General features: G+C 36.9%; 2 protein-coding genes across 2 annotated transcripts; one reads left to right on the forward strand and one right to left on the reverse strand.

Annotated features, from left to right (window-relative positions):
- Positions 1-7,280: 7,280 nt before the first annotated feature.
- Positions 7,281-49,374, reverse strand: LOC140164568 (N-alpha-acetyltransferase 25, NatB auxiliary subunit-like). Its single transcript, XM_072187875.1, has 23 exons — positions 49,274-49,374; positions 37,725-37,810; positions 36,935-37,073; positions 35,175-35,293; positions 34,283-34,357; positions 30,068-30,254; positions 26,947-27,058; positions 24,604-24,690; positions 22,432-22,634; positions 21,367-21,551; positions 20,268-20,493; positions 19,239-19,349; positions 18,499-18,568; positions 17,730-17,829; positions 16,567-16,774; positions 15,916-15,988; positions 14,030-14,297; positions 13,207-13,330; positions 12,340-12,411; positions 11,175-11,272; positions 9,617-9,736; positions 8,912-9,061; positions 7,281-7,971 (listed from the first exon to the last, which is right to left on the reverse strand). The coding sequence occupies exons 1-23, from the start codon at positions 49,338-49,340 to the stop codon at positions 7,837-7,839; spliced, it is 3,015 nt and encodes a 1,004-aa protein (XP_072043976.1). The 5' UTR covers positions 49,341-49,374; the 3' UTR covers positions 7,281-7,836.
- Positions 49,375-49,465: 91 nt separating this feature from the next.
- On the forward strand, positions 49,466-55,551 carry LOC140164570 (uncharacterized). Its single transcript, XM_072187876.1, has 3 exons — positions 49,466-49,974; positions 53,897-54,191; positions 54,808-55,551. The coding sequence occupies exons 1-3, from the start codon at positions 49,559-49,561 to the stop codon at positions 54,985-54,987; spliced, it is 891 nt and encodes a 296-aa protein (XP_072043977.1). The 5' UTR covers positions 49,466-49,558; the 3' UTR covers positions 54,988-55,551.
- The last annotated feature ends 10,215 nt before the right edge of the window (positions 55,552-65,766 follow it).

Here is a 65,766-nt window from a genome sequence, read left to right on the forward strand (position 1 = left end):
TGCAGTCATCCAAGCACTCAAAAACCAAGACATAAACACAATTATCTACATTAAGATCATCCAGGAAATCTATACCAATGCAACAGCTATACTAAGTTAGTGAACCAATTTTTATCAGAAGGGGAGTTCGTCAGGGAGATACCATGTCACCCAAGTTGTTTGTAGCAACCCTAGAAGAAATCGTCAAGAGATTGAACCGGGTTAATAAAGCATGAATGTAAATGGAAAGCAAGTAAGTCATCTTAAGTTTGCAGATGACATTGTGATCACATCTGGAGATAAAGCCCAGTTGGAAGAAATGTGTACTGATTTGAACAACCAGAATGGGAAAGTGGGGCTAAAAATGAACATGTCAAAAACAAAAGTCATGTAACAAGAAAATCAAAATTGGAAGTGAAACACTGGATCAGGTATAAATACACATACCTATGACAAGAGATTTAGCCATATGGGAACCAGTCGCAGGAAATAAAGAGAGAAAAAAGCAAACATGATGAGCAGCTTTCAGCAGACACAAAGACATACTAACAGACAAAAACATGCCAAATTGCCTGAAAGCTTTTCAATCAATACATCTTACCTGCCATAACATATGGAAGTGAAACTTGGGCATTAAACAAAGATATGGAAAGGAAACTCCAGAGCTGGGGATACAAGGAAAGACCGGAAAAGAACATCTGGATTCGGGAACAAGAAAGGATGTGTTAACGACAGTAAAAAGAATGAAATGGAGGTGGGCTGGACATATGGATAACAGATGGAAGATGGAGTCAGCTCACAACAGAGTGGCAATCGTTATACGGAACAAGAGGAAAACCCTGAGCTAGATGGAGAGATGAGCTGGTCAGCTACTTGGGAACAGCAGCCTTTACAAGAATTGCAGGAGACAGGAGAAATTGGCAGAATTTGGGAGACTTTTGCCCAGCAGTACATGTAGGGCGATATGTGCTGTTGATGATGATTGAATTTGCGAATCTTATTCCTAGCTGTATTTAGGATCGAGCTACGTAATTGGAAAATAGAATAACAGGGCTATAAAAAAAGTGGTGCATGTATTGTTCTGACATCAAAGGAAGTATGACGCGAGGCAACAAATGGAGACGTTTGTCGCGCAGTCGATTTTAATTACTTTACTACTACTTAGGGCGCAATTCGCAAAGAAAGCATCGTTGCGCTTACAGTAAAAAACAAATACATAAGAAAACCAGTTCAGAATAAATAAGTTTTGAGTCTCTGTTTGAAAAGAGTGACCGATGGCGAAAGTCTGATTTCTGTTGGTAATGAGTTCCAGCGCTTAACACCAGCTACAGGGAAACGACGATCACCGGCGACACTGATGGATCTATCAGCCAGGAGACGTGTGGTGTCATTACTTGATCTGAGAGTCCTTTGAGGAATATAAGGAGTCAGTTTGTTGGAGATGTACTTCGGAGCAAGGTTGTTGAGAGACTTGTAGATACAGAAGAATTTTGAAACTTTAATCAACATATTCTGCCTTAAAAAATGGTCGACAATATTCGGTAACTCTCAACAGAAATGACAATTACAGCTCACGTAGCTGAAAACAATGGAATAATTTTTTTTATATCCATAATGCAATATCAATTTCACAAAAAACGGCGTATATTGCTACCTAGATATAAACTCCTCAACAAAAGTTTGGAAAGTTTTTTGGGGTGTCATTGTAAAGGGGAGTATTGTAGCTATCCAGTGATATGCAACACGATATGAATATGTCACAAATAATTGGAGATACAGATGCTTGAAAAAACTTTCCAAACTTTTGTTGAGGAGTTTAGCTTCATTACCACAAGAGGGGCTTTTTTAATTCGACTCTACCCGATGACCCCCTTTTTAGGTTTGGCTACTCATCAGCAGCCCCTTTTTTTATGGAATTTATCACCAAAATACCATAAAATAATGCAGAATCTTTTCAATTCTCTCATATCAGCAAAATTGTAAATTGTGCAAAATTTGGAAAACATTGAATTTTGCTCAATTTTTTCGAAATTTTCTACCCAAAAAATTTCATTATTTTTCAAAATTCTTAAACCCCAGTCACCCCATTTTATATTGTCTGTGGGGATTAGAACCCATGACATGGAAATGCTCATTCAGGTCAAAGTCTTTACGTCTTTGCCAGTGCCCTCCACCAAGGGATTAATACCAAGAACTTATACAAGGTGTCCCATAAAAAGGTTACAAGTAGAAAATGAACCGCATTTTGTGATGGTACAACAAAACAATGTCAATTTTTCAGATATTATTTATTGATCCTTCTTGTAACTGTTTGTGAAGTTTCAATTCCGTATCTTAAAAGCAACTTAATTTATGAGCGCAAGATGACAGGGGTGTCAAGAGTGGCTAACCATCAAAATATCGCACAACGAAAGTTGAACACAAGCGCACCTTTGTTTTCAGATTTTTTGAAAATTACTTTTTATGTTTCTCTTATTTTTCATTGTTGAACTTATTGCACAAAAGAAACACATTGAAAAATTATATATTGTACACTGAAAATAAAGCAGTTTTAGAGCTTCTTGACTCTTGGTGGTAACAAATAAAGGAAGATGGTCATTAGAGAAGAACACGTTTTTGGTGAAAGCAGCTCCGCACGCTGTATCTCTTGTCATCAACATTATAGTGAAATGAATAACAATCTTTTGCATTTAGGCCTTGTTTGGATTTTATTGACTTGAAATTGCTGCTGTTTGTTTTTGCATTTCTGACTTAACGCTTGAAGTAAAACTTAACAAGTTTTATTCTTTGTCAGAATAAAATTAATTAAAAAGAATGCATCTGCCATGCTATGGTGCCCCGCCAAATGCACGGTGGCTGTGACGGTATAATGAACCCCGTGTTGAATTATGTCACGTAAAGAGCTTGCTCAGGAATGCGCAATAAGTACGTAGGTTGTGAACTTGACATTCACAGGGGTACTAGTAGAGGGTACATAAATTATGTCATGAAAAGGATATTTATATTTGTTAACAATAACTTTCTTGGGCGCGAGGTTCTTCTACTTATATATCACCTGCTCCCAATTCCAGCAAAACCTCATACATGTTCTCCTGGGTGGGATTGGGCATAAGCTAGAGGGGCATACAAACTAGAATTGAGTCCTATTATACTGTAAACGTTCACCTAATGGCGCTATATGGGCTCCCTTGACATAACTGGAATTTTAGACAAGCTAAAGGTGCCCTCCCATAAAAATCCCACCAGTAAATAAGGGCATGTACCTTTAATTCTTGTTGGGATTTTTAGAAGAGGGAGCTCTCTATTTGTACATGAAATTTACCCCAAGGCAAAGGAGCCCAGGTGTGCCATTAGGCGAACATTTACGGTATTGACTTTCAAAGAAAATTCTAATAAATAACGTGAAGTGTCACTGGGGCTTGAATAGATAGTAATAAAGGTAACAAAGCATTTCCAAAACCAAGTTTTTTGAACAGTCGACAACAATGCCAAGCTCATAAACACAAAATAGTATATCAAAAATGTTTATTTCATAGTATGTGATACATTTCGTTTTGTAATACACATAAATGTAAACTGAGATGCAAGCAAAGCAATCGAGCCATTTAAAAGAACATTCTGAGATCTATTTCCTCCAACTACACTATATATTCCCCACACATGTCATGTTTTTTGCACTTTAAAATTAATTAATGTACCAGTTGTTTTCACTCCTGTATAAATATATGTGTCATAATTAGCTAATATTTCTTTTTTATTTTCATTTTATTTATTTTTTATTTTTAGCTCGGATTCAAGACCTCATTTGTTGTCGGTAAAGAAATAAATACACAAGTGCTCCAAAATCCCAAAGATGCAAATTCAAAAGTGGCAGATTGCTCCACTGTATGCCCTGTTGACTTGCACACCAAGCATTCCATCAAACAAGAGAACTAGCCTGATTAAAACATTTTAAATGCAAATATTATTTAGTTCCTTCCTTGGGTTTATCACTGTTTCTTTAATTCTAACCCGATTTCAACAAACGAGGTCTTAAATCAGAGTATAAAAATACAGCTATTAGCTGCCGATTCTAATTACGACACATCTAACTTTAAAGGGTGCAAGGTATTGGCTGCTGGTTTAACTTCTGACATTTGCCTTTGCTGTTTGTTTACTAATCATCTACCGATTGGGCTATTCCATTTAAAATCCATACTACACCTGGGGAAGATACCCCTCAAATACCACCTTAAGAGCATTTTCCCACTCGATTGTCATCCATTTTGAGCTACTTGAGAAGATTATTTATTTCTTTGTTCCTCTACAGATCTCTGAAAGTCCATTTAAACTGCATTATTTCAAACATCTTCTAATTCTGCTTTCTTGTCAAAACTGAATGCACCTGAACGTGTGCGCATCAACTACTAAAGCATCTCACTTGAGCCACTGGGTTTTATGAAATTATTTTACACACTTTTGCTTACAAGATAGCCTTTTGTGTAGGTCTCATCTAACCCACAATCTAAAACATTGACAGCCCCCACATTATCACAGATAGTACTCACTTGATCGAAGTGGGTGCTATATATTGCAAAAAACAAAAACATTTTTCAAAATGCAGAATAATAATTGCAACTGTCTGATAACTTCCATTTTATGGACATGTAAAAAACAGCATAACTCTATTTTAGTGACAAACGTAGGGCATAGGCTAAACAGTCTGAAAAAAGGGGTGATATTTCAGAAAGCTTAGGGGAGGGTCTTAATTTAAGCCACTCATCCTCCTGAGCATTTTGACACCCTTTAAATAAAATTGGTTGAAAAATGAGATGAAAAACGACTTGGTTTGTTTTTGACCCTATTTCTTTTACACTATTTTGAATAGTATGGACATATTCTATGTAATATTGTTTGATGATTTTTATTGATAATTTAAATCATTTGTGAACCATTGGATCCATTTATATAATTCTTACCAGAATTGTGTCTTTATTGTGAGCAAGCTCCAATTTAGGATGCTGTTCAACCTAAAAGCTGTAACGCATACACCCTACTAAAAAAAATTTGTCCGGCACCAACTCATTTTTCAGCTGATTTCGTTTTAAAGGTGTCAAAATGCTTAGGAGGATGAGCTGCTTCAAATAAGACCCTCCTCAAAGCTTTCTGAAACATCAACATTTTATAGCCAATCACTAACAATACATTCTACATTTATCTCGAGTAACCTGTGTTTTTATATAGGTTACCTCTTCAATTGAGGGGCTCACATAACTCCACATTGAGCAGTAGTTCCGCATGGTATGGAGTGATCAATAATACTTTCTGTCCACACCCTTAAACCTTCACTCAAAATATTATAGAATCTACTGTAATTGTGGTTAGTCATATCTCATACGAGGTCTTTGTACTCTTTTGGATTCCACAGGACACATCCAGGCTTTAGTTTTGAGGGTGGGGCACACATAAGAATACCAAAAAGTGAATGCACAAAAATGCAAATTTTAAAATTTAGCTGAGACAAACTTTTATTTTTTGGCTTGGACATGGACACTACACAAATTATGACTTGGACCCAATCTTGCCAATGTCAATGAAAAAATGAAAAAAAAAATCATTAGTAAAAATACTAAAAATGAAAGAAAAATGGCATTTCAGACAACCATGTAACTTTTCTAGAAAATAGGCCAGGAATGCAGGATTCTCAGCATTACAAAGTGTACTCTATGAGCACTAATACTATAATGAAGTTATCTGTTCATAATTACAAAATTGCCAGGACTAGACTCACTATGTTGCAATAGACCTTTTCAGCAGCTGATCAAAAATCTTTGACAATTACAATTTTCAGCAAGGTTCCTGTTCCTCAGTGGTCTGCCGATTTGGCAGTTTTTTCAGCGTAATCATGACTAATTAAATCACATCATTCACTGATCAAGCTGCGGAGTATCGAGTTACCAAGTCCTTTTTATGTGATAATCAGTTTGAGCAGTAAGACACTGCTGAAGGACCTTGCTGAATACTATAGCTAGTAAAGCTGCCTCATGCAGTAAACACAAACACCACAACCAATCACACACAATGGTGCTAGCGCATTCGATGAGCATGTGACGTAATTGTTCACACCAGTTACATGTATGTACCATCTTGTCCTTACTTGATGCTGAATATTTAACTGGTGTCCACATGTGGTCGATTGTGTTCAAATCTACATATTTATTGGCTAAATACATTTTGGTGGTCCAGCATGATCAGGTTTTCTTTCATAAAATAACATCATGTAAAGATCTATTAAATTGCAGTTGGTGGCATCAAAATTGCGTTGATGTCGACATCAAAATGTACTAGATGAAAAGAAAAAGATGTTACTAGATTAAGGGAGAACATTTGCAGGTGACGTGTCATTATGCAGACTAGCCTAGTATCCACAGCACTATGTACCCCACTATGGGTGAATGGAAATAGAACAGCAACAAACAGACATGGGTTTGGGAATTTCTTGACCAATTCATCAGCCAGCTTTTCCAGAACTCACTCAGTCCACCACCACCACCATGTACATAATTCATTTTTCCTCCAATTTACAGCCAACGTTTTCCTTGGCATGATGCAACCATTTGATCATATTCCAGAATTAAATTAAAAGTTAATGCCTATGTGTGAAATTCTAGTACAAATTTCCAAGTACAAATTTTCTGTGTTTTTTTCACCTAAAAATTGGCTGTCATCTATTAAGGGCTGGGGTATGAACGTTTGGACAGTATTTATTTTGGGACATTAGAGCACATCAGACATATCGAATTGCATTCTGAATACGAAGAATGTCATTCTGATATCAATAATTTTGATTTTTGAAATTAGCAATTTAATACACATTTTATGGCAAATCATTAAAAATTGATATTTTTGATATTTAACAGTACTTGAAGTAAACTTTATAAATCTGATGATTTATACTTAAAGTGTATGTACAGGTGGGATGAAAAGCCGACGATCAATTGAAAATTTTGACCTTTCAGTATTGAAGATATGGATTTTTCCCCAAAACACCAAAAAAATTAGGTCTTTTTGGAAAAAAATCCATATCTTCAATATGAAAGGTCCAAATTTTCAATTGACCGTCGGCTTTTCCTCCGTGCTACATACACTTTAAGAATATATCATTAGATTTATATAATTTACTTCGAGGACTGTTATATATCAAAATTTTGAAAAATATCAATTTTTTATTATTTTTCATAAAATTTGTATTATATTGTGATTTTCAAAAAATGAAAATTATTTGATATCAGAAACACATGCTTCGTATTCAGAATGCAATTCGATAGGTCTGAGGTGCTCTCATGTCCCACAAAAAATACTGTCGAAACGTAATAAACGCTCATTTTGGATCCCTTAAATGACCCAACAACATACATTAGCAACATTGGAGTAGGACACTGGGTGAGTTATAGAGAAGTCATCATAAATTGACGAAAGGGCCTGATGGAAAGGTTTAGTTAGGAAACGGACATTGACGTTCTTAAATATTACTAATACATTTTTCAGAAATTGGGACTGTTTTATATTTACTTTTGAAAACTACGAAAAAGGGTCAGTCCCTTTCAAAATGGGCCTGTTAGTAGTCAGAAAAACAGGGAAACTGACATTGTTGTTCTGAAATATCACTAATACATTTGTCAGAAATTGGGACTGTTCTATATTTACTTTAGAAAACTACGAAAAGGGTCAGTCCCTTTCAAAATGGGCCTGTAATTAGTAGTTAGAAAAACAGGGCACAATTGATTCAAAAGTTCGAGAGAGATCCTACATTTTTGCCCTCGTCACTATACCATGATTATGTTATGAAAACTTCTAATAAATATAATCTCATAGTTCTCATAGTTTCAATGTCTTCAGAAAAGCCATTCTCTTCTTGAACACATCGCCAACTTCTTTCGTTGATTCCTCGTAACTTTCCTGGATTTTCTTCCACATCTCTTTTTCTACTGCATCTTGATCATCAAATACATTCTGAAACAAAGAGTTTAAAAAAAAAAAATAAACATACATCAAAAATATTGCACAGGTGAATTCATGAATAATGCAATATATGCAGATGTTTTGTTTTTTCCATGTATATTTTATTATAAGAAACCTTACAAAAGATCATTTACTTCACTTATTCCTGTTACATTATGCATAGATTGGTACTATAGGAGCCATATTTCTAGCACTCAGGCCTACCTTATACGATTCTTCCAAAGTAGGAAATGAGGTTAACATAAAAACGTGGGTGACCTAATTAACAGCTTCACTACTACCACCCTAGTTTCCTTTAATACTTTTATAACACAGATTTTAAATGAAACTCATAAAACTAAAGAGAAACAGACTCCGCAAACAGGTTAAGTCCCAGCATCACCTGTTAGGCCACAAAGACAGCGGACAAAGGGACTTAGGTTGTTCGGGATTAGTTTATGATTGTATTGTGACACACAATTTAACTTCTAGACTCTATCGAATCGACTGGAACAGAACAGCAATTGAAATGGCAAACATGCTGGTTCTAAGTTCAAAGTCACAGAGGGACACAACCATTCATACCTATCATCTTTTTTATTATCTTGCAAATCATGGTACCTTAATTATGGAGGGGAGAATTTTAATTAAATGACAAGTGACATATAGTATTAGAAAGGGTCTATACCTAAATTAATGCAATGATTTTACTCAAAATTTAAAATAAGATTGTTCAGGTGATATTTATATAGTGATGTGATAAAATATAAAACCACCAAACCTTTTATTTAAATACTTCCATAAGAAGGAAGCACTCAAAATTTGATAGTATCTACTTTGTTTAAATACTTTCATAAAGAAGGAAGTACTAAACCTGACAGAATCTACTGAAGCATCCTGGCATTGCAAAATATTCCCCAATTACCTCCATGAGGTCAAAGGTCATACTTACCCCTTGTGAATCTTGTACTCCTAGGAGATTGAACTGACTAAACTGGTCTGTAACAAATGTTGTGTTGACATCCTCTAGAGCGGTTAGCAGAGCCTCTCCTATTTGGCACATGCTTTCCATGTAGTTGCGAAATCTTTCAAATACTGGAGGCTGTGAATACATATACAGGGAGGAAAAATATCACAACTAAAACACCTAAAAAACAGTGGAAGTTTTCTGGTTTATTCGTATGCTTTGATAGTTGGTGGAAACTAGGGCTGCATGACTTCAGCATTTTTTGAAGTCAACTCCAAATGGTCGCGACTAGTCAACTATTGACAACTATCTGGAGGTCAAAATTTGAGTACAAACTATTGGGTCCCATTTTTTGAATCCAACTACCAGCAAAAATGTACCAATGAAACCAACAATAATAACAAGACAGTGCAAATACCCAGGTCTGCCTGGAAATAAATTTTTTTTTTTTTTAAATCAGCAACATTTATATTGATTTTAAAGTGTCAGTTTGCCAAATGCCATGTATTATAGTTGTCTTATGTAAGAGTATATAATTCGATATGATGTCATCAGCAAAGTCCAAGTCATTTAACTGGATATTTTCTGTAACCCACGTTACGTACAGCAGATGTTGGTGGCCGTAACACAAAAAAGTTTGAAATGTAGGTGTTTACTGGCTTTTACATCTGGCCTCTGTTATTTACATACCATTGGTTTGGGAGGTGCTGTGGCTCCTTTCTTCTTCTTATTCCTTTTGTTGATGGCATTTTTGATTGGTTTCAGTAGTTTACACATCACACTGGTTAGTAGTATTGCAAATGTCATGGTCTGTCAGTGAGATAATAGAAAAAAAACACGTAAGAGAGAGATCACACAAACTTAAATTCAAGTTAAAAATGATAGTTTTTTAGAAAACAATTTTCATGCAAGCTCTTCACATACTTTTGAGTTTCAGGAGCCTTGCATCAAATGATTGTTAACGATTAAGTGCTTCTGCAATATCAACATTGCGTTTTCTATATTGCTGATCACATACTAACCAGTTATCGTCTGCTTAGCTGGCCGATCGTTTTTGTTACACTTTTTTGCAAATTATTCGACTACTTTACAACAACCTCCAGTTTGATTATACTCTATTCCAGTTGAAATCCATACACCTCCTATGGAAGACATGACCTTAAAATCTCCCACACAGGGGGTGTAGATTTCAAATGGAGTCATCCAATCAGGTAACCCCATTTGAAATTCACACTCCCTGTGTGAAAAGATTAAGGTCATGTCTTCCACAGGGGGTCTATGGATTTCAACTGGAATTGCCCATTTCTAAGACAGAGATACAACCTCATGCTATGTGGTCAAGTGTATGGCAAGCCAAAAGCCCCATTACGTATTGCGACAACGCGTTGCTTTCGCCAAAGCAACGCGTTGCTTTCGAAAGTAACGCGTTGCTAAGCCAGCCAATAGAAATAGAGCTTTTAGCAATGCGTTGCTTTCCCAAAGCAACGCGTTGCTTATATACTCAATTCAGGGGCGTCCGAGCGGAGTTTTTGATTAGCCAATCATATCGGCGCTTTGAAGAGCTGTTAGTTATGTCGATCCCGCCTTAGTGATACTAGTTGTTACATGTTTTGTGTTTTGCGTGTATCACACTATAATTGTACTCAATTGTAGACCTAAATACTCAGTCTGAGAAATTCCTTGAGCAACAATATTAATTTGTTCATATCATAAAACGAAATCCATTTCAGGCGTAAAATTTCACAGATATTATGAGAACAATAAATAAGCTTATAAAGAGTTTCTTGCATGCTTGTGTGTATCCTGTAAGAGTCGCTGTGATTGGTTGTCGCCACAAGACGTAAAGAATGACAACAACGTATTGTTTGCGAAAGCAACGCGTTGCTAAAAGCTCTATATCTATTGGTTGAGCTTAGCAACGCGTTGCTTTTAAAGCAACACGCGTTGTCGTAATACGTAATGGGCCTTTTAGCTTGCCATACAAGTGTGAATTCACTACAATGCAATTATGAATATTCAAATATATTATTTCATATTAGAAAAATAGCAGAACAAATTTTCAAAATTATAACTATACTTAAAATTTCCTGTACTATAAGACTGATAATGAAAGATTTTGTAATTAAAAAATCTGTAAGAACATCATTACATGTAACACGAAAGTCCTTGATAACAGTGAAAAAAATTAAAATATGAAAATAACAGAAATAAAAATAATATAATGAAAAAGTATAATATATATATTTACCTCGGTAAGGACAACTAGTTCCGATAAGACATGGATGTCAAACTTTTTACTCTCTCCTTCTTCAAATATGACACTTCTTCTACTCTTCTTCAGTATTTCTTCAATAAAACAGACATTCATTTTAATTTGTTTTACTGATGAAAACAACTTTTTGAAACTTTTCTCTGCACTCACAAGTCATTTTCCCAGATAATTTCAGAACCAATGGATTCCTTCTTAGTCAGTAGTGGTAATGAAACCAGGGGTGGATTGGCTCATGAACTGGCCAAGGAAAATTTTGCACTGACTGGAACTAATTTGGTCCAGTCAAAAAATGCTCACCAAAATTAGTGGACCGATATCTTTACAAGCTTGTGGTGAAAAATTGACATTTTTTTAAAGGAAATTCATAACATTCGTACCTACTGATATTCTTTGTGTCCCTGATCTTTTTTTTTTTAATTGTTTCACCTAATCAGTCTTAACCATGCTAACAATACCCCAACTGGCCCTGGACATCAAAGGACTTTGATAACTTTTCTAACGCTTCTTATGGTCGGTCCAACATTGTATGATACACCCTGATCTATTTAGTGCTGGAAATATCTCCAAATGTGAATCACTTCCTTTATCGTCAGCAAAATGCAAGACCATAAGTGCCAAACAATTTTTGGAAAACCTGAATTTGTTACACATTGCGAAAGTGTTGATCAATATGCACATTTTTATACACATTGCCACTTTTATTGACAGTCTTGTATATCCTACATGGATATCTCCGTGATGATTTTGCACACAATTTTTCATACACAAATGTTGGAACTTTGTTTTAACTTTGTTTTCAAATATAAATGAAGGATGTTTTCAAATATAAATGAAGGATGTTTTCAAATATATAAACTCCATATATATAGAAAATGTGTTTTAATTACTTTTTATTTGACTTTTAACATCCCCAGTCTGGGCTGACCCTACAACCCCACCGACGGACACTGTTTACATGTTTTTATGCTATTTATAATCTATCAACACCGTCCAGAAGGCATGGCACTCTGCAGTTCCCACGTCTCTAAAGTTACAACTAGTGTTCTTTCATATGAGTGACTGTGCGTCTCTGATTGACATAGCTTATAAAAACACACACATCCATACACAGACAAAATAAATTGACAATTTTTGCACATACCTGTTAATAAATCTGTAATGCTACTGAGGTCCTTGTCAATGCTATCTTGAAGATCTTTGGTTTTGGTTGCATCTGATTAAGTGGAAAAAAATAGAAACATTACTGTCTGAGTCAGTCAGTATCTCTATCCAGCCAGGATATAAAGTCAAGTTAAGTGGAAAAAATAGAAACATTAGTCACATACCTGCCAACCCTATATGGGAACAGGAATTTGTCTGACAAGTGAACAATCTGTATTAAGTGCAATGTAATTCTGCATTGAATGTCCCAAGTGCTTGGGACAACAAGCAATTACTCAATATGGTATTTGAGTACTGAATGCAACATCAAGATGCATCAAACCATAAAAACTGTTTGTTTTCCTATGAAGATCACACATCTGGATAACAGAGAGAGCAGTATAGAAGAGGTCTGGATAAAAGAACTTAAGATTGCAAATACATCCAGTGGTGTAGAATCACAGAGGTATGGGGGTGGAGGGGCATGATTTGAATCAATTTGAAAATTCTGAAAATTACATAGGAAAATTGCTTGTGCACCCCCTCAACCAGGCCCAGTACCCATAATCATGGTTGGTGTCCTCAATAGGATATCTCATGCTATGCCACTGAGCACGTCTACAGAAGACCTTATACAGGAATGACTCTTTATAGTTTGAAATTTTTCATTTTTAGATGCTAAATTCAACTCGCAGTGATTTAAATTTTGGACTGTTTAAAAAAATAGCCAGCTGAACAGGAAACAAATCGTCATTTCTGTCGCTTTTTACTGAGTATAGAACATTAGAACATGTGATATAAAAAACCTTCGTCACATGTTAACCCACAATACAATTCTGGTTTTAATCAAAATTTCTCCTGAGCTTACCTTCCATGCCTACTTGTAACTGTTGGACGGCTGATACTAATCTAAAGAGTTGTACTAAAACGGCTGGATGTTGGTTCCTGATGTACTCGGCTGTTCTGGATTCAGGTGGGCCTTGGATGGGAAACTAGAAAACAACAACAACAAAATCATTTCAAATTATTTTTTGCTAGTTTGTATATGGACCGATTGTGTTTTACTAATAATAAAAAAGGACCAGCCTGTAGACCCTGTGACCAATCATAGAACAAAGGTTTGAAAGTCGTTTTGGGATCTTTGATTGATTCTGAATAAATTTAGCTTGGGCTCACCTCCTGAAACTTCCGGGCATTCCTGGGAGGGGTCAATCAAGGTCACATTGGGGTCAAATTTTCAGAATGCTCCAATTATGTCAAGTAATATATCAAAATACTCGTATGGTCATGAGGATTCCAAAAATGTATAGTTTTGTCACATGGCTGCCAAAAGCATCATATTAACAGGTCATGGCAAAAAGTTATCCTTTTTTCACTTTTTATTGAAAGAATTCATGTATATCAACATATTAAAATAGTTTGCATTGGTCTGGGAACACTTTTAAAAAAAAACCTTGACTTGCCGTTTATTGAGTTTTCTGTCATAATTGGAGCATTCTGAAAATTTGACCCCAATGTAAAAAAACACGGAAATCCTATAAAAATACATCCCTTCTTGGTCCATGTGTGAGGCCATTATCACGGTTTAATTTCTACAATAGTAGTCTTCCTGCATGTGAATTGAATAACATGCTCAAATTGTTTTGTTAAGGCTGTAAAAAGATGGGAAGAAACCAGGACAAGTGGCTGACCTTTTTGTGGGTTACAGGATCTTCCTGAGCCTTTGTCAATAGCTCCTGCCACTCCTCTGTCAGTCTCTGTAACGTCACTCCCCTATCCGGAGCCTCCCCATTCTTACTTGCAGCATCATTGGTGGTTGCAGGGGAAGAGGCAGATGACTGTTGGGATTTAGGGACGAGATGAGCTGCAGCTGCTAGGGCTCGTAGGAAGAGAGTTCGTAACCTGAGCCACGTTGCTTCCTGTGCTTTGGAATCCTCCTTCTGAGAGGTCGATAAGTGCCTACAATATGGATGAAACAATGGAAATATCAAAAAAATCACATCATCTGGAACTGCATTTCACAAAGCTTTCACCTCATTATAACCAATTGTAAACTCATCAATGCTGTTTATTATCTGTGGTAATTTCATATGGGTTCATGTAATGAATCCCAATCACTTATAATAACCATGAGTGGCGATCATAAACATCTCTGTGAAACAGACTTTTAATTAAAATTATACAATGCCTTGGAATTGAAAATTTTGTATTTGGCAAAGCAGTAGCTATCCCATCAGGTTAACTCAATCGGTAGTGCATTGGTGTTCGACAATGCGAGTTCACATTCTGGCAAGCAAACTTGAAATTCCCCTCGGCAAGGAACTAACTGTTTATTGTCTCAGTTACTCATACAAGATCTCGGGGAACTGATAGGGTATATGTGCTTCTATACCTGCAAGTCCCTAATTATCGCTAAATTGTCTATATATAGTGTGTCTTGGGTTACAGTGGTCAGCAACTTTCTGTAAAGTGTGCCGAGGTTTGTGGGTTTATGCTTTTGTGCATAGTACATTATAAGTCACTGCACTTTTTTGTTTGTCAGGTTCACAGGATTCTCAGAACCACATCGACATACATTTGGAAGTCTGAAAATATAGGCCTGTATTGTATGCTCAGGATTTCACAGGCCTACTTCTTCATGAGGCATAGTACAAAAGCATTAAGAAAGCTCAGAGAGGTGGAAAGTGTACCTCCTGATTACCTCATCATGTGCTCAGATAATTTTGATCCTAGTGTATGCTTGTGTTGACTATGCCTACTAAGCGCTACATGCACAAGCCTTTTTAACACTTCTGCTTAAAGGTCCGTAACCCGATCGACAGCATCATCCCCCCGATTTTTTCATTGTTGATGAGGTTTTGGTGTCACATAATAGATATTATTTTTCTCATTACTATCCTGAAATTTGACGCTCCAAGTCGATGTATTTCCGGAGAAATCATGAATCACAGCGGTTTTTACAGGTTACCAGTTTGTAAACAATGGTAAATACTTTGAATTTCTGGGAGGGAATTATGAACGAAATATCAGTCACCGCAACAGCTACTTTGGTTTCGCGTTCAAAACCCGGTATCGGAAGGTTTTTTCCCTCTCCATTTTACCCAAACTTTTTTTATATTCATTTGAAATGTACATATTGCAAGGGGAAATATATTGTGTTTCCTTTTTTTCTGAAACGGTACGAAAAAAAACCCACATTTTCCGTTCAATACGGGGCCGGGCATTGTACAGCAGAAAATGCTCTCGTTTTTTCACAAAGCAGCATAAAGGAGGCGATATTTGATATTATTATGTAATTTTAAAGACAATCCATATCCAAAACCAATAGGGTTACCCCCCTTTAAAGATGGCAATTATAATTCAATTTCGGGCCTGGACCGATAAATACTGGAGGTATACTTGTTTGGTGCCTATACTTAAATAACAACCAAAATGATTGCTAAAACAAGAGCATTATTAGGCGCAAGGCTATACAAAGGTTTTGAGGTTTCCTCGTCTAATCTCTTCTGACTAATCATACATGGAAATCAAAATTCTACAACAGTACTGGCAAATCCTTCATAATGCAATTGCATACCTTTCTGGTGGCACCCACGTTGCTAAAACACCAAGATCTCTGTTATCATGGAGATTATCCCATTCAATCTCATCTGAAAAGAAAAAAAACAAGATCTGGGTGAATGTTTTTTCAAACTCTAGAAACAAAACAACTTTTTAATGAACATGTAACATCTTTTGTGGATAGCAAACCCAATATTGGTTGTTGCAGGTGCATCTCTTTGTGTTCTTTTTTTTTTAGACTACATTTTAATCTAGGGGCACGGAACACAGTTGCCTCTCCCACTCAGTCTGCACTTTTGTGAACAGTTGCCCCGGGTGCTCCACTTGGAGGTAGGGACTAGGTAGAGGCATTACAGTACCAGGGTAGGGGCTTATGATGAAACCGTCCCATCAAAAACAAGCTACTACTCTTCATTATCTTATGGCATTTCATACCATAAATTGCAATCCGATATATTTAGCATAACTGACAAATGTTACTACTAAATGTTTTGTATACCATTTGGGCATCAACAACTTTATATTTCTGTGTGATGTGACCCTCGGACTCGATTTATTACCGTAAATGGTGTATGTTGGGCCACAATTGGCAGTGAATTTCTGTGAAGTGTGCTGAGGCTTGTGGGTTTATGCCCAAAACAAGATTGCATCACAAAGAGTCACTGACCTTTCTCTGGCACAATTTCCATGTCTCTGACCATATCCTGTAGCGTATGGTTACCATTATCAGCTTCCTGGTACAATTCAAGGAGCATCTTCTCAACCGTCGTCTGCGCAAAATGCAACGAGTGGTTGATACGATTGCGGAACTTCATGAATTCTGGGATTTTGTGAAAAGTGCCAAATTTGTAGGACGTGATGATGTACTCTGTTGTCTGTGTATCAAGAAATGTAATCAAAACAAACAAAATGACAACTATAATTTGATAGACAAAAATAAAGTAATACTTTATCAAATTAAACAAGTAATATTTTTAATTTCTCTTTACAATGGTATGTTATTATCTATGTAGTCCAGCGGTGGTAATGTGCTATTCCAGTTGAAATCCATACACCCCCCATCGAAGACATGACCTTTATCTTCAACACAGGGAGTGTGAATTTCAAATGGGGGTTACCAGATTGAGTGACTCCATTTGAAATCTACACCCCCTGTGTGGACAATTAAGGTCATGTCTATAATAGGAGGCATATGGATTTCAACTGGAACATAGCCCAATCAGCCAAACCGGTAAAGTCAAGTAAAATGATTGGCACCCATCAGTTCAGGTGCTTATTGACAATCCTCCTTCTTCAATATGCAACACTGGATCCTCTTGAAATGCCCAGGATTTATAGTTTTATGAACATATAAAATTTAACATTCATTTATAAATAAGGTAGCTCCTATGTTGCAATTTGATGTGGTAGTCATGTCCATAATAACTGGAATCTGTACACAGCCAACTCAATCACACAAACACCTCCCTCTTGTATTAACCCCCAGGTGTGGAATATGTATGACTTTTCAACAATGGCGTTTCATATACCCACATTCTAACCGTGGAGTTTAAACACACAAATCTGTACATAATCAACTTACTGTGAGATCTTCGTATCACAAAATGAGAGGTACTTTACCCCCTCTATGGCACAAAGACACTTAACCATGGAGTGATCACAACCTTGGAGCTCTCCACAGTTGGTATGCATCCCTCTAGTTTGAATGTAGGTACAAATGCACATACACATGCCGCTCATCGAATTGTCCACTCTCCAACTCATTCAGCGGGCAGTAAACATAAATACTTCATTCTAAATACAAAATCTCTTCATTATTAGTATACTCACATCTTTATGATTGACCGTGTAGAACTTTAAAAATGTGTGGTACAGTGCATTAGCTTTGGAAAGATGACCTACAGCTATAACATACCTAGCTGCATTATACCTGCACGGGGATGACAAGGTAAATCATAAGTTACTCTGAAAGTGGGCATTTTGCAGAACTTAAATTTTCGCACTCACAGTTACTGTGACAATCAACACTTGTGAATATGTTCTTTTTCGTACAGGTCTATGTACGAAAACTCAAAATCGCAACTGAAAAACAACCGTTGAGTTCAAAACTGGCATAGCACACAAAATTACACATGCAAAAATGACCACTTTTAACTGTATTAAATGATGAAGTTGGGTACACATAAAATGACATGAGGGTCAACTTTATTTGATTGAATTTAATTAATGTACTGTGTCAATGATCTTCTTAAGATTTTGTACCTGGGATTACAGACCTAATAATCATGTAACATGTTAACGGAGCAACTACACGTCAACTACAACTTTACTTGAAATATAATTAACTCACAAATGGGTAAAAAGTTTTAGTACTGGGTATCTGAAATATAAAAATTATCCAAACTTGTAAACAGGCTGCAAAACTTCAGTGCATATCACTGTTAGATCCCATAGTAAATGCTCCTTATTTAACAAATCTAAAATATGCAGCCAGTCAGACTGGGCAGCATAAAAGCATAAACTACGGTGGGAAGTTCTTGATTTCATCTTTTAAGCCAACCCATCTCTAAACCCTTAAAATGTTTTATAGACGGCTTACCCTATTGTGTCTTGTTGTATATGTTTGATATCAGCCCCATCATAGAGAACAGGAACAGGACCAAAAGCACCTGAAACAAACCATGCAAGTACAAGAGTTTTTCTATATAATAAAAAAAGATAATGAAACAGACAATTGCAGCATGTTGGCGTATGTAAGCAGCAAGAAGGGGAATATGAAATGACAGTAGAGTAGGGGATAGAGTAGGGAGTATAGAGTAGTCTAGAGCAGGGAGTAGAGTAGATATAGTAGAGTAGAGTAGGAGTATAGTGTAGTGTAGAGTAGAGTAGGAGTATAGTGTAGAGTAGAGGAGAGTGTGTAGTGCACAGTAGTGTAGTGTCAAGTCGAGAGTAGAGTAGAGTAGAGTAGAGTAGAGTAGAGTAGAGCAGTGTAGAGAAAAGAGTAGAGCGTTGCCCATTGCATAATGCCTGACTGGTGTGCATATGTGCATTTACAGAAGTGTAACTTGGGACTTGCATGTAATTGATGTACGAAGTAACAAAAAAAGAAAAATTCTCGACAGTTATAAGCCAAACTCATCTCATCTCTACTCTGCTCTACTCTCAGAACTATGTGCATGCCATTCTATATCAATTACACGATGTTATGAGTCTCTTTTTAAGCCCCACAAACTACAGAGTAGGGAGCAGAGCAGAGAAAAGCATGTGACTGAATGAGAAAATGAAAGATGACAGGAGAAAGAGCATGACAACCTAATAGTTTACACAATGAGAACTTACCGACTAAACAGTACAACCTGATGAGTAGTAGCTTCATATGGTGACTAGATTGACTAAACTTTAACCCTTGTTCTAGAATTACTATACACATGAACAGCTGACTATCATCTCCTGGGCATGGAGGGGAAAAGCAAACACATAATATGCAATGGTTATTAAATGGTTATGTTAAACATGTAAATCATAATTTCGGCCAATTCCATGTTTTTCTGGGCTTCAAACAATATACAGACCTTTTCTGCTGATAAATGGCCAATTCCACAAGATTCCACGGACCCAATGCTTAACTTGTTTTGACATCTTTGCTGCAACATTTGGCAGGGGGTATATATTTTGTCAAGAACATGATTAATACGAATCTGAAGCTGACAGGAAGTACTTGAGTAGTAAATCTGCCATCTTGGTCAGTTTTGTCAGGCTTGTTCATATTATTATAAGTTAACACACATTACTATATGGAAAAATGAAGTTGTTCCTGAACTTCAGAAAGTTTTTCCTTGATAATCAGCGGGCGAATTACTATACTACGCCAAAATCTGTACATATAATATTCCACAACAGCCACTTCTCCTGTGGCCTAGGCATAACGTAATCGGTCGAGATATGGTCTGAAAAAGCAATAATGCTGGCCTACTTGGCATGATGATCATGAGTAGAAAAAAAGGAGAAAAATCTTTGTTTTTACTACATTTGTGTTATCTTGATGAATTATTGGGCAATTCCATTTAAAATCTACACTACCCCTGTGGAAGATTTTTGAAATATCTTCTACAGGGGGTGTATGCTTTTCAAATATAATTGGTAAGGGTTAGTCATTTTGAAACCCATACTTCCCCTGCGTTATGGCTTTACCTTTATCCACAACTGGATTGAGTATTTCAAATGGAAGTTACCCAATTGTCTATTCTATTCAAAACTCATACTCCCTCTGTGGAAGAATTTAGCTAAATCTTCCACAGGGGTATAGTGTGGATTTTAAATAGAATAGCCCAATTTAGAGACCACAACATGTTGTTGCCAAACACTTACCACTCTTTTGCCACGCATCTAGTAATAAGTGCACCGCAATCAGGAGGTAGTCATCGCTATATTGCAAGTCCGTCTTCAACAGTTCTTTCCCAAACGACAAACCACGTTGGTGGCGCTGTACTAATTCCTTGATTAAGGCTAGTGTCTCTTCTGCCGATAGGTTGCTATGGAGACCAAGATGTCGGGTCATCTGGACAACGCATATATGCCTCTGCATTTGTTTGGCCTGTTTGGGAAGAACGGATATTTCAGTGGTACGACAAAAAACTGATCAGTTATATGAGATTGTGTAAGGTGATGAAAACTAAGACAAATAAAATGTCTGGATCAATTTCTATCATGAAGCAAGATACTGTCACTTTGGGGGAGGTACTTATGTCTGGTTTGGGAATAACTTCAAGTGCCCTCCTCAGTGGGGGCACTAGAAAAAAATTTCAGCGTGGGGGAAGTTAAAGGGGGGGGGGGGAGAAATCATGAAACTTATAGGCTATTTCACCCAAAATAGATTTTAATATTTTTTAATTCAGCAATTTTGACCAAACTAGTGGACTTGCTGTAGGGGAGGCAAACTGGGGAGCAAATGCCCAACTTGCCCCCCCCCCCACAATCATTATGCACATGAGGAACCAACTACACAACAAATGAAGAGCTTATTTCCAAACTGTGTTAAGTCCACAACCACATATTTCTCATTTACTTGCGTGATACAATCACAATTACTTTGACATGTTTGACATTGGCAACAATGAGTTGTACCATCAACAAACCATTATTTACCACAACAATGCTGCATTACAATATGCAAACTATTGTTCTCATTTGGGAAACAAAGGTCTCACACAGTACTGTTTTAAGTGCATCCATCCACTGTTTGCTTTTTAATGGTGCATCCCACTGAAATCATAATACCTATAACATCACAACCCATTGCAATATCGCACAGGTAAATCAGACACATGTGTTTGTGGATGGTTTAGAAATAAGCTCTTCAAATACAGAATCATCTACACATATAAAGCCGACAAATCGATATTTATCGATATTGAGTGGCCAATATAACAATTGTGACACCAAATGTGCTTACACACATACAACTTACTTCAGTAGCAAAGGCTATCTCTGCTCCTTCAGCCTTCTCTAGCTTGACTGTATCTAGTAGACTCTGTATGAAAGAACTGCGTTCTTCTGAAGGCACTAAGTTGAGGTATGGTCTGAGGTCCTTAAAGCACACAGGTTTATGGCCGTACATTGCAAAATAGTTGCTAAGCAGGTCAGCAGGATTACCTATTATGGGAGATAACAGTGAACTTTATTTAATCGGATAACACAGGACTGCTCCTAAGGACAGAATACTCCCATGGTTCATCTACCCAATTCAAAATATACCATATGGGGAGAGTGGAAGTCTGTTTTTTTTTAAATCTACATATTTTGCCAATTACATTATTCAGACATTTGTTTTCTCAAGTCAATAAATCGGCAAATCGTATCTGCATGTTTAAAGGCTCGGATAGCAACGTTTGGACACTATTTTTTCTAGGACATGAGAGCACATCAAATTGCATTCTGAAATTGAAGACTGTCCTGATTTTTTTAAATTTGTGATATAATACAAATTTTATGGCAAATTATTAAAATTTGATATATTTTATTTTGTATTTTTAACAGTCTTTGAAGTAAACTTAATTAATCTAATGCTATGTACTTGGAAGTGTTTGTAGCTGGGAGGAAAAGCTGACGATCATTAAAAAAAATTTTGACCTTTCGTATTGAAGGTACACATTCTTTTACCCAAAAGAATTGTGGAGTACATTAATTGGCCTCTGTGAGCAACACATAAACGTGGTGGACAGGGTTGCCAACCCCGTGATTTGGTAGCCCAATTGGGCGACTTTTGAAGATTTTCCCTGTGACTTTCGACATTTCCTGTCCCATAGAAACCAATGGTTAAGAAAAAAAAATTGGGCGACTTTTTCAACTTTGGCTCCATGACTTCTGATAGTTTCATGTCCCATAGAAACCAATGGTAAAGAGAAAAATTGGGCGACTTTTCGATTATTTGACCCGCGATTCGGGCTGAAATCTTTTGGCAACCCTGGTGGTGGAGTTAACGTTGGTACTCTTTGTACCACCTCCTTGGTTTTCCACTTTTGTAACAACCTACCTATCCTTTGTGCCTCTGGACTAGACCTCCCTGTCATGAGAAGTAATAATTCTAGCTGCGCTAAATATGGCGCCCTCAGTTGGTGACTCTTCTTGGCATTGTTTTGCTCAGACACCTTCTGGTTTTCTCTCTCCACTTTCGATGTGACAAAATCTAGAACTTTTTGCACTGTGTGGTCCGTGGAACTGACCTTCTCACGTTCGCTGAAATCAGAAATATAAAACGAAACCTTGGATCAATTTGGACCAGGTACTTTTATAATGGCTGGACAAAAAATATGGATGTGTTTAAAGTCACCTGACTACACTACAAGATTCCTGGCGACGGAGTACCTCTGCTGCAATAGTACTTCGTGGCTACTACCGCTGCTACTATCGAGTACCCAAACCCTTTGTGGCCGACGTTGGTACTACACCAAAGTACCAGCGTCGGCCAACACACTGTAGATACCCCCGTAGCAAAGTACTTACATCGATACTCCACCATACGTCACCTAAGAGTCAACTGCGGTGTGCCGAGTAGGTGACTTATAGGCACACCATAGTCGGGGGTACTTCGATGGCCCTTCAGCGGAAGTACCTGCACAGTAACCGCATCCATGGTGTACCCATGTGTCAACAGCGAAGTAGCAGTGAAGGTACTCACCCGCGAGGTACTCCGTCGCCAAAATCCTTTGATCATTAAGTTCATTGACTTCAAAGCGCGCGCCCGTGGGTACAACTCACGCGGCCGACTGCGAGTTCAACTACGCGTTCAACAAGGCTTGCACACGAACGCGTTGAAGTGGAATTATTAATTTGTTATGATGGATGCAATGCTTATTGCACAATGCAGTTTTTCCTTACGCCGGCGACAGTGTTATAATTCCGTTGTTTTTCTTTTGTTTTCCGTTTTATTCTGTTAGGAAAATAACACGGTTTTATGTTTGTTTGATTGTTTACTTGGTTGGTTAGTTAGCTCTTTGCTTGGCTGATGGTTGCTCAGCTTGGTTGTTTTCATTTGTAATTTTTATCTTAATTAATTAATTATTTAGTAAGTATTATTTTTCAGAAACGTTTAGAAAAGATTGCATCATGTATTTTATTGACATGTTCATGTTTTTTTATTCATTAGCTCATAATTTGCTTTAGTTATTTACTGATTTATTTATTACCTATTTATTTATTGAGTTATTTACTTATTTATCTAATTATGTACTTATGAATTTATTTAGTGCTTTACTTATTTCACTGTTTATTATTTATTTAGTTGTTTATATACTTATTTATTATCTTCACTTATTTATTTACTTACTCATTTAGATCTTTATTTATTTAGTTGCTTATTTATTTACTTGGTTATTTTCTTATTTCCTTGTTTATTTACTTACTCATTTAGTTATTATTTACCTAATTATTTATTCACTCATTTACTAATAGGCCTACTTATCCGCTTAAAAAATGCCCAAAGAATAAAATAAGAAACATAAATCAAGAACATATTAATCAATATAAATCAATATGGCAACAGAAATAAATAAGAAATGGCAACCCGCTTGCCTCATTTTTTTTGCCAGAGTACCACGCCGGTACTCAGCTGCAGAGTACCTGGCAGGTGAGTACCAGTGTCAGTACTCGGAGTACCTTCAAAGTACCTACGCCACGAGGTATTCGCGAGTTGCAGCCGGCTTGCTGGGCCACAAGGGTCTGGTGGCCGACGTAAGTACTCGAGAGTAGCAGCGCTGCTACGCTCATGAGAATCCTGTAGTGTAAGCCAAAAGTGTGTTTTGAGTGCTGGAACAAAAATATATGTAGGATTCCGGTTTCCCTACTGAGCAATGAATGTTCAAACAATTGCTGAATCTTCTGATGATTTAGTCAGCAGGGTGATACACCGCAAATTGTTAAACTTAGGTGTGGGCTGTGTGCACTTAGGGTGCAAGGGTGTCATTCTGCTTGAAGTTGCTTGATGAGTTTACAGTGTCTTCTTCTCCCATGGAATTCCAGGTTTTTTTTAGGTGTCTTTTCTTGCGAACAGAACTTCTGTTTTAAGTTTTCCTATGAAGTTATTGGTGATGGCATGATATATGTCTCCTGGTCTATATCAACCAATTTTTTTTGTGGGGGGGGGGGGGAGGTGCCCAACACCTAATCTCTCGCAACGACCACACTGCACATGACCAATAAGACTCACCTTTCATCCTCTGGTAGTGACCATTCTTTATCTATGAGGGCAAATGCTGATTCAAAGTACTGCTGAAAAAAGAACCAGTTGTCTGGACTACAAGCAAACAAACAAATAAACAACATTAATGGTGTACTTTAGAAAACTCTTGTCTCAGAGATCAATTTATTTTTCTTGCTGATGCACTATACATTATTTTGAACATTTCTCGTAATTTCTATGTGATATTTTCATACACTCTTAGATAGCACAAACCAATCAGAGCAAATGTTAGACAAACGCGAACCATGTACTGATGGTGTATAATGCACAGGCACACATTCCATGTACTTTGCGCAGTGCTTTCCCAGGCATGAGAATGATCATCCATGAAAAAACCCTGAAATGTTTGAAAATACCTAAAAAGGTGTCCCTAAAAAGGCCAAAAATGGGGTGAAGTTAAAAGAAAGTGCAGAAATTTGGACACAAAAAAATTCAGGTTTAAACCTGAAAATTCTCATGCCTGCTTTCAGATGTGTTCATTTTTCTTGCAGGTTACATATATGATACATTTATATTTGCTTGTATTTTCCAACATTTTTAGTGACAATTTGGGTATAAAAAGAACAAAAATCATTGGATGTTTTCTTGTGTTTGAAATAAAGTCTGCACAAAAAGTAACTCAGCTGTTATAAATACGCCTATAGATTCAGAACTAATAATTGTTTTCACAATATTTCAACATAGCGAGAAGGGCGATTTATTTACACATATTTTGATACCCCATTCGTCAAATGTCGTTCAATATTAACAACACAGTAGTGCTTTTACAGAAAAATACCTGAATTTAAAAGTTGCAGTTTACAGCGATCAATGGTTATAATACCAGCACTGTAAACACGTAAAGCCCGCCATTATCTTCGTGCTTACTTCAAATCAATACAAATAACTGCAACTTTTAAATTGGTGTATTTTTCTTTCAAAACACTGCTGTATTTGTCAATACTGAACAAAATTGGACAAATGGGGTATCAAAATGCGCGTAAATAAATCATCCATCTTTTTATGTTGAAGTATTGTGAAAACAATTATTAGTTCTGAATCTATAGACGTATTTATAACAGCTGAGTTACTTTTTGTGCAGACTTTAGGTTATGTATCACTTGTTACTCGAGAAATTGTACAAAACAATGCACCTGTACTGAGATGTTGATGCAAATAATGTACTTCCCCCAACCCCAGGGGCTCGTGCATTAGACTCATCAACATCTCAGTATACATGCATTATTTTGTACAGTTTCACTCCCAACAAATGATGCATTCATTAACCTATAATCGTTGTCTTTTATTTCAAATAAATTTGACTGATTGATAAATACATTTGATAATCCAAAAGACACTTCAGATACAGCACAAGTTAAAGAAATGGACACTTTACTGTTCCAAGCTTATAGTAATATATATATATAACATACAAATATATGGCAGCTCCTTATGCATGTCAGTGTCACAAAATTTTGAAAAAAAAAAAACAGTCGAAAAAAAAGTAATGAATGCAATATTGATGGTAATATGAAATATATTGAGTATAATATAATGAATATGCTTATTGTATGGCATGAATGGACTATATGTTGAAAACAGACCACATGTCACTAGATCTGCTATCAGCACAGCCCATACATGTAGTGATAAATTATATCAGATCTAGGCACTGAATTTTTGTAATAGTTTGTGGCCGGTAATTATAAGCAACTGGATTTAAGATTGAACGTTTGCTTTGTGAGGGCATGCATTTTAAAGACAATTCACCTGATTTCAGCTAGAGCAACAAGATCACTTTCTAAAGACTATCCAAAATTGAATTTATATTTGAATGGATACTAATACCAAGGAAAATGCCTGGATTCATTAGTTTATTTTGGTCCCTGGGCATGGGTATTAAAATTGTAATACTAACTAGTACCACAAAGCAGAATTCTGTGTGCATTTTACACATAAGTGTGAAGTGTGCATTTAAAATTGTGTACAGAGAAAATCTCTGTTCATTTCTCATAAACTGAGCTAATGCCAACTATTAAAAACAATCTACAACGTTCATTTCCTGTCAAATTTCACACAAAAGTTGAAATATTTCCCAAAATTTTTTATGTATTTCTTTATTTAGGGAATTAAAATTCCCACCCCCGCCCCCCAAATGCCAAACTTTCCTGACAGAGCCTTCCTGAATTCCAATTTTGTATGTGCATGCCTACCAGATGCATTTACATGTATCGTTAACAGAAACAAGAATTTTTTAAGGGGGTGGGGAACTAATCCTGAAGCCACCAATTGGTACTGGAATGTCTGTTTTAGTCAAACCCATTTACTTACAGTAATGCAATGAGGTCCTTGTAGGCACAATTCATTTCTGGCCAGCGTTCCAATTTGCCTAGTAATGCAGCCCTCTTTGTTGCTCTCGAATTCAGGTCAGCCTGCAGAAAATCTACAAAAATAATTAAAAAGTTCTATACTAAATTAGAAAGTTTAGTATACTTTTTGTGTTACACTATATGGATTGAAAGAGAACAAAAGTATTGCAGCGTCTGCCAAAGGCCATATAAGGAGCGGAAAATTGGGCTTTTCCAGTTGAAATCCACACTACCCCTGTGGAAGATTTTGGAAATATCTTGCACATGGGGAGTACGTTTTTCAAATATAATTAGTTACAGTAAATCATTTTGAAACCCATACTCCCCCTGTATTATGGCTTTACCTATATCTTCCACAGCTGGAGTGAGTATTTCAAATGGAAGTTACCCAATTATCTCTTCTATTCAAAACTTATACCCCCTCTGAGGAAGACTTTAGCTAAATCTTCCACAGGGGTAGTGTAGATTTTAAATGGAATAGCCCATGTGCGTGATGAGAAATTATTAATTGTTTTGCCATCTGCTGGCGGTAAATTGTTTGGAGCAGATATGGGTAAAAGGTGGATCACGAGCACAGACAATTCTAATACTTTCTATACACTGCTTTTGTCTTTCTTGCGTATTCATCAGAGCCTACTGTTTTATAACACTACCTTTACAAAATACATATGGTGTCAACCTCGCACGCAGTGTTACCATTGAGCTTTGGAAGTGGGGCAGTGACAGAGCATTGGGTTATTCCAGTTGAAACTCATCCGCCCACTGTGCAAGCCATGACCTTAATCCTCCACAGAGGGGGTGTAGATTTCAAACAGAATTACCCATTCATGTAACCCCATTTGAAATGCATAGATTAAAGATCATGATTTCCATAGAGCTTGTGTGGATAATCAACTGGAATAGCCAATCGCAATATTGTCTTTCACACACCGTGCAATAATTGGTCCTCAATGTTGCAGGAGGTGGGACTTCAGTCTTTGGTGATAGTTACATCATCTCAGCATGACAGTGAATTAGTAAATGTAGGCCGTTTTCAAAAGACTGGCTCTAAACTGACAATCCAAAACAGAACATATGGAAATGTGTGCAGTATTACATGTACAAAGTGTGAATATCCCAAAATGCACACACAGCCTCCTCCCTTCCTGTTACGTACACACACCTGTTTGTAAATACCTGCAAATGAGGACCTCATTCTTCATACAATTTAATACATTCTAACCCGAGGCTACAATCACCCCATTTCAATCGACACACTACCCCACACACACCAGACCACTTACTATCCAACTGTGGCCGTCCTGAACCCCCTAAATGTGGACCTGTTATGCATTTTTACATTGTTGTCCTGCATATATCCATGTCCTTGTTTGTGATGTTTGTAACCATATGTGACCACTCGGCACAACTGAGCCCGGATGTCGCCAGTGCCACTATTGAGATATGCTCCATCGAACTTAACAATAAACAATAGGAAACAAAGGATTTATTGACTGTTTTATTGATTTTCACTACTTAAATGTCAAGTACTATAGACATGATATACATCATTTTAAAGCTAATTTCAAGCAGAATATTTTGGTTGAATATCTCAAAAATGATGATTGGCGACTTCAGGGCTCAGTTGTGCCGAGGGGTCACATATCGCTCATTCTACAAAATCCGGTGCCAATAGCCCTTTTTCCATTCTTTGGTCCACAAACACTTTGTCGAGCATTTAGGGCATCAAATATGTTGTTTTTCTGGTAGAACTCAACGAGATCTACACGGACATATATAGTTTTCCATACTTTAAATGCTTTCTTCAGCCTGATTAACCCTTGCAAAGGCTCAAAAATCGCTAAAAATGTGTTTCCACTGCTCAAGTGTCACATCTAACCCTGAATATTTTCTTTGAATAAATGCGATTTCTTTACATATTTGTTGTTTTTTAATTAGACAACGCACCATCATATTGTTTATCAACATTATTTTTTAGTAATTAAAACGTCTTTGTGTAATTCTAAAATAAATTGCACTTTCCACCAAAACACTGTGAGCTACGTTACCCCTTTTTAACACACGTTATTGGAAAGAAGTAAAACAGAGGTATCAATGTAATTTGCGGTTTTTGAAAGGAAACACTCATAGGTTTTTAAAAATCACAGTAAAAATCGTGATGCTGTAGCATTTTTGACATAGAAATGTTGTCAACATTGAAATTTCGACCGACTATGTTAAGATTGGTGAGCTACGTTACCAGGATTCTATAGTATGCACTTGTATTACATGTACTTCCTAATAATATGTGAACGCTACCACTGGTCGAACCCCATTTATATTAGAATTAACCGACATAACGTTCTAACGTTCGCAAATCACATCAAAAACATTAAAACCCCGTGAACTATGTTACTGTGAGCTACGTTACACACTCATTTATGCATCTTTAAAACTTCTATGAAATGGTGAATTCGGGTTTACATTTCACTCAAGTGATCTTTAGTTTGCTTTTTATGACCTTGGATTGAGTAAAACCAGCCCATTTTGTAGCCGTAACGTAGCTCACATTACATTGAGTTTTAGTGTTAAAAAACATTATGACCTCCTGAAAGAAAAATATGCAAGTGGTGTTGGCAATCTTTTACATATATGAAAGTAGTGATACATTTACTCTTAAAAAACACAAAAAGCAGGTCTTTTTGAACAACTTTTATTTTTTCAATTTTTACAGTGGATTGGCACCCGATTTTGTAGAATTAGCGATATGTAGGTCCTTGTTTGCAGGTAATTACAAACGCCCACCCACCCCACCCAAACTCCCTATACCTTACGTTTTCCTGTATGGAGCAAAATATCTCCATAAGATTATACCTGAACCCATAATTGGCTTCACAGGGTATATCCAATGGGACGACACACTGTAAACACCCAAAACTCCAGTGTCGACCCATGAAGACCTTTGCTCTATTGTTGCAATCAGTAATTTCTAATGCCCTGTGATGTATTTTTCCTTATGGAGTTTCTTTTTTTGTTTCCACAAGGGAAAAAAAATCTCCATAAGTTTCTCCAAAAAACAGACCACCTACATACACACAACTTACTTCCTAGTTTTCCTTCCACAACCTCTAGAGCTTTTTCATGCTTGCCGAGACAATCCAGTACCATGAGGTAGATGTTGACCTCTGCCTCTGCTTCTATTCGCTCCTCCTTGACCATCTTCTCAATCATCTTCTCTGCCAACGGGAGGTACATGATATTCGCCAGCTTTGGATCGGTAGCTGTCAGACCCTATATCACAAAACATCAAATTATACACATCACATTATGCACTGCAAACTTTTGCCTGTTGCGATACAATGGGGTGAACATATTGTTGGCATACACATTTTACTGCACTACATACATGTACATGTACTCCCAATTATCAAATGACCTTGCATCTCAACTTCAAAAATATGACGTAATTTGGTGAGAAGTTTTCAAGTTATTTTGAGGCCTGCATGTCTCGTCTTAAATTGTAAATATCTACTGTATGGCAAAACTTCCTGAAATGCTTAGAAAATTTCCTGAAAATGTGCATTCTCCTATTCTTTTGTACAGGAGGATCTGTACAAAATTTCCTGAAAACTGGCATCTCTGAAAATGGGCTTTTTATTCCATTTGAAATCCATACAACCCTATATGGAAAACACTACCTTAATCTCACACACAGGGGTTGTAGATTCCAAATGAAGTCACTATTCAGGTAAAATTACTTGAAATTTACACTCCCTGTGTGGAAGATTAAGTTCCACAGGGGTAAATGGATTTCAACAGGAATAGCCCATCTACCTGCTGCTAAATGTACAGGTATGCCTTTTTGTAGGTTTAATCACCATGTTCGTGACTCATTTTTGCAATTCTGAATGTACCATATGGAAAGTAAAAATCTTAATTATACAATGTTACCAGCAGGGTTCCCAGCATTTCACAAACACAAAATTCCCCGATTTTCTCTGATATTTCCCTCACCAATTCTTAAATGTGACACGATCAAGGGAAATGAGTCGGATGTCGCTAATATTGATTTTGAGATATTGGCAAAGAAAGTGTTAAAATTCTTTTGTTTTATATTTTTTTCAGCAATTGATAAATTGACGTAACTTCACAAAGAAAAGTCGTATCAACATGGAGTTTCAGTTTCCGAAAGCTCTAAATATACTCTTTAGAAACATATGTAAAACTCATTTTCTACCAGGGTCGACATGTGACTCATTCCCCTTGATCATGTCACAAATGTGCACTTTCATCATTTGGAGGGGTGCTGAATCGGTCAAAAAAATAATTGCACTCACTGATTTTGATTGTTTTTCTCAAAATCCAGGAATTTCCCTATCTGGAAAATGAATTTTCATTTTCCCTGAGTGGCTGACTTTTTTCCGTAAGCTAATCCACCAATGAGTATCTATTCAATAATCAATTTTAGAACCAAACCCTTGCATGTGGAAATCTACACATGCATCTAATATATGGCATAGAATCTACTGCAGAACCCTACTTTATGCCTGCCAATACCCAGTAGCAGCAAATTGCCTCGAACATTTACTTGATCACACATTTTAATAAATTAATTTTTGAGATGATACTTTTTGCAGCAATTCATGTCAGATTCTTACTTTATGTAACTTCTTATTCCCACTTGAATACCTCCAGTATTTTGTGGACTCCAATTTCCAATATAAAACTACAAACTATGATACTGCAAACTGATATTCAATTAAACCAAAATTCAAACAGAAACAAATGGCACTAATTTTGCGTGGGTGGCAAATAATAAAACGAAGCATATAATGATGACAATAGGATTCAACTCCTCATTGTACACAAGCTTTTGTTTCATTTATGCCTCCTAGGAATACTTCAACAATACCAAGTATATAGACAAGCATCTGCTACCATGCCATATGCTTCCAAACATGAAAGCACAAACTCACATGATACTTGAACAACGCAGCAAATAATAACCAAAGCTGCTGATTGGCTGCTCATGTAATCTGCCCAGTCGGCAACAGTATCAAGCCCCGCCCAGGTCGGCAACAGTATCAAGCCCCGCCCAGTTGACAACTGTTGACGGCGAGCGGTGAGGGCGTGCCTTGGTAAAGGTATCATGGGTTTTTTACTTGTGCATGTACTAAAAATCTATTTTCATATTTTGTAAGAACCATAAGATTTTTGACAGACTACAATCAAGCTGTATGATGGGATGTACAATGTATCATACAGGTCATTCCATGAAATTTGGACACAAAATAAAGCCTGGCACTACCAAAATTTATATTGTTCTAATTCATTATTTTAATTCTATCAAATTCCCAAAAATTTTGGGTTGTAAAATATTTAACAAAATTCAGTAATACTTAGTCCCATCCAAAAATGTTCAAAGGTGGCAAAACTGCAAATCTGTCCCATGTTCCACCTGCAGTAAATCACCCAGCAAACCTAAAATGTTTTTTAAAAATTATAAACATGTTATTTTGTATTTTGGTTTTAATAACATTTTTATGTCTGTAAAAAGGCATTTTTAAAAGCATTTTTATATAAAAAATAAGATTTTAAAAATATTGTCAAAAATCACAATGTTATTGTAAAATATTTTGGCAAGTTTTTTTGGAAAATATTTTGTCAACACTTCAAAACCTTATGATAGAATGTTTTACATCAAGTTTTCTGAATGGAAGGCACACATTTTCTGTAAACCGTTTTGTGTTTGCTGGGCAGGATTGTCGGTGTGCAATGCCAACCAGCACTCACAGCTTCAACCCACCACAAAACAGTGATTTTAGTGTTGAGACACACATACTCAAATTTCACAAATGTGTGAATAACAATAAAGTAGTAAAATTTAATGGGAACAAAAACATTTGATCAGCTCTATATGCTATAATTATGATCAAAAGATATGTGCAGTTTTTTGTTTGGAAACACCAACCGGCACTCAAAAACGGTTGCCTGAATTTCATAAATCGGGATAAATGCACATACAAATATTTATGCAATTTTTATGCCAAAATGAGACATGATCTGGTCCATGGAGGCCAAAGGCGGCAAATTTGAAATTGAGATAAAGGCAACAATATGGAGTAAAAAGCAATAAAATACATAAGAAAATAGACATCACAAAACTTCATAACTTTAGAACCAAGTATGCTAGACCATTGGGGTTTTCAGTATGATAGCCTAATGTTTGTATAAGGTGATAATAACTCTATTTTCAACAATGCCTCCTTTGGCCTCATGGACCAGATTGTGTCACAAATATGGGTATTTAGGTAGGAAACTGATCAAAAGGAAGATAGGCATGTGCAGCATGAATTTTGGGTCAATTATGGAAGGGGTCAACCTGTCACCCCTGCCCTTCTATGGTATGCATGCCACAGGGTTCAGAAATTAATCAAAATTAATTAATTTGCATACTTTTCCGACATGTTTCATCCAGCTCAGTTGCCTCACATTTTTACCATTCAGCTTGCATCACTCGACTATCATGTAATTTTCATGAATGGAATATTTTGATATACTATCCCATACTGTCATTGCATAGTATTATTTTGTATTATAGTATTATTTTGTAATACTGAAGTATAAACTGTATACTAATATAAGTAGTAGGCCTTTCTCATTTGTATATTAATTATTATACATTGCATTCTCTATTGATACTAATTTATTTACTACAAAAATGTTTTCTCTGTATTACATTATTCCTTTGTACCAATGTGTGTTGAGATGAAAATCATGGGATTGCAAGAATGTGCAATTGGAGCCTTTTGTAATTCAAATTTTGTAGCCTATAAAGGGCTGGGGTATGGATGTTTGCACAGTATTTTTGTGGGACACAAGAGCATATCAGACATATCAAATTGCATTCTGAATATGAAGAATGTCCTTCTCATACATAAAGTATCAAGTAATTTTGATTTTTTGAAAATTCACAATATAAATACACATTTTATGGCAAATGATTAAAAATTGATATTTTTGATATTTAACTCTCCTCGAAGAAAACTTTATAAATCTAATGGTATGTATTTAAAGTATATGTAGCTGGGATGAAAAGCTGATCATCAATTGAAAATTTTGACCTTTCATATCAAATGAAAATTTTGACCTTTCATATTGAAGATATGGAATATGCCCATGAGATAAATATTTATCACTTCTTGGATTCCTCTGCCAAATGCACATTCAAACTTTAACACCAGGAATCCATAGCACATACGATTTTCTTACATTAACATGTCAAATTACTTTTGATCAAAATCTTGAGGCAGCCTCACCTGCATTAAGATGCTCATGACACCCCAGAAATAGTATGGATTCTTGGGGTAAACTTTGTACAGAGCCATAGCAACCTGAAACAAAGGGCAAAGAAAGAAATTGTAAATTAAAAGTATTATTTAGTACTAATACTTGGCATTATTTTATTCTAAATGGTATACTTTCAATACATAATCTTTATCATCATCATCATCATCATCATCGTCATCATCATCACCATCATCATCATCATCATCAATATAATTGACTTTCTTGATATCACCATTGTTAATTAATCTTATCACCATTGTTAATAATCCAAACATCATCCTTCATTACTGTCATCATTATCAATTTATTCATCTTCAAAAAATGACCATCCATATCTTCATTAGCATCATCATCAGTGGTGTTCACAAAAGGGGCAGGTGGCCATTCCACCACCTTTGTCATTCAGTTGGGGGGAAAGTGCACCCAGTCAGGGGACATGTGCCTAGTCAGGGGGGATATTTACATGGGGCCCCACTTTTGTCAATCGGTTGCTGGAAATGCACCTCGTCTGGGAAAAAGTATGAGGCTTTGCCAGTGGGGTGCAATGTGCAATAGCAACATTATTAAAAGTAATAATAATAATGATGAAGAATATAACTTTTGAAAAAAATTGGTCAGTGCCACTTTTTAGATTCTTGAGCATCCTACTGAACAAAACTGGGGTCAATACTTAACAATTTCAGGCCTGATTACAGGGAGCCGAATATCTGTCACCAGAGGAAAATCCAGACTTGTGGGCTCCCACTTTAGAAAACCTGTGTACACCGCTGATTATAATCATCTCTATCATCAATTCATCATCATCATGATAATCACCATCATCATTTTTATCATTGTCACTATCCTCATTTACATAATTACCTGCTGTTGTCGTTTGTAGTCCCCGACCCTGACCAGGGCCATGAAAAGATGGGTGTGATAGTCTTCATGGGTTGGACAGACCTTAACAGCTTCTGTATAGATGTCTACTATCTGCTCAGCTGAAATTATAAACAGGCAGGTTAAATGCACAAACAAACTAAATACTGTCCAACCTCTTTTATCTGGCCACGATGGGACCAGGCATTGGCCGGATATGTGAAAAATCTGGATAAGTGAATTATATGAAATGCTGATTTCTGTATTGAATGTCTGAAGTGGTAACACTGAGACAGCTAAAGATTACTCAAAATGAGGTAATAACACTGATTGGTATGCATGTTTGTGCTTTATGCCACTCGTTATGGCCTTCTAAATGCTTCAGTGCAAAAATTGGCATTATTGAATTATAAAAAATAAAATAAAAAGCTGCATACCACATTAGATTTTTGGGACATGAAACAAACAATAAATTTAGTCTGGCCTCATCTATTATCATGTCAATTTGTCGAATTTAAAAAAGACAGATTGAGTGTCATGATCTTTCATCTTAAAGTTCCGAAGGACAAGTCAAATTTGTGAGTTTGGAGCCAAACTTTAAAGCTCAATGACAATATATGAAGAGCTTTGTTTCAAAACCCCTTACATCCACTTGCCCATTTTTGAGAACACATCAAGAAATTATCCAAAAAAATCACTGATATATGGGGGTTTGCAAGAAAAGCAGTTTTTGGCGGGATGCATCTTGCCAAAAACTGCTTTTGTTGAAAATAACCTTATATCAGTGATTATTTTGATGATTTTTTGATGTGTTCTCAAAATTGGGCAAGTGGATGTAAGGGGTTTTGAAACAAAGCTCTTCATATGTGACCTGCTACCATATGAAATCAGCGTAAAGTCGCAAGGTGTTAGTTACTCAAAATGCCCTGGCTACTGCGTTGGTGTTCACTCACCTGTTAAAGCCACAAAGTATGTCTGTATGTCCTTTGTGAATAGGGGCACAATGGGCCATTCGCGAAGGATAATACTACTGGCTTGTACAGGTGGTGGCAAACAAAGAACATCAACTTAGTCAGACCAAATATCTCGAAACTACCAACTCAACAAAAAGAGCATATAAAGTCGCGGCGACTTTACGCTGATTTCGTAGTAGCAGGTCACATATACCTAGGCACCGGAGTTTTGCGCGATTTAAAACAGCAAAATGCGCTGGCCACTTTTCAAAATGCGCGAAAATGCGCCAAAAAATAGGTCAAAATGCGCTAAAATGCGTGATCCCCTGTTATCAATGCAAAACACGAAAAAACATCGGTAAAACGATGGCATGTCAATCAATTACGACCGACTTCCGGTTCCATTTCCGGGTTCATTTCCAGTTTCTGGAAAAATAAAAAATAAAGATGGCGACCATCACAAATCGTCAATCGAAATGTCGAAAGCAAGGGTAAATTTCCCCACATTATGCTTGGTTTAATGATCGTTATTTGTATTTTGATGTACATAAGTGAAGTTAGAACCAATATTGCGTGAATTTTCTTGTAAATGCTGCCGATTTGGGGCATAAAATCATAAGTTTTAACTTTAAGCTTATCGATGGGTCAAAATTGTGAACATTCTCGATGGGTCAAAATTGTGAACATTCTCGATGGAACCCAAAATGCGCTTTGGACACCCAAATGCGCGAAAATGTGCGCTTTTGCGCGAACCGCGCAAAACTCCGGTGCCTACATATACCATTGTACAAGCTTTTAAGACAAACTTACGTTTTTGCATCTCGCGAAAGCAAATAGACAAAGCTTGCAATGTGGGTTCATCACTGGGTTTCATAGCGACCACATCTTGAGTTAGAGTAAAACTCTCGGCACTCTTTCCCATGCGCAAAAGTGCCAGAGACTTCAATACCTGTGGAGGTGGAAATGTTAAACCAATACAGAAAGGGTCTCATCAATTTGTTCTTAAAGATACCATAAAAATGCAGCATTTATAGAATTAAGTTATATTTTTCAATATTATCAATGTCACTAATAACATCATCATTTTAATTATAGTATCACTGAAAAAAATACTACTTTCATCCCCATCATCCTCAATTCCTCATGTTAGTTTTCTCCCTTGCTTACTCATCCAATTAATCACCATCTCACTGTCACCTACATGTACCCACTTAATCATCTTGCTGAATCACTCATTTAGTGGCAGCACAGGGATTTTTTTTTTGGGGGGGGGAGGAAAAGTGAAATGTGAGGGTGAAAATCAGAAGATTTGCCTAAAATTGTGCATTTTTATACCAAATTTGGGTTTTTTTTAGTGACTAAGGTAGGCAAAGTCCATGATAGGGGGGGGGGGGCAAATGTCCCATCCCCCACCCCCTGGATATTTACTCCTTCACTCATCTCTTTATCTAGTAACAAAATCAGGATTTTATGCAATATAAGTTCATGTAGACTCAGTGGCATAGCCAGCTGTGTGGTTCCAAAACAACGACAAAATGCTTATTTGGCCTCCCCACAACCAAGAAAGCTGGCTACTGTCCTGTGTACGCTATTCAATCACCTTAGCACAATGGAGGTCTCTGTGTTTCTTGAGCACTTTGTCAGCAAGCTGAATTGCTGTCTTGTAGTTGCCATTGTCCAAGTTATCTGTACCAAAAAATAATAATAAATATAAATTAACAGGGATGACAATAGGGTGATATCAATGCTGGGTGTTATGGTACATTGTATGAGCAAAACAATATACCACACTGATCAGTGTTTGCGCGAGGCATTCAGCAGTGGTACAGAGGGCACAGCCCGGGTCGGGTGTTAAAATGGAGCAGTGCCTCCTTTTTTCAATTTTTAAACACAAAATACTACATTTTTTTATGTTCTAGAGTCTAGACCATTGAAAATGGGTTTTTAGGAGTGCCACATAAATTATATAATTGAACCAGACAGACCTGTGTGAGTGTGAAATTTAGTGCTGAGAATGCTTAGGGTTGTCAACACTTGAGGGGTAGTTGATTGGCATAGTGACACCCCTGTTCACAGCACCTTGCACTCTGAGGTAATGGCAGTAACATTATACATAGGCTCCATGGAGTTTACAGGGGTTTCACCCCACACTTTAGTTTGTGATCCACGCTCTTAGGCACCCTTTACATGTATACTGGATCGTGACATTACCTCACCCTTTTTTAGAAATTGATTGATCATGTATCATCATATGATCGATCACACATGATGATAACAACAGGAGCAGGGACTCTCCCTGAACAGCAGCTCAAAATGGTTTTCACTTGCGAGAAGAATTTGCAATCTGTTTCCTGGTTTGCGATCTCGCTACTGCACACCTGATCTAGAGATTTAGAGTGCACACCAGTAAATACAAGTCTCCTACACCCTGGGAGGAAAAAATCAGTGTTTCAAACGAGGAAACGTGCAATACGACTAAATTAAATACGGTACATTAGAAAAGGCTTAAAACTACATGTATTAGGCCCTGATTCATATTTAATCCTCATTCAGGCCTGGGAAAAAGATTGTCTGTGAAAATTGAGCAGGATCTGACTTTTTATGACAATTTGGCTAAACTTTCAATTACATTTCAGAAACACCACTTGAGCTATTGGTTAGGTGGCGTAATCTGTGTGGGCTATAGGGTGATCTGGTCTGCAATTTTCTGCGAAAAAATGCCGGACTCCGTTTATAATTTCTACAATGGGTCACTCTGGAGTCAAGAAAATGACGTTTTCCCAGACCCTGTTTGTACACAAAGTCAATGGGGGCTATTTACTGGTGTGCACCCTTAACATAAAACTAAAGTGTGAAATTTACTCTCGTAGGTGTTGTTATAAACTGGTTCCAGGGTTGCCAAACCCGCGATTTGGTAGCCCAATTGGGCGACTTCTGTAGATTTTTCCCGCGACTTTTGACAATTTCCTGTCCCATAGAAACCAATGGTTAAAAAAAAATTGGGCGACTTTTCAACATTGGCTCCTCGCGACTTCCGATAGTTTCATGTCCCATAGAAACCAATGGTAAAGGGAAAAATTGGGCGCCTTTTCGATTATTTGACCCGCGATTCAGGCTGAAATCTTTTGGCAACCCTGACTGGTTCCAGTTCCTCATGTCCAGGAGGGAGCATATTGAAGCACCCTTCCCCCTGGGTGTATGGTATTTGGCATGGATTTTGGGCCAAGATTTTAATTGATCATATTGCTGTTGGTGATTATTTCTTTTTTAGATTTTAAGGCTCTCACCAATTCCCTGGTACCCGATTGAGTTCCCGCCCGTTCTTGGCCTACCTGGGTCAAAGTACCCGAAAAACTTTTATAGGCCTTAAATTACAAGGTTGGAAACCAGAGAAATACTGCAAAATGCCATAAGAAACTTGACTTTCTACTTTTAGTTGTCAATCATGTAAATTGCTGCACTGTTTTCAGTATTTTACTACACAGCATTCAGCAAAAATTATTGCAAATTATGCTGTAATTTTCCCCAGTTCATCTCTATGAAGTAAGCTCAATGCGATCTGTACTTTTGTAACATTCCGATCGCTTTTGATCATCTATTATCGGCGAATTTACTTCAAAACAAATACATTGTTGTGTAGCATGGTCGGATGATCATGATGATGCACACAAGCAATGGCATGTAATGCAAATTTGCAAGAACAACCATTCTTTAGAAATAAGACTGATCCATTTTTTAATAGACATGATGAGCTCGTAAACATAGCTAGGGAGCATCACTAATCGTCAAAGCTTTTGAAAGTTTACAAGCATATACAGCAAAATATGTCAGTGTAATAATGTACATGTTACAATGATGTTATGATGTATACTCTGGTTGCTCTACGAAAAAGGAATAAAAATCAAAACCACTATAATCCCTCCAATGTAGCTCCTGCTGATTTCCCATTATTATAGAACTATCAAAGAAGTGTGCCAACAGGTATCATAATAGGTCGCATGTCATAAGTTGGGTACAATTTCCATTACATGGTCAATAATGACAAAAAATGTATTTTTGGATATGTTGTATATATTGACAACATCTAATAATTAACACCATTTTTAACCTTATCACATGCTTAATTTTTGAGATAATGCTTAATTACTAATTAATTAATACACAGGTGTCTATGTAAATCTCAATTTTCAAATGCGTTTTTCTCAAATCGGACCTCAATTACAAAAATGACTGTAAAATTTTTATTTTATGCAAGAATGTCGTCAGATTTGGAGGATATGGTCTCAATACATTAATGCTTCAAATGAACTATTTAAAATAATTGTACGTATGTTAATTACATTGTGAAGGTCAATGACCTTTTACGAGTAATTAGCGAGACGGTTATTCTATTATTTAAAAGGAAATTAATATCAAGAAGAGAAATGTACATTAGCATGTTGCTAAAAATACTGAAATTCAACTAGGATTTCATTAAAAAATTTAAAAAATGGAACATTATAACCATTTAAGGTGGTACTACACCCCTTGATGAATTTATGACTATTTTTGCATTTCTCTCATTCTCTCAAAAAATAATAACACATTGGTAACAAAAGTTATGTAAATTATAGGAGTATTAGGAATCAAGTTACTACACTGGAATTTCAGTGACTCGAGACAAGCGGTATACTTTATTTATGTTAAAAGAGGTACCGCTAGAATGTACCTCATTTTTTAACTTATATAATGAACCCCTTTGTCTTGAATCACTGAAATTTCGGTGAAGTATATTGGATTCCATGCCCTAATAATATACATAACTTTTGTTACCAGTGTGTACACAAAATGTAGTAATTTTGCAGTTACTTTTTGAGAAAAATGCAAAATTAGTCACAAAATTTATCAGGGGGTGTAGTACCACCTTAAGTAGTCAGTAATTGTTTAAGTTGTACAAATTCAACATTCAAAGCTGTCAATACATCAAACCCTCACTAGATTTGAAAAAATAACCAGTAGTTATGACATGCTGACATGTGAAATTTCACATAGGCCCTTCCGCCTGCTCCACATCCGCCTGCTCCACATCCGCCTGCTCCTCCACCCCTGGCATTTTTCATTTCAACTGATGTGATTTTTTTACTGAATAATGTATAATTATATGCTTCAGTAGATTGAAAGAGTATAAAATTAGGCTTAAAATGAGGTATCAACCACTGCTGTAGGATATGGGGTTACGGAAAGCCAATCAAATTTGTATCACAATTTTCAGAAAAGTGTAATCCCTCCACCCTTTTTGCATACCCAACTTATGACATGCGACCAATAACATTATTATTACATAATTAATAATTTCCTATCTTTTGGATTGTCTGCTGTGGTTTATCATTGGGGTGGGCTTGTCCAGCTGGAAGTGTAATTGACCAAGGGGGTAATTATCAGTAATTGGGCCTGGATTTATCACATTTTCATAGCAAAAGCCAACTATACATGTAGGTTTCTGTAGGAACGCTACATGTAGGTGAATTCAAATTTGCCATCAAACTGCATCATTTTATATATCAAATTAAAGCCCTTGAGTAAACAAAGCCAAAACTGAAAACCTTTTTTTCATAGCACTTTCCGTAGCAAAGTTACATCTTGTCAAAGATTGACTTTCATCAAACAATGTCAAAAAGATTCAGCTAGCAAAATTCCCCAAAATGGCATTTCGGGAAAAGAAAACATATTTATGTAGGTTTCCTTCTTCGGCCAGTTGTTTTAAATTTCTATGTAAATATGCATTGACATTGTCGGCGAATTTGGCTGATAGCAAATGTGTTTGCCTGGCATACCTAGTTTCTGGCTTAGTTTTAATTAGACCTATCTCGTAAAATAAAATATGTACATTGTGTTTAGGACAATATGGCTGACTAGCAAATGTGTTAACTAAGGGGTTGCCTTTTGTACCAAGTACATCCCGGTAGTACATACACAAATACAGTTTAACCCCAACAAACGTTATGTAATGCATGTCACCAACTCCCGTAGCCCTAAACATCAAGACTACAAGTTGTGCAACCAAACACTTGTGGTGGTGAAGTCTCATCCTTATCTTGGCGCCCACCTCCAAGATGACTTGGGCTGGAATTCACATATTGGACACGCGACATCCAAAGCTCGTCGTATGCAGGGAGTCATAAGCTGCAACCTGTATTCCTGTCCACAGAAACTCAAAGAAACAGCTTATTTCAGCCACGTAAGACCACATGTAGAATATGCGTGCACAGTCATGACAGTGTGGGATCCACACCAGAAAAATCACAAGACCAAAATCGAAAGGGTCCAGCGCAACGCAGCCCGGTTTGTGAAATCAAACTACGAGCGCACCAAAGGCACAGTGACGAACCTTCTGCAAGATCTCGGGTGGCAATCACTAGAGGACAGAAGAAGAGCAGCCAGATTGACCCTCATGTACAAGATTACCAACAACGAGGTGGACATCCCCAGTGATCACTACCTGACACCAGTAACCCGTCCCTCTCGTCGCAACAATTCAAAGAGTTTCCTACAACACCAAACACGTCTAAGCAGTCACAACCAATCCTTCTTTCCAAGAACTATTATTGATTGGAACTCCTTACAGGAAGACATTGTAAAAGCACCGTCTGTACAAGCCTTCAAAAGTCATCTATAGCCGTGTTCAGACGTAGGGTATTTAACTCGAGTAAAGGGGTATTTACCTCGAGTAAAGTGCCCAGTCGGGATAAGCTCGTGATAAATGTCGAGTTTGTGCCCGTCTGGACAGTAGTCGGGGCAGCTTATCCCGACCTTAACCCGACTGATTTACCTCTGAAAAAAGTCAGAGGTAAATCCTTAACCCGACCGGAACAGTCGAGGTTGATGCCTGTGTGGATCGCACTAGAGGTAACAGTCGAGGTAAACATCTGCAGATTTGACCTCACTACAAATTAACCATCGGCGTTCAGTCAGTTCTTGCTCTAAACTACTTTACATGAATCAAGGCGTTTTCTTTCGTTGAAAAGTGTAGGCGAATGACCCTGCAAATACATGTTATACAAAACTTTTTAATAGCATTTAAATGTCGGGTTATATAAAGATACATTTTTAAAACATTATATTTGGGCAAACATTTTGGTCAAATATTTTGTAAACAGTTAAATCAAATTCTTTTAGAATGTTTTGAATCACGTTTTCCATTTTCCGTTGCGAATTTTACTCGAATGAAATTGGTTTACAATCGGACTGCATATTTACTTTTAGAACAGTAGAGTCCCAACCCCCAAATTGGAGAATTCTCCCAATAGTGCAAATTCGCCAAATAGTGAGAAATGATATTGCCCATCCATCTCTGCACCAACTGTCAGTGCTTTGCTACAATTGGTAGTGATAGGTTGACTTCCGGTACAAGCGCTGTGGAAGAGATGGTGACATGGATGACGGCAAAGACGTCATCTTTAGTTGTCAATTTCTTGCCGTGACCACTACTCAAAATCCATTAACATCAACTCGTACATTGCACTAAAGCTACATTTTTAAGTACAACTACAATTAAGCTAAATAATATCCAAACATTGCTCGTTTAAGTTGATTTGAGTCATTGATCGCGATTTTTGTGGTAAAAATCAGGCAAATATCGGGCCAAAATTTTGCAGACACAGAATCTCGTATGTCGAATTTTCCGACTCGCATGCTTCTCAAACTTACAATAAAAATGGAAATAACTTACATTTTTACTGATATAATCAAATAAAACTATATAGAATAGCTAATTAAATAAATTTTAAGCTCTTTTTAACTGCAAATGAGTACATTTTTAAGGCATTTTTTGTTACTCTTTTTCATAACTTGAAAATGCATCGGCAAATTTTTTTTCCATCGGTAGTCTTGGGCGTTTTGATCCGCTCTTTACGATGCCGATGTCGCTCGCTTCTTTACGATGCCGATGTCGCCAAAGTGCGATCACCTATCGTTACTCTGAGCGTGTGTTTGAAATAAACAATTCGCACTATAGTGAGAATTTCTCGTGAGAATTTCTCACTATGGTGAGAAGGTGAATTCTCACTATTTGGAGAATTCGTACTATTGGGAGAATTCGCCAATTTTGGGGTTGGGACTCTACTGTAGAACCTGCGCGCTACTTCCGGAAATTATCCCTGGGTACAAAATGGTCGTGGTAAATTTACGTCAGCAGGTTGTGTTAAAAGGTCGGGGTAAGCTATGTATGGACAATCAGTCGAGTTAGCGAAAATATTTGAGGTATTTTATCACGCCCACGCGTACGCACGCCCACCATAGACGTTCGCCTTTCGTATCTCTTTCCTTGTTGGAAAGGTATAACGTTGAGGAGATAGGAACATGTACAGAAGATCCGGGACCTACTCTGCCATGTTTGGCTGAGTAACGGTACATGAACACGGTCTTTTGTGCCTATGTAAATTAGTCATTGTGTAAAGCTGTGTTTATACCCAGACTGAATCATTGTCGCTAACTACACAAGTTATGTGTGCAATTTTAGAGAATGTTGACCAACAGAGGGTATCAATATAGGCCTACGTGTCGCTCAGGGTCTGGTGTCGCTTTTGAAAAACAGCGAATCATGCGCATGCTCAGCAGGCAAATACGACGGCGATTTAGTACACTGACCATGCGTGCGATTCAGGTTTCTCCAAAAGCGATTGAGTATAAATGCATCTTTAGAAATGACCGCGATTGTGTGCTCTCAAGTGGGTTTTATCATGTTAATAAGTGACCTCAAGCATTGAAATGCTGTCATTTTTTGTACTGGATCGTTCAAGCATCTCCAACAAATTTTTCAATGTAAGTGCCTCTGGCCCTAGTAGAAGTAAAAACGGATACTATGGCCAGAGTTAGGGCTAGCCTAGACTCGCTTGCCAGTCCTATATACGCCGTACCTATGTATATTGAGGACTGGCTTACGCCATTTTGGATGTCAATGGGAAATACACACTTAACGATTTGCGCCGGTTAGAAACTTGAAAAAAATCTTTAAAATTTCATCAATGTATATAAAAGTGGTACCAACCGTATTGTGCTTGCTAATTTAAGACTCGGTTGAAACAAAATTAAGGATCGAAAGCATTTTAGTGTCCAAAAGGCAAAATTATCGTCAAAGTTCTGCGAAATCGGCACCCTTGCCAAGGGTTCAGAATTCGAATCGGGAACGAAAATATCCGATCTTTGCGATCAAAAACACAAAATTACAACTTTAAACATACTATTGGCAAAAGACATTATCACCAAACAATACAGAATAGAAAATTTGACATCATTTTCTCAAAATATTGAAAAAAATTTGCTCACTAGACATTGAAAAAGTACGCAATCCAATTCCCGTTCAAACGCGTGGGAAACTGAAAGTGCGATAATCGTGACTAGGCTAGCCCACCACGTCCACAGGTTGTAAAATTAAAAATTTAACTCGAGTAATAATTCTGGTCTGAATGTGCCTATATCAATAAACAGCAATAACCCCCGCACAAGCTTGGCTTTAATACTCCTTGGAGTCCAGCCAATATATGAACTGAAACTGAAACAACAATATATGCACATGTGCAGCTATGTACACCCATCGAATGTGTGTCATCAGCCCTCAGATCGGCCCTCAGACACACACACACAGGCATAGAGTTGTGCAGTAGCATGTTTTGTTGACATTTTTTGTCAATGTTTACATCAATGACAGAAGTACTCCCATAATTGAAAACTCAAATACAAAGGACATCAGTTGGCAATCTTAATGTTATGCAATCAAGTTTACAACACATCAGTCTTACAATGGGTAGAAAGTTACTGAGTCACGCCATTCAAGTGCCAATATTGATTACTTCAAGTGGCCTAGTGGAGTGACCAGATATAACCCTGCATGATTTCTATGTTATTTTGCAATAACAAAACCATGTTTTCCTTGATTTTGGTATGAAATTGAGCAAATAGAATTCAATGTCATGTCAATTTGGAGTTACTAAGGGCAACTAAAACTGATGTGAGGTTCTGGTTCTGGTTCTGGTTCTTTACAGTTCAACACCCCAAGTGGGGAAAAGTGAACCGGTTGCGGTGTGTGTGCTTTTTGTTGCTTATTTACTTGAACAGCTGCTGTAGTTGAGCTTTGAATGCGATTGGGTCAGATATGGTTATTGTGTCTTCTGGTAGTGAGTTCCACTCCGTAACGGATCGTGGTATGAAGGAATATTTGTAGCAGTCCTTGGATGGTTGTGGTTGAATAAATGACTTGCTGTGTGATTTGCGAGTAAAGCGTTACCGGGTGCAGTAGGGTTCGAACTGGGACGGCTAGGTGACCTTCGTGTGCTTTCTGGAATAGGCTTAGACGAGATATCTTCCGTCTGGTAGCAAGTAGCGGCCAGTCCAGGTCTTGTAGCATGTCGGTGACACTGCTGCGCTTGTCATAGTTGTTTTTGACAAAGCGGGCGGCTCTGCGCTGCACAGCTTCAAGATGGTAGATTTGGTCCACGGTGTAAGGGTCCCATATTGCTGCGCAGTATTCCAGCGAAGGTCTAACGAGTGATTTGTAGGCAATGTTCTTGATTTCCTCAGTACATCCCGTAAGTTACGTTTGATAAAACCCAGCGATCTGTTAGCTTTTGCAGCTGTGCGATTGATGTGACAATTCCAGTTCAAATTGCTAGCAATATCAACACCAAGGTATGTATGTGAGTTTGTTTCTTCAAGGAATGTACCGTTTAATGAGTATTTGTGTTGTTTGGGGTGTTTGGAGTTTGTGATCTTTAAAACAAAACACTTGTCAGTGTTAAACGCCATACATGTACACCATGTCTGCTCCCAGCTACAAAGTCGGTCAAGGTCACGTTGAAGTAGGTCTGCGTCTGCGTCGCTGCTGACGGGTCTGTAAATTACACAGTCGTCAGCAAAAAGTCGGACGGTGGAGGTGATCTGGTCTGGTAGGTCATTGATATATAATAAAAAGAGCAACGGACCGAGCACTGTTCCCTGCGGAACGCCTGATTGGACACGTACCCAGTCCGAAGCATCACCTCCAAGAACAACCTTTTGCTTTCTATGCATCAGGAAGTTGGTAATCCATGTGTGAGTCGGTCCCTGTATACCATAATGGGCAAGTTTCAGCAAAAGCCTTTGATGTGCTACCACATCGAATGCCTTGCTGAAATCCATTATGATAGCGTCTGTCTGTCGCCCCTTGTCGAGGGATTTGGCGAAGTCATTAATGGTCAAAATCAGTTGAGATGCGCATGATCGATTTCGGCGAAAGCCATGTTGGTGGTCATTCAATATATCATATTTGTCTAGATGGTTCATGACACTCGAATGGATGACATGTTCCATCACCTTGCAACATATAGAGGTAAGCGATACCGGCCTATAGTTGGAGGGTTTAGTGCGATCTCCTTTTGTGAAGATTGGGGTAACATTGGGACTCCTCCAATCTTCAGGCAAATTTCCTGTCTCAAGTGATTTCGAAAGATGGTCGCCAGGGCTGGCGCAATCTCCTTTGCCCCCATCTTAAGGATACGTGCAGGCACGCCGTCAGGTCCTGTCGCTTTGTTTGGGTCAAGATCGGTCAGTAGCTTTGTGATACCATTTGTGGATATGTGTATGTCAGGCATGCATGGAAACTTTGGGCCTGGTATGTGTGGGAGATTATCAACTATTTCCTGTCGAAAGACCGACTCAAATTGTTGGTTTAGAATGTCAGCCTTTTGACATTCTCAGAGATAAGAGTACCATCACTTTTTAAAGTTGGGACACCAAAGGAGTCTCTTTTAGACTCTTAATGAAGGAATAGAATTTCTTCATTGACTCTGAACATGTATCTCTGACATACTGACGATAGTTCCGACGCGATTGCCGGTTCAATTCTTTGCGAAGTGATCGAAAGATCTCCCAGTCATCGGTGTTATTTGAGTGTTTGGCCTTAATAAAAGCTTTTTTTCTTTTTCCTGTAGATCCGTGATACATTACGATTGAACCACGGGGGCTTTTGTGAGGAGTAACTACCTTGGTAGGGATGTTTTTATCCATGGTACCTTTGACCCTAGAGCAGAAGTCATCCCACAAATCATCCACTGTGACCATATCTGAACAGATATCTTGAAAGTCACTGCTTATGTCTGTGAGATCTTCTTTAATGGCTGACCAATCTGCCTTGTGATAAAGGTGAATTCTCCTAGGTTTGGACCTATTTACTTTAGGACGGGTGTTACTTGTGACCAGTGGGATACCAGTATGGTCACTCATCCCAGGTAAAATCCTCACTCTGTCCATCAAGGTAGGGTTTGACATAAAGAAGAGGTCTAGTATATTAGAACCACGAGTTGGCTCTCTAACTAACGGCTCTAGACCAAAGTCATTTGCTATTGCTAGCAACTGCCTTGATAATCCCGGTTTGGGACAACCCGGGATGGTGGTCTAGTTCTCCCAATCAATATGTGAAAGATTAAAATCTCCAGCCACCCATATGTTACGATCTTTGTTAACATCAATCTTGGAAAGAGATAACTGTAGTTGGTCCAAGACATCACTTCCCGATTCCGGGGGTCTATAAAATGCACCAAGGAGAATCCTTTTGGAACCGACTAGTTCCAGTTGTGCCCAGAGTATTTCACACTCAGTATCTAAATCGGCACGATGTGACATGATAATGTCATTTTTCATGCATATGAAAACACCACTGTATCTTTGGCCATGATCATTGAGAGGCCTATCCTTACGGATAACAGAGTAATTTGATGGGAAAATTTCACTGTTGCTGATGTCATCAGTCAACCATGACTCTGTTCCTATGAGAATATCGGGACTGTTTACATCCAGACAAATTGCTAATTCGGCAACTTTATTGCACACACTCTGGAAATTTATGATCATGACTTTGACTGGTTTATTTCTGGAGGGGGTACCAGTTTTAAGTACCCTGTTTTCCATGGGTGACTGTAGGAACCCATGGATTCGATCCATGTAGCAGCTATGCAGGTGAGTCAATGTCATTGACTGTCATGGTTTCCGAATTCGACATTTTCCGGTCACTCTCACACAATGACAGGTCCACCTCAGCGATGCTAAGCAAAAGAAAAATCTAAAATTAGTCATAATAGATTCTCCTACTTCTTTAGACAACACGCATAACTATTTAAATGTCAGATTTTAAACAATTACCGTAAATCGGCTTGAGTCTTCGTTCGTTTACTGCATCATCCACATGTGTACCCCCACGACTCGCCATTTTGCTTTGCAGTTTACGCTGGTTTCCTTGAACTTCATGCAAATTTAAAGGGTGCGGAGAAACTACTTGGAACCATAAATCAGCTCTTGCACCACACATGCGAAAGGCTTGTTTTGTATGAATCATACATGTAAAACTGAGAAAAGGTCTTTGGAAGCTGTTGGACGAAGAGACTAATGTTTACGTCTTCTACCAAAAATAAATATTTATGAATATTTATGAATAAAAAATTTCTTTTTGTTGGGCAATCCGGGGTGCAAGCATTCTCAATTTTGTTACTGAATTTCATTGAGATTCTTGTCTTCATAAGGAAACACACTGACCATAGACTATGTACTGACTGTCAAATCACATTATACCAAGAAAGAACCCAGGAAACCCGGAAGTTTATCAGCAACTCTATTTTACTAAATACTCAAGAAATTAAAATAGCAATTCCACACATACACCATTTCATGATGGCCGCATCTGCTTCAACAATTAAAGAATGGAAAACTGAGAAATATGTGGACCAAAAGCAAAAAAATTGGCCAAACATTGGAAAACATATTTTGGCACAATATGATGAGGACTCAGTTATTGTATACCAAGCATTTTGTCCTGAAATTGCTGATTATGCCACTACTAATCAGAGGTAAGCATATTTTAATATTTTCTACTTGTAATGATGCATCTGAGATAACTAATTTTCTGGAAAAAAAAAATAAATAAAAGAGAATAATTAAATATGTTTATTGTTGTTACTGTGCATTTATTTAATTATCTATTTATTTATTTATTTATTTATATGTATTTATTTATTTTTAATTATTTTTTATTTTTTCAATTATTTATTTATTTATTTATTATTTATTTATATTTATTTATTTATTTAATTAGGCCTATTTGTTTATTTATTTATTTATGTATATTTATTTATTTAATTATTTGTTTTGTTTTTTTCAATTATTTATTTATATATATTTATTTATTTATTTATTTATTTGTTTATTTATTTATTTATTTATTTATTTATTTATATTTTATTTATTTAATTATTTTTTTATTTTTTCAATTATTTATTATTTATTTATTTAATTATTTGTTTGTTTATTTATTTATTATTTATTTATATTTATTTATTTAATTATTTGTTTATTTTTTAAATTATTTATTATATATTTATTTATTTTTATTTATTTAATTATTTATTTATTTATTTATTTATTTATATATATTTATTTATATTTAATTATTTGTGGGTTTTTTTAAATTATTTATTATTTATTTATTTATTTATTTATTTATTTATTTATTTATTTATTTATTTATTTATTTATTTATTTATTTATTTATTTATTTATTTATTTATTTATTTATTTATTTATTTATTTATATAAAGGGGTGGGTGTAATATAGTCCTAACCCTCATCCTTTTTTCGTTGTACTTGTTACTGGTTTCGAATCATTTGCAGTTAAAACATATAGATTGGACAACTACTTTTAAAAAATGGCATTTCGTGATCCACAGCATCATCCCCCACTTTTCTCAAAAAAGTTGAGATTTTTATATCACTGGAAACCTCTGGCTACATAATGTTTATGTACAAAAAGATATCGTGAAATTTGAATTTCGTTCTGGTATACCAGAACGAAATTACAACACATTTTTTTCGTAGATATCTACTGAAAAACATAAAAAGAGGATGCTAGGATCACGAAATACTTATAAAAAGTAATCATTATATTGTACTTATTGAAATAAATTTGCTGTGTTATGTTCTCTGTCTTTCTTCAAAAAAGAAATGTGGGTTAGCACGTAATATATATATATATTTATTTATTTATTTATTTATTTATTTATTTATTTATTTATTTATTTATTTATTTATTTATTTATTTATTTATTTATTTATTTATTTATTTATTTATTTATTTATTTATTTATTTATTTATTTATTTATTTATGTCGACCACCCTGGATGTCGACCACCCTGGATGACATGCATGCTCGTGATGAATTAACCGACAAAGCCCACGCATTTCTTTCTCCTATAGGTTCTAAAGCTGCTCGATTTTATCTCCTCCCCAAGATCCACAAGCCCGGGAATCCTGGTCGACCCATTGTATCCGGTAATGGTTCCCCCACTGAGAACATATCTCTCTACGTTGACCACTTCATTAAGGGGTGGTGCAATAATTATGTGTACCCCGGGGTGAATTCTCAAAATGGTCTGCCAAAATCGCTTGCCCCCCCTCTGGCCGTGCCAAAAATCTTTGCCCCCCCCCTTTCGACGTGCCAAAAACCTTTGCCCCCCTTTTGATGTGCCAAAAAATCTTTGCCCCCCCCTTAAGAGCTCCCTTACACATGCAAGATTTTGGGGAACCCGAATTTAAAACCTTAAATTGTCTTATCATATAGTGCGAGCGTAGCGAGCAGGAAATTTTGCATATTTGAACGTGTTCCTAACGTTTTCCTACGCCTTTTTAGGGCGTAATATAGAAATGGTGCCAAAAATATCTGTGCCAGCAATTGCTTGCCCCCCCCCCCCCTTTTGACCTGCCAAAAATGCTTGCCCCCCTTTTGGCCTGCCAAAAATCTTTGCCCCCCTATAATTCACCTTGGGGGTACACATAATTATTGCACCACCCCTAAACCCCTTGTTTCACAGACTCCGTCATACATACACGACACCCCGGACTTTCTCAGGAAGCTTGAAGCCATCACGGACCAGATCCCCAGCACTGCCATCATTGGCACTTGTGATGTGTCATCCCTGTATACTAATATCCCATTCAGTGAAGGAATTGCAGCTACCTGTGAAGCGCTGTCTAGAAGTGACCACACCAGTTCCCCCATTGATGATCTGAAGACTCTCATGAATCATGTACTAACTAAGAACAATTTCACCTTCATGGGAGAACACTATTTACAGGTATTTGGGACATCGATGGGGACCCGCATGGCACCGTCGTTCGCCTGCCTCTTCATGTCTAGGCTTGAAGAGCAGATGTTGGATGCTGCCCTTGTCGTCCATGGATTTGGTGGAGGTACATTGACGATGTGTTTTTCATCTGGACCAGAGAAGAAGACAGCCTTCACACTTTCCTTGACCATGTCAATTCCTTCCACAGAACTATTAAATTCACATCTGAACTTTCTCACCACCAGGTCAACTTCTTGGATGTCACCATCAGAAAGGAAAATGACTCCCTTGTCACAGATCTCTACACCAAGCCCACAGACAGTCACCAGTATCTACACTCTTCCAGTTGCCATCCCCAACATTGTAAAAGTGGTATAGCATACAGCCAAGCTCTCCGCCTCCGCCGCATTTGTACTAATGATTCTGACTTTTCACAGCATGCTAGGGACCTCAAGAGGAACCTTACAACTAGGGGACACAGCGCACACAAAGTGCAGCAGGCCATCAACAAGGTCAAATCTCTTCCCAGGTCAGATGTACTGAAGCAGAAGCCCAGAAGCCCAGAAGCCAAGACACCAATACCAGAGTCCCTCTTGTGGTCACTTTTCATCCTAACCCCCCTCCTCTCCGCAGCATCACTAATGACAATCACCATATACTTCAAACCTCAGATCGGCTACAACGAGCGGTTCCCGATAACCCCATCCTGGCCTACAGACGTCCCCGCAATCTTAGAGATCTTCTTGTGAGAGCTGAAGTCCCCCTCTTTCTGATACTATTCCTTCCACACAACAGGGTACTGTCACATGTGATTCCAGGTGTGTTGTTTGCAAGGACCATATCCAAGAAGGGATTCTGTCACCAGTAATTCCAACAATTCCTCCCACAGGATCAGGGGCAACATCACCTGCACCACATCTAATGTAGTGTATCTCATTTCTTGCAGAGTTTGTGGTATACAGTATGTGGGAGAAACCAAGAATGCACTTAAGAAGCGGTTTTATGGACACCGGTCCACAGTCAACACCAAGAAGCTTGACACCCCTGTTGGTGATCACTTTAACCTCCCCAACCACTATATCTCCGACATGATCCTTCAGGGGATTGAGTCTTTAGGTAACCGTCCTGACACCGTCCGTGCCAGCAGGGAGAAATTCTGGATGAAGCGCCTACGTACCATCCAGCCACATGGTCTCAACATCCAAGAGGGAAACGATTAACTTGATTTTCATTATCATAATATTCCAACCAACCCCCCCAATTTTTTTCTTCCTATTTTGTTATTTATATTTTCCATCCACTTTATTATTTTAGTTTTTATTTCCCTTTTACTTCCATCATCATGTATTATGTTTTTGTAGTTTTTATTTTTACCACACATTTTCATTTTTCTATTCAGCCCATTGTCTTCATTAATTTCCTTATCCCTCTCATCTCCATTCATGACATCCCACTTCCTGCCCCAATTGATAGTTCCCAGGAACCACTTATGTCTTCTATTGTCTTGCTAATTTCCTTTTCCTTTATGTCCATGTCACTATATATATGCATGTTTGTGTGTTGTCTTGTCACTTTGCCTTTGATAAAGATCCTGCTAGGATCGAAAGCTCAGGCCCCTAAACTTTGAAATTATATTTATTTATTTATTAGATTTGGTGGGCCAAAGTTTAGTTTCACTCGAATGTCATGGATTAAAACGAATTTCCTATGGATGATGTATCGCTGTGGTTGGGCTTCAAAACCTAATCAAGAACATGTTTTGGCTATTTGGATCAAAAGAGACGGATTTGATGAAATATTATCAAAAGCATATACACCAGGAACGCAGAAACAAGCCAATGTTAGCAAAGATGATGTGTTGGTTCGACTCCAATGGGATCCGGACCATACACCAGACGGGACCAAGGAGCAAAGGAGAGCCATACAACTGGGTCTTAAAGGAGAGGTATGTTCAGACCACACTAGATAGATCACGAGGAAATTGTTCGTGTATACTCTTTATAATTTCTTTCTTATATGTATATTATGTGTTGGCGTGAAATATCCTGGTTGTGCTGGTAATTTCTAGATCATAGGCTGATTAGGATCATGTGCATCGGTGTATCTTGGGCCATATCGATTTTCCGAAGTATGCCGAGACTGTCAGAGGCCTGTGGGATGATACACTTACTTGATTGTTAATGTTGCTTTTTGTGGGCGAGGGGTGCTTGTGTTTGCTGACAAAAACGTGTTTTTATGAAACCATTCCAACCGTGGACGTTACTGCAACGGGGCATTCCCATTTAGATGTGAAATTGACTGCAAATAGCCTAATAATGCATTTGAGAGTGCGTCCCCTATTATCGGATATAAAAATCAGCCCCCGGTTGATCCAAAGATAGTGTGTTTAATTTGTGTATAAAAACGTCCACGTTTGGATAGTTTAAAAGTAAATTGCCGGCAAATACCTGGGTGTGCCCCGGGGTGGTGGGTACTTTGTTTATTTCCCTCTTTTTTTAAACCCGACCTAATGAATACCACCTTTATAACTTGATATCAACATTTACTGTTTCTTTTGTCAGATATTGAAGAAGTATGCGACAGAATATATTTTGAAGATAGAAGATATAACACCATTTGTGTTGAGTAAACGTCCATTACTAACAGAGAAGAAGATGCAGCATCTTATTGTAGCCCAAGAACGCGTGTATCCAGTGCAAGATGACAGAACTGCTGAATTAATAGGCGTCGATAAGATTTGACAGAACAGAGGAGAAACTGGGAGAACTGAACTATAGAAATTGCCAGTAGGGTGCAACTTAGGGACAGCCTGAGCTTCCCCCAGTGAAAACTCTTGTCCCTCTCTTGTCTTCCCCTAGTCCGTGGTATGCTTGCCGCCTAGCCCATATTTGTCAAAAATTTTCCCCCTTGAAAGTTGCCTTTGGCCCCAACCCCTTGCCACTTTGCACCCCCACTCTAAAAAATTAATGGCTATGTCACTGCCACACGTCGGATCCGGGATTTTAAAAGTAATCAATTTACCGGGGGTTGCGGAGATGCTGGAATTAGTGCTGATTTTGCATATTTTGCATGCTCTTGGCAAGTTAATCGTGGCCTGTCCCCCCCGGGGGGGGGGGGGGGCCTTCAATTTGAAATGGATATACCCAGCAAACACAAAACGTTTTCGACATCATTCGCAAAAGGTTGTCAGAAAACGTTTAAATGTCGGGTTATATAAAGGTTATATTAAGAGTATAAAACGTTTTCAAAACCTTAAAAAAACATTTATTGATAATCTACTGCTCAGCAAACAAAAATGTTTTACAGAAAACGTTTAAATGTCGGGTTATATAAAGGGTATAAAAACTTTTCCGTATAGTTATGGTACAAGGTCAGATAAGAGGTGGGGGTAACATATTGATAGTGGTTACCACGTTGAATTCGAGCCGTTTTGCTGCCATACCAATTCACGAAGAAATAGGTCAAAAATAATAGCGGGCGCTATAGGCCTAATGATACACGATTAAAACAAAAATAAAGAAATATATAAGGGGCGAAATAAATAAAAAAGACCTTATCTTGTCAAGCTTGATACGAGAAATATCAAAACAAATTATGAGATAGAGCATGCCCCGCTACAGAATTAAGTAATTAATTAATTGAAATTGATTGATTAATTAATTAATTTTAATTTTTTTTTTTTTTTTTTAAAAAAAAAAAAAAATCATAAAATGAAAGAAAACTGTGAAATGTACATGATGATATACACAAAATTAAAAGGAAATATTTCAGGGTCGAATTAAAATAAATAGAATGTGATATTTTGTCACAAGATGTAGGGCCTATGGCGAAGTAGCCTACTCGACGGGAATACGGCACAGTCATGACAGTTGTTTCTGGATGCCGGACCATAATGTAATTCACGCTTTACCAACGTATTGGCTTGCTAATTGTGCTAATTATTCACATTTACGCTGAAAATGTTCTCGTTTTAAAGGGGACGATATGTGATATTGTATGTAAGTTTGAAGACAATCCATAATTGTCCGACATCGACAGGGTTAACCCCTTTCATATTAAATTCGGTTTGCAACCCCTTCTTCTTCTGCAGCCCCTTCCTTTTTGCAGAGCCCTGCTGTTAACGGATTACCAGTGGGATAATATTAGTAGGGGGCCCAAAGCCCCCAAATCTATAGCAAAACTTTTTACAGAAAATGGTTAAAAAGTTTTAAAAACGTTTTTATAACATTAAATACATTTTTTGAAAACTTGAAGCAAAACATAAAATATTTTGTAAATAAAATAGTATGTTTAATACCCAAAATATTTTACAATAACGTTTTAAAAACGTTTTCATGACCTTCATATAACCCTACATTTAAATGTTATTAAAACGTTTTGAGAACATTTTGTATTTACTGTGTTGTACCCATTGTGATTTAACTTTTAAATCAAAATTCAGTCCATTTAAAAGCGAATGTCCGAATTTCCGATGAGCGATTACCACCAAGATGTGCGTATTCTGAAAGAATTTCATTTTCTGAATTTTTGGTCTCAAGTGTCATTTACACCATGATGTTTCTAACAGTTTAGTAAAAATATTTTGGTGCACTTCATAATGTTACACTATGCCATAGTCGATTTTGATCAATAAAAAAATGTTTTTAATCATGATGAACGCATTCTGTTGAACTCAAAATTAATGCAAATTAGAGTTTTATGCTTAAATGCTTAAATACAATAGCAAGAGTATGCACAATGGGCAAGTGGACTACGGAGAAGTCTACCTAATCATAAGCAATATTCATGTGTTTTAAATGATTCAAAAGAAGAAGAAACACGGATATAATGAGGATTGAATATCGTCAGGCTGTCTCTTTGAAAAAAAATTGGATTTTTTTTTTAAATAATTGCACATACACGACATATATGATGCGATCAAGCAAAATCAGTCGGAACTCGGAAATATTGATTTTTAGATCATATAGCCATACAAAGGAAATATTTCCTTTTGTTTCCTGTTGTTTTGGAAACTCTTTAATTGTTCATATCTTTAGAACTGGTTGTTACATTTCAATGGGGTTTTCTGCAAAATCCAGATGTGTAAATTAAAATTCTTTTTACTATCCTGTAAGAAACTGAAAATTTAATATTTACGAGTTCCGACTGATTTTGCTTGATCGCATCACATGTAACAAAAAAGGGTAAAAACAATAATTTATTGTCTTCCTTAAAGCCATAATGTACGATATTATAATATGAAATTAGTTAACTTTTTTCAAACCTGATTTCTTTTTTTTGTGTGCATATTTGTAATGTTTACACATGTACCAACTTGCACCTAAATGGAATCGGCCAAATTTTTTTGTCTTTGTAGGTCAACAGAGCAAAGTTCGACATAAAGTCATAAATTCATGAAATTATGACTTTATGTCCTCCCATAGAAATGCATGTAAAATGGCCAAAATAACCAGTGGGATTTCTTTCACTTGAACTTTGTTATTTCAGCTTAAAATGGACAGCAACCCTTCCCGGCAGTTATTACTAAAATTATTTCAACATTTTGAATAAATAATAACAAAATTAAAATTTGATAGAAATCGTATATTAAGGCTTTAATATTAAAATAGCTAATAACGTGATTTGTGTTTTATATATTATACAGCAATGATATAAATAGAAATATACAGATGGCATTTCAACCCCAGCAAACACAAAAACGTTTTAAATAAGTTATATTTTGGCTTTTGGTTTAGGTAAAAACGTTTTAATAACATTAAAATGTCGGGTTGTATAAAGGTCATGATAATGTTTTAAAACGTTTTGTATGAAAACACACTACAACAATATTTGTAAATGTTTTCAAAAAAATATTATAAACTATTTTTGCAAACATTTTTGCCAAATATTGTGTCAATACTTAAATAACATTATGTTGAAATATTTGAACCCAGCAAACACAGAAATGTTCTTAATTTTTTTTTTCAAAACATTTTAATAACATTTAAATGTCGGGATATATAAAGGTCATGAAAACGTTTTTAAAACGTTATTGAAAATATTTTGGGCAAATATTTTTCGCAAAATATTTTTTCAACCCCAAAATAACATTCTGTTTAGAATGCTTTGTATCAAGTTTTCAAGAATGTTTTTGGAATGTTATTAAAACGTTTTTATACCCTTTATATAACCCGACATTTGAAAGTTGTCTGTAAAACATTTTGTATGCTGAGCAGTAGATTATCAAAAATGTTTTTTAAGGTTATGAAAACGTTTTATACTCTTAATATACCCTTTATTATAACCCGACATTTAAACGTTTTCTGACAACCTTTTATAACCTTTTGCGAATGATGTCGAAAACGTTTTGTGTTTGCTGGGACCTGACCCACTTAATTTGAACTGGCAGATCTCTAAAAATTTTTTTAAAAAACCCTTGATGTTGTTAATTTCAGCTCTAAAAGACCCAAATTGACCATTCCTCTCATTTCTGATTCTTATCGCAAGCGCTTTCAATCTGAAAGCCAAGAAAGATTTTGACTGTTCGCAGCTTCTATAAAGATATCCCTCACGGTTGTTTGATGGCATGTATAACTGTATTCATTTTTAAGCAAAGTTGAACACTGATGGCGCTATTTATCTTAAAACTTTACAAGTGTAGACACTTGTAAAATGGCATCAAAACATAAAAAAAGTAGCAAATAACAATATAACAAGGAAATTTTCAAACTACTTTCTATCATGAATGAAAGGAATAACTCATTTTATTGGGCTAAATTAAATTAAAAATATATGTAAATAGCGCCCTCAATTTGCACACAAATAGGCCTATATAGTTTAAAGAATAAAAATTACCAAAGAAAATAACGAACATACTGCAGTTACTGTCCGTTTTCCTATACACAATACACAGTGCTCTCACCATTGACGCGTGACCTCTACAAATAGTGTATGTTAGAAGTATAGGCAATTGCCTAGTTAACGTCACTGTGTGAAATATAACCGGCCAATATTTAAAGTAGGCCCCTACTCTTCTGAAATTCTAGAAAATATAGGTTTGTAACATGTCCTAAATTTTTAGCTAATTTAGATGTTTGGATATATTCGTACTTCGGTGTTTTAGTGTATGTTATAGGTAATAGTATATTGCCTAGTTAACGTCACTGTGTGAAAAATAACCGGCCAATATTTAAAGTACTCTTCTGAAATTCTAGAAAATATAGTTTTGTAACATATGTCCTAAATTTTTAGCTAATTTAGGTGTTTGGAAATATTCGCACTTTGGTGTTTTAGGAAGGATATTTAAACTACAGATAACACCAAAAAATATGAAGAAATTATTTCCAAACCGTGTTACGGTCCATAACCATTATGTTTCTCATTTTCAAGAATGCTGGTTAACAATATGCACACTATTGTCTCATTTCGTGAACAAAGGCCCACACAGTATTATTAGCTTGCGTTTGCTTTATAATCGTTCACCCAACTGAAGCTATAATACCAGCTCATTGCTCATTGCACAGGTAAAACAGAAACATGTGTAGTGTGGATTTAACCAGAGAATATCTGATTTAATCAGTTGAGCTGTTTTCAATGAGTGATATCTTGGTTCAATAGCTTTTAATGGAGTTTAAGTCCTGCAAAAGGACGTGGTGAATTCTACTGTAGACATGACTGCATCATGAAGGAAAATCTAAGTTAAAAATAGCTTAAAGATATATACGAATATTTAGTGTGATAGCTGCTGGTATTGTAAAGGTCTAGAATTGAAAATTATGTAATGTTTTGTTAGAAAACATTACAAGATCACATCAAACAACCGTGCCCTGTTACCGATACGCCGTCAGCTTCCAAAGACCCACCATTTCCAGTTCATCGGCGATCCACCAAAAATATATATATATAATAATGTACCCTCCCCCTCTCCCCTACCAACCCACCGGGACTATTATATATCTTTGTATCAAATACCGTAAAGGTTCTAGGTGCGCAGGATTTTCGTTTCATGGACAAGCTTAGGGCACGGTGGCTCAGTGGTTACGGCCTTGGACTCATAATCTGAGAGCTTGCTTGACGTGCGTGGGTTCGAGTCCCCACCCCGCCACCGTGTTGCGCCCTTGGGCAAGGCGCTTTGTCACGCTTGCCTCACCCCACCCAGGTGCAATGGGACGCTGTTAGGGGTAGTCACAGTCGTTGTACTGATGAACCCTGCGCCATTTGTAGGCAGCAAACGTGGTTCCGACATATTCTAATAACGGCGGAATAAATGTAAAGCGCTTTGAGGCTGTTTACGGCATAAAGCGCTATATAAATATCTACATTTATTTATTTACATTTATTATTAAGTGTCAAATATCAAATAAGACTTTTCACAGCCTGAGTAATTTAATTTAATATGTGTTTACTGTTAAAAGCTATTTCATGCAAGATATTGCACCAGCAACATGTGGTCTGGGCCTGTTTTTTAGCCGTGAAAAAGAGGGGGGGCACGGCCCCGACCCCTTGTATCTGCACACTATACAGTATTCTTGTGAAATTCTTTAAATCTCATTAGAGTAGTAGAGAGAACACCACACTTTGGAAAACCCGAGTTTAATCTCGATCGGTCCCAGCTGATTTGTGTTCTTTTAAAATTGACTGGGACCGAGACTAATTAACCTGAAGTAACCAAATGTACAGTGTGGTTGGGGTTTGCGTTGTTTTGGTGTCCATAGTTTTATTTTTGATGGATTTTTCATCTCAAAACAGCATTGAACATTTTGAGATATGAAATGTCAAAGTTCATACAAAGGTCAAAAGTTAAAACTGCTCGAATGCTTTTACCTATCTGTGACGACATACCGGTAAACATATAGTTATAAGGAGAAATCAAATGTTAAATGTCACAATTCAATCTCCAATTGTCAGAACTTGATAAATATTCCGATTTACATCGAAATAGTCTCAAATTGTTCGTTATTATAACAATTCAAAGAATAAAATACGAGGGGGTATCCAAAAATTTTTTGACATCACCCAGAAGGAAAAGAACTATTTTGATGAAATTTTGTCAGTGTAATCACTGGTCCTTATGTACATTATGGTCCAAAAATGGTCTCCTAAGTATGTTTACTTTCTTTACAGGTGGCGCTAGATGGGCAGTAGGCGCATAACCTGAAAGATGGTGAAAATTGAGGCACGCAGCGTGATTAAGTTTCTGCATTTGGAGGGTTAGGCCTACAATGCTCAGAAAATCTATGATGAAATGAAAGCTATCTACGGTGATGATTGCCCATCATATGGCACTGTTGCTTTTTGAAAAAGGAATTTCCAAACTAGCCACATGTCCCTCACAGATGAGCCAAGAAGTGGACGTCCATCACTTACGGATGATACCGCCACAGTGAAAAAATTCAAGAAAGTGGAGGATCTTATCATGAAAAGGTTATGCGCCTACTCCCCATCTAGTGCCAGCTGTGAAGAAAGTAAACATACTTATGAGACCATTTTTGGACCATAATATCATAGACCATTTACTATGATAATATACATAAGGACCAGTGATTACACTGACAAAATGTCATCAATATAGCTATTTTCCTTCTGGGTGATGTCAAAAACTTTTGGATACCCCCTCGTAGTTTACCACGGTACCGTGGTAACATGGGGACAAAGGTCAATGCCTACTGAATCATAGACCATTACCATTTGAGATGTTACCCACGTAAGAAAATATCCTACGCAATACAAACTATTATTTTTCTCCATTGATTTACTATAGTGAACAATTTGAGACTACTTTAGTGAAGATCGGAGCATTTTCGGGACCCCTATGGCGGTCAAATTGTGACCTTTGACCTTTTATAACTCCAAAATGATATGGGTAAAAGTATTCTTTTACCGGACCCTTATGACAAGAGAAATAACTTGGTAAGTGACCCTTTGAACAACATCTGCACAATTTTGCATTTTAACCTCTGTATAAAAATATGCTCAATGCTGACCATTTGAGACTATTTTGGTGAAGATCGGAGTATGTTTTCAGATTTTGACCCCTGTGGAGGTCAAATTGTGACCGTTGACCAGAACCTTTGTATTATAAATTGTGTACATTTGAGCTAAGGTTAGTCTCAGAGTGAAATGGTTACACCCCGCTTGGTCCGAGGGCACATAGAGCGCTATAGGACTACTTTGATATAAGATTGGATCGGTTGAGCCCATTTATTGGTCGAGCTATGAGTTTTAAAATATTGGATGAGACGTAGTCGAGTCCAATATTTTACAACTCATAGCGAGACCAATAAATATTGGGCGTAAAGCATCCAATTGTATCATTATTATGTGTTGGATCCAATATTTTCACACATTTGGATCCATCAAAACATAATAATGGTGTAAACTGTGTAAACACTTTTTCTTTCGCGCTTCGCGCACATAATCTTAATAATTATGCGTACCGTCGATATATTTCTATATTAAATCTAATCTAACGAGCTCTGGCCTGTTATCTATCATGTCTATACATGCTCGGTTTAGGTTGGGTGGTTCTGCCTATGTCTAAAATACTTAAGACTTTTTATGGATGTAGAATATGCAAAACTACAACTTACCCTTTGTGACCGATTTTCGACCCTATTAGAGGTGACCTACATTTAGGCCTAACGATGAAGTAGGTTAAAGGTAAGAGCACTGCACTTTGTTACATCAGTGAACATTGTGTATAAAAACGCCATTCTCTTTTCAAAATCTATGTTATAATGGTACTGACGAAAATTGAGAAAGAACTCAATAGAAGGAAATAGAAATATCTAGGTATACCCTGAGGCTAAATAAACCTTATAAATAAGTAACTAAAGTTAGGGTGGGTTTACAGTTTGCACCGAACTTCGAATACCAAACCAGAAGTGAATTTCGCTGCGATTACTGAACGACAAATACTTCAGCCATTTCAAAAGCTTTCAAATCGTATTTCAAGGTAAGAATTGAATTATATTGTTTTGCCTTTGTGTATTTATTCTGTTGGAATGAATGAATTCTGGAATTGACCGTTTTGCATTGAATGTCTACAGTTTCATGTAAATATGTCTTAAACCAAGACGTAGTATGCTTTTTATCCAATGTTGGGCCGGCAGCTATGAAGTAGTAAAACTGTTGGGACTAAATAGATTACACAGCAACTGTTCATAGTTAATTTTAACCTTTTGATTTATAAACTGAAGGACATTTTGCTCATCTTTTTGACTTGTGTTATTGTTGTATGAACATGGGAAGTTTAAAATTATCTCGTTTGCGATACTGTTAGCATAATGTTTAGACATTGCCTAAGCCTTATGACTTTTAAACTATTTTGGAGTTTTTTCTCTGGTTTATCTGCCTATGCATGTTATGTTTCCATTGTATATAATTTCATGTTTAATTGTGCCAAAAGTGCTCTATTTAACGGTTTCGTAGGACAGATGTATCAAATGGACAAATCATATATCAAAATGTTCAGAAGAGTTTGGAGAATCTTTTCTGACATGTTGTCAAATATGTAACGCGCGCGTTCCATTCCATATCCATGGCAACAGTCAAGCTATTTAAGGATTTTTGTTTTACCTAAAAACGGCACATTTTTACTGGATCTTTCTTTAAAACTAAATGAAGTAGAAACTTCATATTTGGAGTAGGCCTACAGAACGTATGACACATGGATATTTAAAATATATGAAACAAATCATTGCTTAATTCAATAGATGTAATTTATTGGTAGAAATGCCATTTTTGGTAATTTTTGTTCTTTTTTGAAAATGTAATATTTAAATGGGAATGTTTTTGAAAAATGATTTATGCATCATGTAAAGTATATCAATTTAGGGGAGACCGGGGATGGGTGTTACAAAAGCTACATTTTATGCTAATGTATCCATTAAGTGACCTTTGACCTTAACTTTAATTCTTAAAGCATAACTATTCTATTCACTGACCAACAAGTTTAGTCTGTGTCCATTTCTTCAAGTTGGCACTCATCAAAAAGTAGGTTGCTCCTCCCTCTGTTAAGTCTGTGTATGGCAAGCCACATCATTCATAAATGCGAGTTTTGCCCGCTATACTGGTCGAGGAGCCCGCTATACTGGTCGAGGAGCCCGCTATACTGGTCGAGGAGCCCGCTATACTGGTCGAGCAGCACGCTATACTGAGCAGCACGCTTAGTCGAGTTTTACCAAGCCGAACGGCGAGTTTCACAACGCCGAACGGCGAGTTTTCACCACGCCGAAAGGCGAGTTTTCACCACGCCGAACGGCGAGTTTTTCTGACGTCAATCTAAAATATTCACGTACTATAATAATAATAGGCCTACACGTAGTATAATAATGTTTAAAAACAATTTTGCAATATGAAGGCAATATCGTGTTTTACAATCCACTGTTCTTGGCTCCAAAGTTGGACTCACTATCTTACTGAAAATTGGTCGCTCTATGAAAAATGACAGGCCCTACATGTACATGTATATATCAGGTGTTGCCCTTTGAAAATGTGACTGAAGTTCTGTTTAATGTGTAAAAATGGAAAATAAATTGGAAATATCATAAATGAAATTTAAGGAAAATTGTGCTGTGTTTTATTTTAAAGGATCTGATCTCTTTTCTTTTTCGTATTAGGCCTATAAATTAACGTAAAATTTTCCCGCTCTTTTCTAGTTACCGGTATTCCTCTTATCATTCTTGACCAGATAGCTCGTGATTTTTATTTATGTGGCCCTTTAAGTATTTCTTTATTTTGGTTTTAAGTGTAGGCCTATATAACATCATATAATATCATCATATACATTTCACTTTTTTATGATTTTTCATTATTTTATTTTTAATTCTTAATTGTGGGCATCCTCTCTGATATGGTCTAAATGTTTATTACACAATAAAAAGTGCTTGTCAGGAATGTGCTTTGAATTATTGAAGGAAAACAACTTTTTTGGGAAAACTGGATTTTTCTTTTATGAAAAGAAGAATAGACTCGTTAAAAAATAGGCGTAATAGGCCTACATATAGGCCTATTATGGGTCGGCCCTGCACATTAGGATCGGTCGGTGGAGTAGGCCCTACAAGTAACCTACAACCAAACATTTTTTTGCCGGTGGTCTTTGAATGCGGCTTTCCTTGTAAAAGGTCTGTCACACTACGACGGACTGGATCAACGTACATCACCGAATACAAAAATATTTTATTCGGTGGAAAAATCACCAGTCCGGCAGAAGATTCGGTGGGATTTTGGGTCCGATTCCCGTTCGTCTCTCTATGCGTTGTGGCCGCTAATAATCCTGCAGGCGTCTTATATCCGATCGTTCAACGTCCGACAAATGACCGGATTTGGGGTCCGATTCCCGTTCGTTTCTCTATGCGTTGAGGCCGCTAATAATCCTGCAGGCGTCTTATATTCGATCGTTCAACGTCCGACAAATGACCGGATTTGGGGTCAACGTCCGACAAATTTCCGGATTTGGGGGTCCGATTCCCGTTCGTCTCTCTATGCGTTGTGGCCGCTGTTACGAGCCGTACTTGACTCAAGGCCAAAATCACCTTTTT

This window comes from Amphiura filiformis, chromosome 11 (assembly GCF_039555335.1).
Source record: "Amphiura filiformis chromosome 11, Afil_fr2py, whole genome shotgun sequence".
NCBI lineage: Eukaryota > Metazoa > Echinodermata > Ophiuroidea > Amphilepidida > Amphiuridae > Amphiura > Amphiura filiformis.

What these genes read in the sequence shown, in the direction of transcription:
- LOC140164568 (XM_072187875.1), bottom strand. Translation starts at nt 49,340, where the DNA reads ATGGCGAGTCGTGGGGGTACACATGTGGATGATGCAGTAAACGAACGA. An exon ending in CAGGTTGTACTGTTTAGTCG is followed by an intron (nt 18,569 to 19,238) that starts GTAAGTTCTCAT and finishes GGTTTGTTTCAG; the next exon opens with GTGCTTTTGGTCCTGTTCCT. An exon ending in AACTAGTTGTCCTTACCGAG is followed by an intron (nt 9,737 to 11,174) that starts GTAAATATATAT and finishes TCTCACTGACAG; the next exon opens with ACCATGACATTTGCAATACT.
- LOC140164570 (XM_072187876.1), top strand. Translation starts at nt 49,559, where the DNA reads ATGAATAAAAAATTTCTTTTTGTTGGGCAATCCGGGGTGCAAGCATTC. An exon ending in TATGCCACTACTAATCAGAG is followed by an intron (nt 49,975 to 53,896) that starts GTAAGCATATTT and finishes TTTATTTATTAG; the next exon opens with ATTTGGTGGGCCAAAGTTTA. An exon ending in AACTGGGTCTTAAAGGAGAG is followed by an intron (nt 54,192 to 54,807) that starts GTATGTTCAGAC and finishes TTCTTTTGTCAG; the next exon opens with ATATTGAAGAAGTATGCGAC.